This window comes from Acipenser ruthenus, chromosome 3, assembly GCF_902713425.1.
Source record: "Acipenser ruthenus chromosome 3, fAciRut3.2 maternal haplotype, whole genome shotgun sequence".
In the NCBI taxonomy this organism is placed as follows: Eukaryota; Metazoa; Chordata; class Actinopteri; order Acipenseriformes; family Acipenseridae; genus Acipenser; species Acipenser ruthenus.
Window position 1 is genome coordinate 103,444,297 of NC_081191.1, and position 72,089 is coordinate 103,516,385.

The 72,089-nt window shown below is 37.0% G+C and overlaps 5 protein-coding genes across 7 annotated transcripts; 4 read left to right on the forward strand and 1 right to left on the reverse strand.

Moving 5' to 3' along the window:
* The first annotated feature begins 7,403 nt into the window (after positions 1 to 7,403).
* LOC117435744 (sorting nexin-16-like) lies at positions 7,404 to 23,179 on the forward strand. 3 transcript variants are annotated; one of them, XM_034059154.3, is made up of 8 exons: positions 7,618 to 8,260; positions 9,565 to 10,040; positions 12,308 to 12,394; positions 16,297 to 16,445; positions 18,697 to 18,766; positions 19,618 to 19,754; positions 21,784 to 21,900; positions 22,334 to 23,177. In XM_034059154.3, exons 2-8 carry the CDS (start codon positions 9,675 to 9,677, stop codon positions 22,431 to 22,433), a joined length of 1,026 nt encoding a protein of 341 aa, XP_033915045.3. In that variant the 5' UTR covers positions 7,618 to 8,260; positions 9,565 to 9,674; the 3' UTR covers positions 22,434 to 23,177. The 3 variants fall into 3 exon arrangements, with proteins under 3 accessions (XP_033915046.3, XP_033915045.3, XP_033915044.3); XM_034059153.3 differs by having other exon boundaries at positions 7,619 to 8,077; XM_034059155.3 differs by lacking the exon at positions 21,784 to 21,900 and having other exon boundaries at positions 7,404 to 8,077; positions 22,334 to 23,179.
* Positions 23,180 to 23,906: 727 nt separating this feature from the next.
* LOC117435764 (charged multivesicular body protein 4c-like) lies at positions 23,907 to 33,755 on the reverse strand. Its single transcript, XM_059020339.1, has 5 exons — positions 33,354 to 33,755; positions 29,787 to 29,964; positions 29,037 to 29,151; positions 28,302 to 28,413; positions 23,907 to 27,541 (listed from the first exon to the last, which is right to left on the reverse strand). Exons 1-5 carry the CDS (start codon positions 33,541 to 33,543, stop codon positions 27,474 to 27,476), a joined length of 663 nt encoding a protein of 220 aa, XP_058876322.1. The 5' UTR covers positions 33,544 to 33,755; the 3' UTR covers positions 23,907 to 27,473.
* Positions 33,756 to 34,117: 362 nt separating this feature from the next.
* On the forward strand, positions 34,118 to 39,817 carry LOC117435604 (AN1-type zinc finger protein 1-like). Its single transcript, XM_034058927.3, has 8 exons — positions 34,118 to 34,223; positions 34,564 to 34,606; positions 34,699 to 34,738; positions 35,187 to 35,320; positions 35,405 to 35,496; positions 35,763 to 35,881; positions 36,908 to 37,063; positions 38,446 to 39,817. The coding sequence occupies exons 1-8, from the start codon at positions 34,169 to 34,171 to the stop codon at positions 38,620 to 38,622; spliced, it is 816 nt and encodes a 271-aa protein (XP_033914818.3). The 5' UTR covers positions 34,118 to 34,168; the 3' UTR covers positions 38,623 to 39,817.
* Positions 39,555 to 41,130, forward strand: LOC117435605 (sodium/bile acid cotransporter 5-like). Its single transcript, XM_034058928.3, is given in 4 exon segments — positions 39,555 to 40,015; positions 40,017 to 40,354; positions 40,356 to 40,499; positions 40,502 to 41,130. Coding segments are annotated over 4 exon segments (831 nt in total). The 5' UTR covers positions 39,555 to 39,764; the 3' UTR covers positions 40,600 to 41,130.
* Positions 41,131 to 45,127: 3,997 nt separating this feature from the next.
* On the forward strand, positions 45,128 to 51,573 carry LOC117394168 (inositol monophosphatase 1-like). The gene is made up of 9 exons (XM_059020351.1): positions 45,128 to 45,569; positions 47,157 to 47,249; positions 47,527 to 47,666; positions 47,881 to 47,985; positions 48,508 to 48,553; positions 49,284 to 49,392; positions 50,221 to 50,329; positions 50,704 to 50,855; positions 51,006 to 51,573. The coding sequence occupies exons 2-9, from the start codon at positions 47,187 to 47,189 to the stop codon at positions 51,134 to 51,136; spliced, it is 855 nt and encodes a 284-aa protein (XP_058876334.1). The 5' UTR covers positions 45,128 to 45,569; positions 47,157 to 47,186; the 3' UTR covers positions 51,137 to 51,573.
* Positions 51,574 to 72,089: the final 20,516 nt, after the last annotated feature.

Here is a 72,089-nt window from a genome sequence, read left to right on the forward strand (position 1 = left end):
TGTCAAATGACTTACAATGGCTTCCGAGCTGGCAACATCAGAAATCGATTTGGTTCTAGCCTTCTGTAAAGTACAATACTGGCAATAAAAACACTCTGCTCCATATTGCAGCTGTCAACTACATTTTTTATCTTTATGTAGCCTTTGGTTTATTTTGTTTGAATGTGCTGAGCTGCAGTTTATTTTCAAAATGACCTGGAAGAGGCACTACTCTACTGTAGAATGCTTTAAATCCTGTGCCTTAGAAGGGTTACTGTTCAGGAAAGTGATATTATCAGATCATTATAGAACGAGTGTGTATTCAAACATGTTCATTTTGTTTATTGTCAATTACAGAGTGACACCAAACTTAAAGCCTAGAAAGTAAAGGTGAGGCCCAGTACAGAACATGCTGCACAGGACGTGAACTGCAATTGGACAGACTATTTTCTTCAAGTCTGTCATGTGCTGGCAGGATAAAGGAGTTTCAAAGTAAACATATGATGGCATACAAATAGGAGATATGAGAATTATTATTATTATTTATTTTTTAAAGCTCCGCAGTGGTGGAATGACCTTCCTACAGATGTCAGGACTGCCCAGTCCCTGACCACATTCCGGCGCCTCCTTAAGACTCACCTCTTCAAAGAGCACCTGTAGAACTCCTCTGTTTGTATCCTGGGACACTATCACCCTTCATTTAAATGTGCTTTATTTTGCTCTTATCTGCCCCCTATTTTACTGCATTTAATCCTGTACTTCAGAATACTGTAATCTGCCAAGTGTTTAACCTGTAATATTTTGTATTTAATCATATCCTGATGTAACTATCACTATTTAATCATATCTTGATGTAACTATCACTATTATCTGCTGTATTATTGAATTGTGGTTTGTCACACTTGTACTTTGCTTGAACAATAGTTATTGTATTTCTTGCTCTTATTGGATTACTTGTATTGTAACACTTAATGTATTTGCTTATGATTGTAAGTCGCCCTGGATAAGGGCGTCTGCTAAGAAATAACTAATAATAATAATTGATTGCAGGCGTTTTGTTTTAGTCGCTCATAAAGACTCCCAATGACTCAGTAGCAAAAAGGTAGCTGGGTAACTAAATCCATACACTCACCTCTCTCTGTAAAAATGTGTCTCCTCTGTTTTCGTCTTGAACAGTGAATAAGGTTAACTTTGTTGACTTATTTTAGGATTAGAAAAAAAAAAAAAACACAATTCTGATTATATAACCAAGCATTTTATTAGCCTTTGAACCTCTCCCCACATTGCTGACAGCAACGAGTCTACTACAAAGCTCAGGTATTATTCTTAGTAGGCCTGTTCTAGTTCATGAACAATTTGGGGGGTCCTCGAATGGCTCACCTGGTAAAAGCACTGCCCCGCAGCGTGCAGGGTGAGACAACCAGAGATCGCAAGTTCGAATCCTGGTTGTGCGAGGCAGCTTCCGTGGGGGAGATTCCGTGGGGGTGCCACATTGGCTTTGGCACTCCCAGGGTTGGGGAGGTGGGATCCGGCTTAGACGGTTTCTCTTCACCGCTGTGAGGCGACCCCTACAAGCCGAGTGAGCATGGGAGCGGAGATTGGCTGGGCTGGACTTTGTCCTCCAGAGGCCGGTAGCCTGCAGACATCCGCTGTCAAGTTCCTGGACGTAAAAAAGACGCTGATTGGCCTGTGGGGAATCACCGTGGTGAAGGAGAAACAATAATGATAAGAATTGGGAGAAAATCCAATTGGAGATTCTAAATTAAAAAAAAAAAAAAGACCACAAATTTGGTATTTTAATTCTACATTTTTGGTACCGGCATGGATGCAGGATACAACCTTTAAAGGAGTGGAAGCCATGGTTTCAAAATCAATTTCCGTGGTAAACTTTTATTGGGGTATCATTTTATTGGGGTGCCTATTTATTATAAGCACACTATTAAGGCAGGTCTTATCGTTGCTGCTCTAGTGTTTACGGCTACACTAGTTAGTACTTTACCTATTATGGTAAAATACTGCCACCTTGTGGTTGTGTTGGGTTAGTTGCATTTGAGACCTTTTCAACTTGTTTCTGCACCAGTTTATTGCAACCCGAAGGGTTTTTAGATACAATGCACTAAACTATTGGGAAGGCACAGCTGATAAAAATGTGTTGTCATATTGTTATATTTTCCCATAAAGTCCCAAGAGTCAGTTTACAAATATTAGAACTCTGCATCTAGATTTATTCCACTTGAGCAACATGTTACCGGCTTAGTTTCATTAGCAGCATCATTTCCTCAGCACTCCTAAGTATCACTTGGCTATACAATGGGCTGGTAATACAGCTTCATAACTTATCACAGGTTGTGCTATATACTGTGGCCTCTTTTTATCCAAAGATTTGGACACGCTTAATTATATTTAATTTCAAAGCTCTTTCTTCTCCCATTGCTTCATTAAGTTATGTAATATCACATGACTGTTCATTGTTACATTTTCCATTTCACATCATAAATCACACAGTGTTATCATTACACTGCTAAGCACTTAAACCTTTTTGAAAAAGAGCACAAAATGCTACTCTGCTAGCAACTGTTAAATGGCACGGGTCAGGGATGGTGACTGCGTTCTTACAGTTGCAATCCAGGTCCATGGAAACCAAGGCTAGATGACAGTGAGGAATAAATTACCTGACGGAATTCTATCCACTTATTTTCAATTATAAAACGAATTGCTTAGCCAATCAGCTTTCGAGTAGAGCATCATTGTCCTCTAAACAGACTCTAGAATTGTGAAGCTCACTTTAAACACCAACATAAATTTCAAGCAGCAGTCTAGTCCAACTATACATGACTAGACTGAAGACATATACATGATAATTCTTCAATGACTGGCACCGCAAATTCTTCTAGACACATTTGAGATAAAAATGTGCAGCAAAGCCTGTTCTCCAGAATTGCATTGCTTTTGAAACTGTTTCTCATGAAAATTCAATAATTGCTGTGGTCTTGGATACAGAGGGACCTGCCACATTAATTCCCATTCCCCATATGGAATGGTGACATGAAAGGTCCACATGTAATCAAACCACTCTAAGTGAAGCAACAAGTCAAGCAGACAGCAACTAAAAACATATATATGCAAAACCTACTGTAGGGATCAACAAAGGCTAAACAAAGAACACTGGAGCCCAGCTGCAGTTGTGGGAATATGTGTATGTACTCAACCAGCCTGGACGATGCAGCAACAAGGAATTAATACACTGGGGTACATCTTGACCTTGCATATGTTCTGCGTCTGGAACAACATTATAACACACGGCAAGAAATGAATAGTGTTTAGCTATTGTTAGATAAACATGGAAGCAGAGCTCACAAAGTTCAGCTTGACACATGTAGGCAGGTAGGATATATAAGACAGGCACTCATTAGTGTGACTGAGACCATCTTACCTGAATCCTCTCCTGACGATAGACCATCTCCATACCCGAGCTACCTCGCTGAGAATTAGGTAAATGATCATTATCTGATTTCTGTTTAAAACTGTTTACGCTATAGATGTGTACCTTTTGAATATTGAAATCAATACATGGAAACTTACTAGCATAGGCATTGGTATTGTGTGGACTAATTTGCAGACAACTAATTCAATTTGTTTTTTTTACTCTACCGTACTCCTTTTCAGACCTCTGAGATGCAGCCCATTGTTACAAAATGGGTGCTACTGTGCATATCAAATACAGTTTTTTTTAAACAATACATTATATGAAAATTGTATTTAAATGATAATGCACTTTCATTAGCTACAACCTTTGTATTGATCACAAGGCACTTAAATGTAAATGTAATGTAAATAAATAGGCAACCTCCATTACTGTTACCAAAGTTTGTATTTAACTGCCTTATTAGAATGGACTGATTTTTAACTTTGTGTTAAAGCGCCTTGCTATATAAATGTGAATGAATAAATAAATAAATGACTACGTTGCCTCTTTCACCCGCTGTTACCAGCCTGGGAGGTCTCCATCTAGCCTTGTTGGGTGCCTGACCCTTAGTGGTCACTAAAGCTCGATATGATCACATAGCCAAGGCAACTTTCCTCCCTGACCCCACAGGCATATGTAACGTTCCCAGCCCTGCAGGTGTCCGCTCTGAGCTCACTGGGCACCTGTCCAGTAGGGTTCGCTGTAGCACAATGCAGAAAAACAGTCCCTGCCAGTTTTGCCTCCCTAACCCACGGGAGCACCAGAGCCAATACGATGCTCCCTTTGCAATCCCCAGTGAAGACCAGTGACTCTGCACAGCAAGGACGCGAACCTGCGCTGTATGACTCAACCAGCACACCATACTGTGGCACTTATACCAGGTGAGCCACTCGCGGACCCCCGAATATGCATTTTTGAACATAGCAAACATGTATTTTCATTTGAAAAATATCACAAGCAAACAATTAAATTGTACACACCCCTTAATTAACCAATCAGCCGTTTCTCCTTATTACAGTGATCCTCTGCAACCAGTGAGATGCTTTCACTTAGAAGACAGGAGGGGATAATGACCAAGGAAAGGAAACAGGAATTTGTAGGGCAGTATTGATTTTTACCTCTAGCAGCTATCTTGACAGTTACAGTGAAAACCTCTCAATGTGATCTGGTTTGTACACCTTTGTTTTGATCACACAAAGTGCTTTATTCATTCAACAAAGCAGCAGGTTTTGTTTTTGCTGAACAGCAAATGGAATGCAATTTATAATTACAATATGAGTAATTCAGTGAGCTAGCTATTTTATTAGGCAGTTTCCACTGTACCAAGATTGCTTCCAAACATAATTAATTTATTTCAATTGAATTTACCTTTATTTACCTTAAGAACATAAAAACATAAGAACGTTTACAAACGAGAGGAGGCCATTCAGCCCATCTTGCTCGTTTGGTTGTTAGTAGCTTATTGATCCCAGAATCTCATCAAGCAGATTCTTGAAGGATCCCAGGGTGTCAGCTTCAACAACATTACTGGGGAGTTGGTTCCAGACCCTCACAATTCTCTGTGTAAAAAAGTGCCTCCTATTTTCTGTTCTGAATGCCCCTTTATCTAATCTCCATTTGTGACCCCTGGTCCTTGTTTCTTTTTTTCAGGTCAAAAAAGACCCCTGGGTCAACACTGTCTATACCTTTTAGGATTTTGAATGTTTGAATCAGATCGCCGCATAGTCTTCTTTGTTCAAGACTGAATAGATTCAATTCTTTTAGCCTGTCTGCATACGACATGCCTTTTAAACCCGGGATAATTCTGGTTGCTTTTCTTTGCACTCTTTCTAGAGCAGCAATATCCTTTTTGTAACAAGGTGACCAGAACTGAACACAATATTCTAGGTGAGGTCTTACTAATGCATTGTAAAGTTTTAACATTACTTCCCTTGATTTAAATTCAACACTTCTCACAATATTATTATTATTATTATTATTATTATTATTATTATTATTATTATTATTATTATTATTTATTTCTTAGCAGATGCCCTTATCCAGGACGACTTACAATTGTAAGCAAATACATTTCAAGTATCACAGTACAAGTAATAATACAATTAAGAGCAAGATAAATACAATGACTTTGGTTCAAGCAAGTACAAGTGTGACAAAATACAATTCAATAATACAGCAGATAACAGTGTCAGTGATAGTTACATCAGGATATGATTAAATACAAAATGCTACAGATTAAACACTTGGTAGATTACAGTACTCTGAAGTACAGGATTAGATGCAGTAAAATAGGGGGCAGATAAGAGCAAGTAAAGTGCATTTAAGGAAGGGTGATAAGTGTCCCAGGGGAAAAACAGAGGAGTTCTACAGGTGCTGACTGAAAAGGTGAGTCTTAAGGAGGCGCCGGAATGTGGTCAGGGACTGGGCAGTCCTGACATCTGTAGGAAGGTCATTCCACCACTGCGGAGCGAGGGTGGAGAAGGAGCGGGCTCTGGAGGCAGGGGAGCGTAGAGGAGGTAGAGCCAGTCTTCTAGTGCAGGCGGAGCGGAGAGGTATATCCGAGCATCTTGTTGGCCTTTTTTATAGCTTCCACACATTGTCTAGAAGACATTTCTGAGTCAACATAAACTCCTAGGTCTTTTTCATAGTTCCCTTATTCAATTTCATTATCTCCCATATGATATTGCATGCAATACTTTACACTTTTCTCTATTAAATGTCATTTGCCATGTGTCTGCACAGTTCTGAATGCTGTCTAGATCATTTTTGACCTTTGCTGCTGCAACAGTGTTTGCCACTCCTCCTCCTATTTTTGTGTCGTCTGCAAATTTAACAAATTTAACAAGTTTGCTTACTATACCAGAATCTAAATCATTAATATAGATTAGGAATAGCAGAGGACCTAATACTGATCCCTGTGGTACACCACTGGTTACCTCACTCCATTTTGAGGTTTCTCCTCTAATCAGTACTTTCTGTTTTCTACATGTTAACCACTCCTTAATCCATAGACATTTAACCTCCTCTTTGAATGTTCTCTTGCTGTTATAATATTGGAAAAACATTTTGGAATTGGTTTTAGCCCCCTTAGCAATATTGATTTCTATCTCTTTCTTGGCCTTTCTAACTTCCTTTTTTACTTGTGTTTGCAATTCCAAGTACTCTTTCTGTGTACTTTGTTTTTGGTTCCTTTTAAATGCTCTGAAAAGTGCCTTAAGTCAAGTCTAATAAGAATCCATCCAAAATGACTATCTGGTGAGTGACGACCACCTTTAGTTTCCTTGTTATTTGTAATTTCTAACATTTTGTAAGGATAGATTATACACACATGTTAATGAAGTTGAACTAAGGGTTTTGTTTTTTTTTACTCTGTGGTACACTCCCTAATAAACTCATGTGTTTTCATTGTAGCCTTTAACTTATTCACCACTCCCTGTCTATGGCAAGCCAAATTATAATTTAGAGATATCTCAAATGGCATTTTAAGATATTTTCAAATATTTAGAGATAACTGTAAATCATATGCAGATATCTTTAAATTAATTTGAGATATCTAAGTAAACCATTTTAAAGATATCTTAATTTAATTTTGAGATATTTCCAAATTAACAGGAAGTGATTTCGAGCTATCTTAAATTTCAATTTCAGATATCTGAAAATGATACAAAGATATCTCAAACATTTTGAGGTATCTTAAAATGATTTAAATATATCTGACAATGCATTTTAGTTATATCATTTAAAGCTCCATTAAAATATATCTTGAGCTATATATTTTGTATTTTAGATGTCTTAAAATGATTTAGAGATATATTTAAATATTTAGAGATATCTGGAAATGATTTAGAGATATCTTAAAATGCAAAGATATCTATAAATGATCATTTGGCTAGCCATACATACTGCCAGACTTGAGCTCCACTATTTCAACCACAATCCTCTGCCATTTACGTCTAAACTGTATGTCACCACAAGGTGTCACTTGCTACTCACTCACCAATCGTTATCGGTAGTGTTTGTGGATGACAGTTTATTTTCATTACAGCACAGGCACAAATGTGGCATCATATTAAATGAAAAAAAGATAACAACAGAAACTGAAAATGCCTGCAGCTACTAGTGGTGACCAGAAAGAGTAGGCAATTGGAAAACGCTCGTATTTGCTTATTTTATTAAACTGGGTGTGTTTTTTTTAGTCGTTAATCAGCCTTATATCACTTGAACCCGTATGAGCATTATAACTGCTAGTTACTTTGCATATGTTTTCACCAGAACAAGAACATGCTAAAAGGTAGAATTTAATACAGTTTCATTGGCTTATAAATCTGGAAGGTCGAGGTCAGAAAATCAGTGTGGACTAACATTTGAACTCAATTACAAAGAATAAATAGGTAATTCACAAATGCAACAAACAGCCTCCGAGGGAAAAGTAAGTTTTCGATTGGCTTCTCAGTCTACGGGTTACGACATGAACGTGGTGACGTGTTATTAATGGATTAAGAACGTCGTGTGCTGTCTGAGTGTTCCAGTATACCGTAAAAGATGACAGAGCGTTAAATAAGTTCCACATAAAAACTGGGAGATGTTCTAATGAAAGCAAAAGAACAGAAATAGAAAATAAAGAATGTAGCCGTGAGTATGAAACAGTATTGTCACCGTGTAGTGCAAATGAGGGTTCTACAAGCAGGATTAAATAAAGCACATGATCTTGTTTATGTAGTGTGGAACAGGAAGCAAACAACATGCTGGACTTGTTTTGAAATGAGTTAACTTGGTTTTCTGAAAGAAGTTCTGACAATATTCAGCGGGCGTAACGTAAGTTCTGTCTAAAACAAAATGTAAAACAACTCAGGAAGTACAGCCTGGTGTACGACATCACTCATTCTACCGTACTTCAGTTGTGTGTGTGTGTGTGTATATATATATATATATATATATATATATATATATATATATACACGTAAGTAAAACAGTTGTACCGTAATCGCCACAAAAGAATACTACAGTAATATTACTAATTGTGTTGTTAAAACTTTATTATCATGTTGTGTTTGATTTTCAACAACAGAAACATGTGTTCACATGTGTGCCCCTTGACGAATGTAAATGGGTTGTAAATATCCATCTGTTCAAGTGTAAGAAAAAAAAGAAACTTGATATCGATGTTTTCATCTTAATTTATCCGTGCCTATTTGTATATTTTATAATATGTTATATATATATGCTCCGATGAAGGCCACAACAGCTGATCAGTCACATGCTCTTGTTTTGTTCATAACATAACCTGCTTTATAGTCTGAATTTGTACTGCACGTTTTAATCTTAATTTAAGACGTTCTATTGTCAGAACTGGCATATAAAAACCGTGTCGGTAAAACTATGAAAGTGAGCGCCATTGTGTGATGGCAGTTAACTGTAGATATGAGCAGAGCTACAGCAATGTCATGTGTACTCCTCGGGTCTGTTGATCAGAGAACTTGCTTGCATCATTAGGCGTTTTTGTCAGGGTACTTTTATTTATTGCCCTTTGCCCAAAGACACTCAAAGGCAACTGGTAGCCTAGAATCTAAAAGCAAATCATTTAGGGCAGTTGTAATGTTCCCATACAGATATTATGTTTTGGTTTAGGAGTTATCTGTTTTGAGGATCAGGTATCAGTGTTACTGTAGCGTCCTTGGTGTGAGGGTGAGTTGATTTTTAGTTTACAGCATAATTTCTTTATTTTTATGTCAATGAGCCAGGGTTTATGGTTTCAAAAACATGATGGTTAATTTGAGGCTGACTTTCCATATAGACTAAATCCTGTATTACAGTCTATCTGACTAACTGTCAAAGTGTCAGATGTGGAAAACCTATGAGGTTCTGTCTCTTTAAATTCTGTAATTGGATCAAACTAATTAATTTTGTTTAGTTGTGTTAGACATGTTGGCAACTTTTCTTTTATTTAGTCCAATACATTAAATTAGACATATATATATATATATATATATATATATATATATATATATATATATATATATATATAATATGTATGGCAAACATACAATCTTGCAACCAGCGTTCTTGCACTTATGCAAGCTGGCATTTTTAATCCATATTTCTTTCTTTCTTCCTTTTAGCATTCTCAAACTCATATGGAACAAGTCTCTGCTGCTAGTTACTTTGCATTATTTCTTCCCTTTATGACTGGTTCAGAAATACTGTGCATGCAAAGTGTTTTCTGAAGGAGATGGCTACGCCATTTGTCCCTGTTCCAGTTCCCTTGGATAGTGCCTCCTCAGGTATAGCCAGAAGCAGAAGCCAAAGAAGTTCCTCATTTGGTAGCATCTCCACCAGCTCCAGTTCATCCAAGAGCCAGGCTGAAGACTGTGTTACAGGCAGCAATAAAAAGAGTAGCACTTCTGAGCAGCCTAATTCTACTCCACCACAATGTAAAAGTCCAGTCATCAGGACTAAACTTAATGGTGCAGACTCTTCAATTGAATACTCAAACTCTCCCGGTGAACAAACCTCAGAATCAACCAGCTGGGAGGATAGACCCTCTACGCCAACTGTGCTGGGCTATGAGGTGATGGAGGAAAGAGCCAAGTTTACAGTAAGTGCCCTCTCCCCACCTACACACCTTCAGATTGTAAGAGAGGCAAGTTGGTTATACAGCTGTTGGTTAGTCTGATTTAAATGACAATTGTCAGAACAGAAGAAACAACATCAGCATGTTGATGTGGATAATTTGTGAAATGTGTTCAATATCATTCACTGTCTAATTTTTTATTCTAGGATGTGTGAATACAAAAATTAGGCTCGATTATATTGAAAAATATGTTGCAGGATGCAGCAAACATAATATGCTTGTTGCAAGCAGCTAGAAGGAGCGTTTTGATAATACTGGCTTAAGATCAGAGTTACAGAGAACAGGTGTGAGAATAATTGTAAAACACTTGGGTGCATACAGTAAGTTGAAAAAACATTGCAAATCTGGTTCATATAGCAACAATCACCAACTGTGTCAATTTTAGAAAGAAAACCCTTCCATCAAACCAGTGATTCAATTGGCTTCAAAACTATGACTTCAAAAAGATCTGGAGTGCAATGGCATTGTAATGAAAAAACATCTGAATGTTGGTCAAAAGAGCAAGTAGTTAATAATATCATTTCCCGTTCTTTTTTATGAAGTTTGCAATCAATCTAAGTGGTTGTAGTTTCTGTTGCTCCACTATTTATTTTTTCTAAATGCCCTTTTACCTCGATTGGAGTTTGATGGAGTACCAGGACTGAACAGCTTTCATTTTAGGAGATAACCAATAAGCAGTAACCAAGGAAGTAAAGATCACACATCTATCTAAAAACCTCACTATTTTTTTATTGTTTTATCAACAAACACGCAGAAAGGTCAAAGTTCACATGCATACGACATGCGAATATCAGTACTGAGATCACATGCATGACGATGAAATCTATTGCAGTTTTTATTTGCCAATTACAAATGTTGTTTTTGTTATCATTCTTACTTCCTTTGATGTAAAAATCTGTATTCAAGAATGTAACTTGATTTTCCCCATTACTGATTAGGCCAAATATTGCAAATAAAAACATCTGTTTTAGCAGTTGCTACTGCCTACAGTACTGTCACTGTAATGACTGCAGTGCGGTCAAGCACTGGAGTTATAAACTAGAAAGTGTAACTAATCTATGTAGGTCAGAAAATTCACAAACTTGTAAGTAAGACCTCCCAGTCTACTGTGCATTTGTTAAAACTTGCATAATAGTAAGATATGGTTTATGGCTGTGCTATTTTCATTTCTAATGGAGATTTGAAATCAAATCCATTCTTCAGGAGTGTCATCTTACCCTTTCATAAGCCTCTAAAGTACCTTCAAAGAATATGCTGTGCAATTTAAAACGATTGTAAGAAGCTTTTTTCAATGTGCTAAAAAAAACTGCTCATAGACTAATCTAATTGCAGTAGATCATTTTTTGTTGATGCTACAGTATCAGACTTCTCAGTTGAAGACTTCTCTTGCATTTAAAGTTGGTGGCTTGGTGGATAGCTAATCCATTGGTTATTTATATGCATCGTAGGAAAACCTGTGAGTGTTTATACACCATTTAATTAAATTCTGTATTTTAACATCACTGCTGTGTGACAGACATTATAAGTACAATTACACTGAAGTTGTGTGACAATGACAATTCAGTGTTACTGTCCATGTGCTGTCAGCAAAAATATTTTTAGGCAAAAGTTGATCAGATGATAATAGAGGGATTGAATATGTGTGGAGAGTTTTGATCTGGTGTTGCATCAGTAACTGTGGAATTGCCCTCTCTAGAAAAATCCCCTCATCTTGCCCTGGGGCAACAAGCTTACATTTTCATGGGTTGCATTCTCCACTATATAAACTCCATGACACATTTAACATAGCAGATACAATAAACAAACTATACATTTCTGAATCATAAAAAAAAGAATCCAATTATCTGAGTATCACATAGGTACATATCGTAGAATAGAAAATAATTGCACTCAGTTCCATTTTCTACATCAAGGTCAAAGCACAAAACACCCACTGTACATCTAAGGTTTGTATCGGAAAACATTTATAATCCTATTTTAAAAGTACTATCTGTGGATGTTAATTTAAACTCTTGTGGTAAGTCCTGTATATGAGGACAACGCAATTCAAGATTAGAGTGCAACTGAAAAGCCATATCATCTTGTCTTGTGTGAGATGAAAAGCTGAGCAAGGTTGGGCCTGGTTAGTACTTGGCTAGGTTATCTCGAAGGAAAACCAGGTCCTAGTGAAAGATCTTAAAAGCTAGGTGGATGAATTATAAAATATATTTATTTTTCTTACATTTGTTTAGGTTTACAAGGTCCTGGTAAGGAAAAGTCCAGAGGAGAGTTGGGTGGTATTTCGAAGATACACAGATTTCTCACGGCTGAATGATAAGGTTTGTACTTGAGACCTCTTACTGTATGAGCAGTCTTGGGCTTTCTCCACACAGCGGTTACATTACACAGCAACACAAATATGAAGAATTGCACTCTAACTAATTAGGCTACAGTATTTATGGTGGGCTTTATGTTAGACAGGGTCTGTTTTATTAGAATTACATATATACACCCACCCCTTGTTGTATCGGCCCTCGCTATACTGCGGACTCAGATATATCGCGGTCCTGGAGTTGGCTTCCCGTTTTTACAGTCTAACTGCGTATGCCTTAGCTGCAATATACATAGACAGTTTCACTTAGAATTACTGTTCATTTTATTTCGTACTGCACGTCACAAACAAAAATAAACAAAACAATTAAAACAAAGCATTAATATACTGTTATCATATACACACGTATTATTATTATTATTATTATTATTTATTTCTTAGCTGACGCCCTTATCCAGGGCGACTTACAATTGTTACAAGATATCACATTATTTTTACGTACAATTACCCATTTATACAGTTGGGTTTTTACTGGAGCAATCTAAGTAAAGTACCTTGCTCAAGGGTACAGCAGCAGTGTTCCCACCGGGGATTGAACCCACGACCCTCCGGTCAAGAGTCCAGAGCCCTAACCACTACTCCACACTGCTGCCCCTATTGCACAATAACACAAAGCAAATTAAATATCTACTTGCTGAGCGTTTTTTGTTTTAGCTAACGAGGTGTTCACGAGTGGCAGCAATGCACTAGCAAAAGTCACAGTGCAGTGACGTCAGCTCCCTAGCAACAAGCCTCTTATGTTGGGAATGGATTCTTTCAATGCAGCGGGTTTGTGCATTTGAGAAAGGAGAGGAAGATTCATGAAATTAATTGGAGACTTAAGTTGATGAGAAGCAATTACTTTCTGCAGTACGAATTAAAACAGTGTGCTGCTTTTTATATGAAAAATGAGAAAAAGCGGGTTGCGTAGAGGATTTATATTGGACCCCAACACCCGCGATATATCGAGTGGGTGGTGTAATTTATTCCAAATGTTGTGATGCTCATTTCATTTTAGAACCACACTTGCAAGATTTGGGTTTACTTACTGCAAAACAAGTACCGTTGAATTTAAGGGATGAGTGCAACTTTAAATATGGTTTTAAATGTGGCACATGAGAACATAGTAAAGTGGTTAATAAAATAAAATAAATCAGCTTTGGAATGTGCCATGTACAGCTTCATTATGAATTGTTTAGCTCTGTTCTCTGATGTCCAAAAGATAATGAATAACATCTGCTTCCTTAAACGTAGCAGCAGAACATGGTTCTGAATACATTGTGAGTGTGTTTCATTGAGTTGGTCTTTGCTTCAGTAATGATGTTAAGCAGAATGAACTGTCCTTTGTTTTGCGCTGTTCCTACCAGTCTAACTAACAAGATGTGATGTATCTGAAGATAGTAATTATGCAGATTAAATATTCACTAGAATTGCAAATGAGCTGGCAGTATTCCAAGAAGTCTTGTAAAAGTGTATTTATTAAACTTTATTATGTACTGACACAAACTTTCACTGTGCTGTCTTTCCCATGGGAAAGGGTATTGTTCCATTGAATTAAAACAAAAAAAATGTAATTAATTTTATTCATTAAGGATACCCACTGTGGTCTTACGATGTTTCACAACCGTATTATTGAAAGGAGCAGTGTGCTTTATTTATGTGACCCAAGCTGGCAATTAATTTGTGTAACAAAGCAGAAATATACATGTTTGATTACAGAATGAGTCATTCATGCATAATAATTGAGACACGCCTAAATCTTAAAATCTTACTTATTGTCCAGCAGTCTTAACATACAAGTCTAAAATAACCAAATGCAATTAGTCATTTATGTAGGTTTAACATAAGCCCCTATTGTAATACTCCTATTAAAGTACATAGAGCCATCAAAATAATTCCAGTAAGTCTTATGTACTGGCATCACTTTGTAGTGATGCCAGTACAAATGATGGCATCACATTTTCTACTGTAAAAGCTGCCCTGATATGATAAATGTGTATTGGTTTTTAGTGCTATTTTTTTTTTTTTTTAAGTAATAATCAACAAAATGTGCTGTTAAATAATTTCTATTTAATGATCCTTGGCCAGCTTTCCTTTGCTCCAGTTTAGCTTCAACTTGTCTTTGTTTAGTTGTAATGTAGTTTGATTTACTGGAGCATAAACACATGTAGAATATTGAGGTTGCTATTTGATGTGCTATTTGATATTTGCATAAGTATTCATCCCCCTTGGACTTTTCCACATTTTGTAGTGTTACAACCTGGAATTAAAATGGATTTAATTAGGATTTTTTGTCACTGATCTACACAAAATAGTCCATAATGTCGAAGTGGGAAAAAAAAATCTACATATTTTTCAAAATTATTTACAAATAAAAAACTGAAAAGTCTTGATTGCATAAGTATTCACCCCCTTTGCTGTGACACCCCTAAATAAGCTCTGGTGCAACCAATTGCCTTCAGCAGTCACATAATTAGTTGAATGGAGTCCACCTGTGTGCAATTAAAGTGTCACATGATCTCAGATTAAATACACCTGTTTCTGGAAGGCCCCAGAGTTTGTTAGAGAGCATATCTAAACAAACAGCATCATGAAGACAAAGGAGCTATCAAAACAAGTCCGGGATAAAGTTCTGGAGAAGCACCAATCAGGGTTGGGTTATAAAAAAATATCCCAAACTTTGAACATCCCACAGAGCACCGTTAAATCCATTATTAAAAAATGGAAAGAATATGGCACAACCGCGACTCTGCCTAGAGAAGGCCGTCCACCAAAACTCAGTGACCAGGTAAGGAGGGCATTAGTCAGAGAAGCAATCAATAGGCCAATGGTAACTCTGAAGGATCTGGAGAGATCCACAGCTGAGATGGGAGAAACCGTCCATGGGACAAATATAACCCGGACGCTCCACAAAGCTGGGCTTTATGGAAGAGTGGCGAGAAGAAAAAACCCATATCAAATCCCGTTTGCATTCTGCCAAAAGGCATGTGGGGGAGACAGCAAACATGTGGAAAAAGGTTCTCTGGTCTGATGAGACAAAATTGAACTTTTGGCCTTAGCGCAAAACGCTATGTGTGGCGCAAAGCCAACACTGCTCATCACCCTGAAAACACCATCCCCACGGTGAAGCATGGTGGTGGCAGCATCATGTTATGGGGATGCTTTTCATCGGCAGGGACTGGGAAACTGGTCAGGATTGAGGGCAAGATGGATGGAGCCAAATACAGGGAAATTCTAGAGGAAAACCTGTTTCAGTCTGCAAGAGACCTGGGACTGGGGCGTAGGTTCACCTTCTAGCAGGACAATGACCCTAAACATACAGCCAAAGCTACACTGGGGTGGTTTAAAAACAAGAACCTGAGTGTCTTAGAATGGCCCAGTCAAAGCCCAGACCTCAATCCAATTGACAGTCTGTGGTAAGACTTGAAAATTGCTGTTCACCAACGGTCCCCATCCAACTTGACAGAGCTTGAGCAATTTTGCCAAGAAGAAAAAATGTATTTTTTTTGTTTAATTAACTTTTGTGTCCCAATAAAAAATATTTTGCACCTTCAGAGTGTTAAGTATGTTGTGTAAATCAAATGGTAAAAATCTCAATTAAATCCATTTTAATTCCAGGTTGTAACACCTCAAAATGTGGAAAAGTCCAAGGCGGGGGTGAATACTTATGCAAGGCACTGTATTTTATAATGTTGTGTACCGGTCAGTCTAATGTGGTACTGTAGCTTTAATTAGAAGAGCAGCCTTTGTAGATCCTTTGTCTTTAATTGTTACTTAATACATGCTTAAACATAATGCATAAACATACTGAGGTTAAACAAGGCAGGTATTAAGTGATGATTTACTTGGGCCTTAATTATTGTTTTTCAGTTGAAGGAGATGTTTCCAGGTTTCCGTCTCGCTCTTCCTCCAAAGCGCTGGTTCAAGGACAATTACAACTCAGACTTCCTGGAAGACAGACAACTGGGACTGCAGGCATTCCTACAGAATCTGGTAGCTCACAAAGACATTGCTAACTGGTACGTAATATAACAGAAATATAGCAAGCATACAAGGCAAGATTTATGCCAGCAGTGTGGAGTAGTGCTTAGGGCTCTGGACTCTTGACCGGAGGTCGTGGGTTCAATCCCAGGTGGGGGACATGGCTGCTGTACCCTTGAGCAAGGTACTTTATCTAGATTGCTCCAGTAAAAACCCAACTGTATAAGTGGGTAATTGTATGTAAAAATAATGTGATATCTTGTAACAATTGTAAGTCGCCCTGGATAAGGGTGTCTGCTAAGAAATAAATAATAATAATAATAATAATAATAATTTATCAAAGTCTTTCCACCAAAACACCAAAAATAAATTCTTCGAGCAACTTTTAAACTTGCATATGGTATGTATGGTCATTATGGTAATGTGTTATATAATATATTTTTGTCTTACAAAAAATGCTGCAAATTACATTTAGGTATAAAGACCTTTTATATGTGTGTCAAAGCTTTAAATACAGACTGAAGGGAAGATGAATGAAAATAAACTGTTGGTTAATACACGAATGGGGCATGGGCAGAGCTCTTTGAATAGGTAACTTTAGCAACTTCAAAACCAGGAAATAAAACTAGGCAACCTACCACCAATAGTTTGGGAATTCCAATGACTGCAGTTTACTTTTCATTCAGGTGGGGTTTTTTCCCTTTTTTTGTTTGACTAGAGCTTGGGTCTATCTTTTTAATTGTCTTTTTAAGTAACATTAACAGCTCTGCTTATGAGTAGTCCTGATGTATTTATCACGAAACAGGTGGCAGTGACATACCAAAAGTATGCTGTGGAAAAAGTTACAGTGTTTAAATATAAGTATCTGCATATGGTTTGGTGAGCATAAAGATATACTTGAACAGGGGGTAATCTCAATTTGATAATCTTTAATAACAAACAAGGTTGCGGGGAACAATTTCTGTTTAATCTACTGAACGCCTAAACTTCAGGATTAAACATGTTTAAACTTTAACATGTTGGGAATGTTTGTAACCAATCAGAAAACCATCATGAGAAGCCCTTTGTCACTTTTCCTAAATTACTTTAACATGTATTTGCACAGCATTTACTTGTGTATGGAAAACCTGTGAAGAAATATGATATGATTTAAGGATGCACCCATTGATTTTTTTGGGCCATTTCCGATTTTCGATATTCCACAAACAGGGGTTATGCATGAACAGAGAATAAACCATTAACATGAGAAAAACATTATATTTTAATATTAAATTATAGAATACAAATTCCAAACTTAAACGTAATGGGGAAACAATCTGTTTTGATTTTTTTATATGATTTTTTTTTTAAATACATGATCTTGTTCATGTTTATTTCAGTAAACAGAACAGCCCATCTTTTTATTCTTTAATTAAATGTTAATGACTAGCATTACAAAAAGAAGCATTTCTTTAAACTTTGCTTGCAAAAGTTACCAAATAACAGCTATTCTTGTTTATTTTGTTGGCCAGAACACCTGGTTTTACCAAGAGTAAGCTTTTTTTTTGTGTGTGTTCATGATCTAAGAGTAAGTAGCCAGGTTCTGGCAAATATAGCGTTATACATCCCCACGTGTTGCTATAACTGTTTAAATAATGTACCTGTAATTTTTCTTTTTAAACTGTTTGTATGGCCTGTATTGTGTAAGGTAGTGACTGTGGTCTCCTGGCAAAAACTCCCAAGTAAATGATGAGAAATGTATTGATATTTTCTTTTATTTGTTTTCACGTATCTGAACACGATTGTGGGGCACTGAAGCTTAGGGAAGATTGTTGTTTATTATTATTTTTATTATTTATTTCTTAGCAGACGCCCTTATCCAGGGCGACTTACAATTGTTACAAGATATCACATTATACATTATTTCACATTATACAGATATCACATTATTTTACATACAATCACCCATTTATACAGTTGGATTTTTACTGGAGCAATCTAGGTAAAGTACCTTGCTCAAGGGTACAGCAGCAGTGTCCCCCACACCAGGGATTGAACCCACAACCCTCCGGTCAAGAGTCCAGAGCCCTAACCACTACTCCACACTGCTGCCCTCTTGTTGTTGTCAAGAACCGGCTTGTAGTATATAGTAGCATTTATAAATGGATTCATTATCAGGGAACAGGCAACCGCTGCCTTCTGACTGTTGACAACCTCTGAATGAATCCTATATTTTGTGATGAGTCTACAGCTCATCCTTTACAGATTCTGTCACTAAAAAGCGTTTTTTTTAATTTTTTTTCCCCCCAGCCTCCATGTGCGTGAGTTTCTGTGCTTGGATGACCCCCCGGGTCCATTTGATAGCCTGGAGGAGAGTCGGGTAAATCCAATCCAGTTTTGTTGCGTGGCAATCACAAAAATGTTTCACCAAAAAATATATGTATTTGAATAAAGTGATTCCAAACATTTGCATACAGAATGTATGCAAATTTCAGAATGTATACATATTTCTGCTGAATAAGCTGAAAGAGCAAACCAGTTGACATTTACCCCAGTTTTTCTACAGTCCTTTATGCATTTAACATATTACCTTGACTAAATGATATGTTTGCACCGTCCTTGTGTAAATTGGTACATATTTTACATGTCAAAAATGAGCGTATGAGGGAGGAAGCTGCTATCTTGATACTAAAGCATATCTACTGCGATCTTGAATAGCACTAATCATTTTAAAGAATTGGTAATGATCATGGCAATAATAAATGTAATGACAGCTGAATTCTTGCTTGTTTTGTGATCAAGAGGTGCTACTGAAAAAGATGGTAATGATATCCAATAGGAAAAACGATATAATAGATGGGTTATGTATGACAACAGAATAAAATCATTATTTATTAACAGCCTTTGTTCATCACAGATCATACTTCAACCATGCGGTGCCATATTTAAAAATGCGTATTTTAATCTCACCATTTTAGCTTTGTAAGCTTGTTCCTCTTCTAACATCCTGCTTTACAGGAACTTGTCTGAAAATAGGAACTTGCCTTGATTAGTTTCAGCTTAAAGGTTTCTGGTGCAAAATTGTGTAGTGATTTTGTGACATGGACTTCTGAGTCTTTAGTAGGGGTGTTTTGTGTTTAATTAGGTAGACTTATACAGTTCTTTCAATGAAAAAGACCTGGAAAGGTGGCAGTATATTTAGGAGTTGACTAACTTATCTTTTTATTTAAGGCGTTCTGTGAAACTCTTGAAGAAACCAACTACAGACTGCAAAAAGAACTAAATGAAAAGCAGAGAGAAATTGAAAATTTGAAGACAAAAATTGAAGAAAAACAACAACGTATAGATTTTTTGGAAAATGGGATCAAGTAAATTCAATTTATATTTCTTTTTTTTCTTTCACATTTCACTGGGGTAATAAGACTCATTCTAAAGTGTCATCTGCTACCGTAAAAATGGTTGCATAGGTCACACTGGCGTAAAAGTTGCGCCCTCCTTTTTGAGACTTCAATTTCAGGAAAGCTTTTTTGTATAGAAAATACTTTTACAGTAGATTTTTTTCCCTGAACACCAATAAAAAAATAAAGATACACAGGTTTAGTTTCATAATAACCCTTGGTTGCAACATTTTATTCCATAAATAATTCTAGTGTTTTTCATTTTTAGTTAAACTCCTAGAAACTTAAGTTTTTTTCAAAATTTCTAATATTTAAAAAGTAATAATTAAGAGTATAAAATCAAGTTATACATCCCACATCGCATCTTATTTTAGCTTATCAAGTACCGAAACAAGTTCAGGAACATACCATCTTTGCTTTACTGAACATTTCTTTCCAAAACCATACTTGGACAGTAGTTCCAGTTGCATTGGCTTTTACAAATTAGTTGTATTCATATTTAAAAGTATCAAACAATGCTGCTTACATAAATAAACAAAGCAAAAAAACAATAAACTAAACCGTGCACCATCTAATAACCAGTAAACAAAACATTTTAGTGTTGCATACGGTGCAGTACAATTGCATTACATTTCCAGCTGTACAAATACATTCATTTTGTTTTGTTAATCAGAACCAGCACCATACACACACTTTATAAGTGTACCACTGTGTTGCACTGACATGTAGAACAAGTTACAGTATGTATTAGTCATTCAAAATACTCTATTCAAACAAAATGTTTTCTACATCGGGCTATAAACACTTTCCTCTATCAGCTCGTTTTTCTTTGTTTCGTCTCCAGCATTTTTGTTTTTTGTCTGACTGTCCTGCTTTATCCAGTCTCAAAGTCACCTGCATTATTATACTATTGCAGTTACAATGAACAGAAGACTTTGATAAGTTTACTCGGCTTTCTAACCAATAGTTGTTTGCTAGGGATCCCAGGGGCGGGTTCAGTCTGAATGTTGACAAATCAATGGCTTGGGAGGGTGGGAATAAGGAAATTCATAGAGACTGACAGGTATTGTGTTAAGTGAAGCAGTATAGCTGTGAAGTTTTCATATTCAGAAGATCTAATAATCTCCACATACGCATGCATCTGGGTCAAGAGGAGGTGGGTCAAGAGTCTGAAAGCTTGCTTTTTATATTCAAAATGACTAAGGGTATTGAGAGTAACAAATTCAAATTAATTAGAACAGTGGTTTTGTGTTTCTACCTAGCAACATGACCTGAGTGCCATAGATCCTGAAAAAATAAATAGTGTTGTTGACATTTAAGTTTGTGTGAGCCATAACCGTGGCTGTAGTAATCCCATTGTGGCACTGGTACAGTAGTTTAATATCAGACACACCGGCGCATACGTCACACCAGTGTATTAGTCGCCCCCCCCCCCCCTTTTAAGGGCCCCACAATAATGTCTAGAAAATCGACTTGTACAACATTCTTACGGTATATTCCATATGAACAGTGTGAATCCCTGAGACATCGCACTTGCAGTAACTTTTTACCACAAGTGTAATGAAAGTGGATATACTACTGCAGTCATAATAAATTACCAGCAGTTAATTACTTGTTTTTGGAAATAATTATCTTGCTTTTAAAATTTTTAAAAAATGTACGCCATTAGATGCCAAGATGACTTTATATAAGTCCTCTCATTTGATTCTGTACAAAAGCACATGGCTGAATCAGTTTGTTCTCGGTGTTTTGGAAGAACAATGCAGACCTCGGGAGATCTAATCTATTATGTAAGATAATAATGACACTCCTGTCTGATAATGTTCACATGTCTCAGATAAGATTCTAATTTTGAACATCTTAATACAGAAGCTTGTGTTAATCAATGTATTATTATTTATAATAATAATAATAATAATAATAATAATAATAATAATAATAATAATACTAGTCTGTTATACAGTATAACCAACCTGTGGCATGATCCATGGTTTTGTAGGGATGTTTCATTTAGCCAAGAAACCCACTGCAGACCATCAGAGCAGGGAAGCGAGTGCAGTGGAGATGTGGAGTCCTCTGCAGTGGAAGCAGAGCAAGAAGTGGGAGAGGAAAATAGGTAATGTCACCTATTCATAAAGGCATTGAACTTTATCACTTGCAGTACCATACCTTGCTGGGATATACCAAAACTAGATTTTATTAGTGTTTCACATCACTGAGGAATCACCCTGCATTTCATAAACAACTACTGTATACTGTTATCCTAAAATAACCCCTAAAACAGGTGGATTCCCAGTGCTGTAAAATTATTTCATAAAGAACTTAAAAGATTGATCTGAAGTCATCATTTCAGCAGATGGATCTTTTGTCGTAAAATGGGTTGTTCATTTTTAAATTATCTTAATTGTTTAATAAAAAAAAAAAAAAGTTTTTGGTTTTGTAATAGTTGCTTACTGCAGTGCTACACATGCTGCTGGATGTGCCTTTCAGCTGTTCAGCAATGTTACAGATCTGTGTGTGTGTGTTTAAAATTCTTATTTGATTTCCAGACCTGGAATACACGCAGCCTGCTGGTGTGGACTTGCATCAGGAAACTCTCCTCCTGTGATTGAAGTTGCTCAAGCTGCAGAACCTTTTGAAGAACATTGATTAGGTTTTTCTAAAGCTGTGTTTTGAATATTTAGTTTTTACTTACAGTGCTGCTCAAGACTTATTACTAGATTATGCAGAAAAAAACTGTCAGCAAACAAGTTCGCTGATTTGATTACCAAAGCCAGCCAAGGTAAACATGAAAGTGTGTACCTCTGTTATTGGGTTAAAATAACCAGTTTACTGTAGCAGCCTCCATACTCCTAAAAATCTACAAAATGACATATGTTGTGACTGCATTATTTGCTTTTGTGCAGCTTTTGATATACATACCTGTGTAACATTTGTAATATATATATATATATATATATATATATATATATATATATTGCTATAGATGTTCACTATTTTCAGACAGAAACTCTTTGTCATTGTGTTATTCTTTTGGACATGGTGTATTGATGGTTACTCACTGTCATGCAGCTGCACGGCTTGCACTATGCAATCAAAAATCAATCACCATTTTGGTTTTGTTTTAACCTCAGAATGAACCTGGGAGGGGGGGGTGAATAGGCATGACTTAAACAAATACCTGTGCTACATTCAGGGCTTGAAGTTTGTTGTGATTAGAAAAGTGATGTAAAGATAATGTGCAAGTAGGCATTGGAAACTGCATTTTTACATTGCCATGGATATTTATTATGATCATAGATTGCATTTATTAATAAAAGATTTTCTCTCTCTCTCTCTCTCTCTCTCTCTCTCTCTCTCTCTCTCTCTCTCTCTCTCTCTCTCTCTCTCTCTCTCTCTCTCTCTCTCTCTCTCTCTCTCTCTCTCTCTCTCTCTCTCTCTCTCTCTCTCTCTCTCTCTCTCTCTATATATATATATATATATATATATATATATATATATATATATATATATATATATATATATATATATATATATATATATATATATATATATATATATATATATATATATATATATATATAATTATACACACACTACTATATATATGGGTGATATTATTCTCTGAGTCAAATAGAAACCTAAACCTAATGTAATGGTATAATTCCATACATGGGATTGTAAAAAATGTGTAGAAATTTAGTAATATATATATTACTATGTTAAAGTGTATTACCCAATATTGTGTTTCATCATTCTACATATTTTTAAAATGATATGTGTATAGTGAAAAATCCACTTAAAAAAAAAACCCTTTTGATTCTTTTTCAATTTCACTGTCTTTGTTTAGGTGAACACTTTAGTTAGTGTGCAGGTAACAGCTCTGGGAAGAATACTACTGTTATTTCAGTAAAAGCCATATTGAGTGTAACAGCGCAACACCTGGCCAAACTCGTATGTACAGAGGAATGCTTGTTTTTAGTACCACTACTTTGTTTTTAGGGTTTGGGGGGCGGGGGTTCAAAGGTTTATGGGGTTGCATGGTGCACTTTATACATCGAAGGAATCCTTTGTGTCAAATTTCTTGACCAAACTGTTTTTTTTTTTTTCTTTGAAAAGTAACTTTGTGCCTTTTATGTCACTCATTGTTTCATGCACAATCAGTTTGCCAGCTCAACTTATACCTTATTCTTCACACTTTTAATATGCCAATGCTACAAGTGCCTTGCTTACTTTTGCTATGAATAAAACTGCTTGTCTTAATTCTGCTACTGCTTTTAATAGTTGTTACTCTGACATGTATTCAAAACTGTTCATTTTTCAGCTGTGAGTTACTCATGGTGGTATGTACAATGGAATTCCTTGGCATTTAATAGTATAGGAAATGCTGTTTAGAGATGTTTTATGCTTTGTCTTTATTCTTCCTCTGGAAGATTTATTGTGAAATGTTGGCCCAGAAATAACTTTGACGATTATTTCCTAAAGGCAGATCTGCATCCCAAAGTAGTCTGCATTGTGCCTTTGGTAAAATGAGAAATATTCTTTATGTAAAATATTTTATTTTTATTCTGATCTTTCTTGACCTGCAAATGTGTTCTTGTTTTGCATGAATGGAGTATTTGGGTGATTACTTCCCAGATATTTGTGTAGTATGGATATACTGGAAGGGTAACATATCAATGACATGAAATGTAATTGTATTTATGTGCTTAAAATTCTTTATTTTGCGTAAATACATTTTTAATAAATGACATGATTATGCAGTTGTATAGTCTCTCATTGTGCCCCACCTCCCCACGTTATTGATTTTGGATAAGCAGGACACAGCGTCTCTCATTTTATTGACAGGACAGGATTTATAGATAAGGCTTCTGATTTTCTGTGTTTTCCCCATGACTTCTACTCTCCTTTTAAAAATTAAATTGTTACCTGTTAAGCCTTTCGTGAATCTCAATTACAAATAGAGCTGGGACAAAAATCCAAATATTCGAACAAATATTTTTTGACATGTATTCATTCGGATAGAAAAATTGTTCGTATTCACTAGAAATGACAGAAATACCTTGCACCAGTTTAAAATGCCTGAAATTCTGAAATGCCTCGCTTGAACAGTGCCCAACTTGCTGGAAATGCTGTGTAATGATTTTTATAAGATGGTATATATTTTATATATTTTGTTGCGACTTCCTGTTATGTGGAATATAAGAATTGAGAACCAAAACAGTTATTTTATTTGAAGTGTTTAAAAGTTAAATTTCAGTTTTGGTGTGCTTGTTCAGCTACAAAAAGGCACAAGTAAACCTCATGTTATTACTTTATGAAAAACCTATGACTACAGTTTACTGCGAAGAAATGGAAATGGCAAGGAATGAAAAGAAATAAAATGCAGTGTCAACTTTCCTATTTATTTTGTGAATAAACAAAACAACGTTTAACTTGAACTGCTATTTGGCATCCTTTGTTAATTCATTGGGGTAAAGTAAGGCCTACACAACGTATTCTTTACTGGGATATTTTTCTACTTTAACATGTTACATAATGTAAGGTCTTGCTGTAAAATAAAGGCGTGCGCACAGGGTCCACACCCCCTGCCCCTGCTGCTATGCTGTCTCTGCCTGCATTCTGAGCAGTATAATGACTTTTATTACATTTTGAAAACAAACAAATATTTAAATTATGAGCTAACAGTCACAACTGAGAACCCTGTTAATAGTAAAATATATGTAATTTAACTAAATGAGCTTTCAAATCGTAAGTCTTACCTTTTAACTTCAAAGGAGAAGCGACTCCTCTTTATAATGTAAATACAATCACACAGAACAATTGTAATAAAGTATGTCCTGCATAAAATACTTTATTTTTCATTACAGCTTTAATAAAGATTAGATGCTAATTAACTTGGTTGCGATCTTGTTTGTACATTCTGCTTGTAAATCAGAAATGAAGGCTTGGACAATTTAAAAGCCAATTTTGTTAGTCTTTTCCAAAGTTTTGATTGTGCTGCAATTTTTAAATGGTAATCTGAGGTCAACATTGAAGAGACTACTTCAATGTTCAAGTTGTAATAAGAATCGCACAAGACTAGTGAATGATGTTTGAAATAATTTAGCATTGTTTCTTACAATCATTAATCCTGACTAATTGCAGTATATAATGAAGTCTTGCACAAATACATTTTTTTACAAGTTGTATAATTTCACTTCTCTGGTTTTGTACCATGTTGCTTTGGCTGAACAAACCACTTATTCCTTTCCTTGATATCTGTCTGTAGATACGTTTGGGATTTCATAAATGTGCTGTATATGTCTGCCTCTCTAACTACTTTTAGGGAAATGTAAACCAACTGCTCCCTAAACAATAAGGTCACTCAAATGTTATTGCACATGTAATATGTGTGTGTTTTTTTATGATTTCTGTATCCCATTGTTTTTAAGATTGTTATTTGGAAAAATAAAAATAATGTACGCTTTTTTTTTTTTTTTTTTTAAATCAGCAAGTATCACATACTGTAACTTTACAAAGGGAATCTGGATTGTTTACCACCTCTAATATTGTGTTGACATTGCCATGCTTTTTACTGGGTACATGCTATGGTAAATGAACTGTTATCTCAAATACAACAGAGCCACCTTGTGGTGAAGAGATGTAAATATCAATAAACATGTTGATTTTATAAATGTGTGTATCATCAGCAGCAACAGTATTGATATTTGTGCAGCTATACATTTAATAAGACACTTGCCATAGTGTGTGTTTGTCCCTTGTAACCCACATCCACTTCAGGCCCTGGGGTCACAACATGAACATTTACAATTACAATAACTTCTGATGGTTGTCCTTACAAGTTTAATTTCTCTGATTTTTTTTTTTTTTTTTTTTTTTTTTTTAACCGCAGTACAAAGTGGTGCTACAAGAGTTAATAATCACAATGCATTTGATATATTATTACACATTTAAAGAGGAAATAACCTGTAATAAGAAATCTATTATTGTGCAGCACATTATTTAGTGTCATTTTGTGAGGTTTGAGTCTAAGAACAAGATTATTTGAGCAAGATGTTTTTCACCTTTCATGCTACACTTACAAGACTTCATACAACCCAACAAGAGTCTTTTAAATGCAGAATGAATTAATATTAGGAGACATGCTAGCGTCATGCTGTCTTCATAAGTATGTACTATAATTCATGTGCAACACAACCTTGGAAGTGATATAAGACCTTCAATAATTACAACGCAGTGCATAGTAGGTTTATCATTGGGTAATCCAACAGTAAAGAACAATTATACCCTTTTAACAGTATTTGTTTGTAATATTATAGTAACTAAGTCATCAGGCACTTGTGTCAATGAATGCTGGGTTTTTGTCTTGATTACAAGCTTAGAAAAAAGCACTTAGTGTTTAGAGAAATATATAAAATCGGTATATATATATATATAACATACATACATACAAAGAAACAGTTTTTCACTCTACAGAAAAACAGTAAAAAACAAAATCCCCAAAAGCACCTCAATACAAAGTAAAAAGAAAAAAACCCCACAATACTAGAACATGTTCAGAATACTGAAATCTAAAATGTAGTCTTTTGTAAGGAAGTATATATATATATATATATATATATATATATATATATATATATATATATATATATATATATTTTTTTTTTTTTTTTCTTCTTTAAAGCATTATGTTGCCCAGGCTGCTAGCTGTTCCATGTCAAGGTCATCATTGACATCCACCTTTTTCTTGGAAGCTAGAAGAAAGGAACAGTAACATTTTAACATCAATGATGTTAATGGGTGTACGGTACAATTTGGTAAATTAAAAAACTTTTTTTTTTTTTTTTTTCATTAAAACATGCAGGTTCAAAATTAAACAATTTTAAAACAAAGAAATGATTAAATCTTAATTTTAAAAAGGGAGCATGATCATCCAATGCCTCGTTTCCAAAAGCACGTTTCACGTTTCAATGCTTATTTTCCCCAAACCTGGCCAGCCTCGGAAATTCTTGTTGTGCATCACAGATCACTGGGGGACTGTGGAATCATATTGTGTTTTTTTCTGATGAAACCGGCGGTAACAAAATTTTTACAAATAAAAATAAATCTGGTTGAGAAGAAGAGCACAACCAAACAAACAGCCAGGTTTTGTAATTGGGCTTATCATGAATTTTCTTGATGGTACTGTACAACTAAAGGGAGCTCAAGGGTCAAGTGGACAAATACTTCAGTGTAAGGGATTAGCCGATTTATATATAATCATTAGTTTCATACTCGTAAATCGTCTTATCAAATTTCATCACAGCTGGATAAGTGGTATTATCTATATTAGACTATATGTAAAGTGTGAGTATGATGAACAAACAGCTCTATAGTTCACTGTCACCTACGACATGCACCGCCTGTGGGTGGGGGAGATCATAATGCTGTATACTCAAAGATTTAACTATTCATTAATACCAGTAGGTACCCTGTTCCTTTTCCACATTGCTATTATCAATCTGCTCCTCTTACCTGGCCTAGATGGCAGAGATGCTGATGGAACACTGGGCAGTCCTCCCATGCTAACCAGGTTCTGATCAAGCTCCTCCTGTTCCAACTCCTCCAGCTCAGCCAGCAGTTCATCCTGCAGATGCAAACAGCACTTCATGTTTCCACATACTTCAAACTCTAATTGAAATCAAGACTGTAAAGCGACATTATCATGGACTAGTGGTGGTGCTGACCCTGTTAACCATATTACTTTATGAAAAGGAACTGTTTCTCTAATAGTGAAAAGTATTCAGTAAATGTGTTTTATTTGGAATGCATTAAACCACTGCTCCTATACATTTACTGGTGTTAATCAGCACGCACACATTTTAAATTGCAAAAGATTTTGTAAAATCATTGATGTTCCACTGAACATGTAAGGAGGAGATCCATCTACCTAACCTGGCAGCCCTTCTGGTATTGCTCAATCAGCTTACTCTCTCTTCCCTCCATTGCCTGCTTTTTGCCCTTTCTTGTTTTTGGATGGCCAGGCCCTTCTCAGTGTTTTAGATCCACTTTTTTGTATTTCCTAAATTGTATGTACAGCCTTTGATATTCTCTATCCTTATTCATAATGAATGGACTGCCATGGTGCATGGCATCATGGGTAAATAAACATGACAGCAGAAATCCAGCTGAGCGTTACACATACTAAATGTGTCACATCAACCTCCACTTTTATTACATATAAACAGTATTCTCATGTTCATACATTACCTCATCATACTGGTCCCCAAATCCAACTGGTCGGGAGATGGCGTCTGAGATTTCTTGTGCAACCTCTTGCTGCTCAGTAATGTCCTGCATAAGTGTATCAATTTTATCCAAGTCCCTGAAATGCATCAAACACAGATTTTCTTCAAATGGCACTATTCTGTGTGAAACCACAACAACTTGAATTTATACCATTTCTCAAAGTGTCAAAACACCTAGAAACATTGTAACCGCAATGTAACAAATTTCATTCTGAGTGAAACCACAACAACTTTGAATTTATACAATTTCTCAGTGTCAAAACACGTAGAAACATTGTAACCGCAATGTAACACATCTCACTCTGTGGTTTGTGTGGTGTAGTTTTGTACAAAAAAGGACAGTGATTAAAGGTTTTGAAACTTACAGTACACCCTACACAATTAAACAAGTACATCAGTAACATACCACTGCCACACCGAATAGTATCATTAGAAACTAAACATCACTGTGAGCTACGTCCCCTGTATGCACAAATGTAAGTGTGACAGACAGTTCACATGTATAATCCCAGATTATGATCTCCAAATAACAATGTTCTAAACCATGTTTCATCACAATTGTAAGAAAACAAATATCACTGGCCTGAACAAGTGAATTTGGCTTTCTGCTTTCTGCTAACTTAAGATATGATGCTTAGAGATGTATTTGTGAAAGTTGCACTTTCACTGGCAGTCAAATGTTCCAGGTTACTTCACCTATTTTTCTACTTACATGTTCTCATGAGCTCCTTTAATGGCTTTAGCAGCATATCCCATGTTCTTCAACACTTCTGTATTTGTGTTTGCATTCTCCAACGCTTCTCTCTGGAATTCGATGGTAGAAATTGTTCCATCAATCTGAGCCAGCTGCTGCTCAAATCTCTTTTTTCGTTTTAGTGCCTGTAAAGCAGCTTTTAAAATAAAGGACAACTTTAGTCAACATATTAAACAATAGTATTCATTCTAAATATTTGATGTACTTAACAACTTTCGTGGTTTTTTATGTACATATAATTGTTCAGCACATCAATATTTGGTGCTGTTTAATGCAAACTGCGATGTTAATCAATTCATTACAGCAGAAATACATTTTCAGATATGTCACTGTTGGGCCATATTATTTACTTGAAATGTTACCTCTTCTCAGATCTTACACAAATTCAGTACTGTGAATGAATCAATACATTTTGATGTATCAATAGAGTCATTTATGAACAGATACAGTAGCTGAATGAATAATTTTAAAATGGACATGATGCCATCCAAATATTCACCATTTAGGATTGATTTATTAAGAGTAAAGTCCCAATCTAATTGTTTAAAATGTTTATTAAAAAAAGTAAATGAAGGTGCATTAGTTTGCCTCTTGCTAACCACACTAATTTTGACATAAGCACACTATCATAATGAAAAGCCAGCTGACAGCAGTTGTAGAACCAAACATCAATATCATAATTATGTGTTAAACATCTACTCGTCTCTGTTTTTTCTATCGTTAATTTTTGATGAAATGTAAGTATCAAAAATCTTAAACAAAGGCATTTTAATTATTGTACAAACATGAAAATGGTCCAGTCCCGACTGGTTTGAAGATCTGCTTTTAAACTAGACTGAGAGATGTTTATAACTCACTTTCCCCATCAATGCGTACATGTGCCATATGACTGCAGATAAAAATGGAGCAGATGGCTTTGTGTTGCAGAGAAAGAAACAGGAGTCGAATGTAATACTAACTGCAGAATGTCTCAGTAATTTGAGACGTTTCCCTTCTTCAAACATAATGCTAATCAAAGGTGTCAATGCTAATGCAGTTGATTAATTACCAAAATAACTTTCCAAAATCAATGAATAAATAAACTTGAAGTCATTTCATTATTATGAACAAGAACATTATTTACAACAGAGAATTATAACTGTATGGTTTAATATGACTATGAAATCATTTCAATAGCGTTTGCTTACTTTGTAGTACAGTACTGTGGTGACAGACCACTTTACATGGATATTGATTGTGCTACAAAGGTGTATATTAATGCACACATTGTATAAAGCGTTGGTTTAACACACCAAACATAGTTTCTATAGCTTTTTTTTAGGTTTAGGTTTAGGTTCAGGTATTGTACAATATAATACCCAGATCATAGTATTTACTATAATCTGGAGTTAATACACAAGATGTCAAATACCTTTAATATTAGATGTGCAAAACAATTGCCTTTTGATTTTCACACAGGTGTATCTGCTCAAACTACCATGCTTTCAAATATATTGATGCACAAAAGAAACGCAACAAATATTTTAAACATAGATATCCAACAAAATCACAGAAAATGTGATAAGTTTTCAGTATGAAACGTGACACACTGTCAAAATGAAAACATTACAAAGTTCGTATCGGGTATGACCTCCCTGAGCATTAACACAATCCTGACAGCGTTGATGCATAGACCTGATCAGCCTCTGGATAGACTGCTGTGGGATGTTCCGCCACTCTTCCTGTGCAGCTGCAGCCAGCTGGTGAAGGTTGTCTGGTCTCGGTTGTCTCCTGTGGATGGCACTGGCGATTTGGTCCCACAGATGTTCTATTGGACTCGGGTCAGGAGAAAAAGCTGGCCACGGCAAGACCTCAACACAGTTTTCTTGAAGTCATGCAATTGTAATCCTAGCACTGTGTGGTCTTGCATTGTCCTGCTGGAAAATTGACACTTCCAGACTGGCTTGCAGGAACAGAAAAACTGTTGCCTCAAGGACTTCGTCAATGTATCACTGAGCAATAAGATTGCCCTCAATCTACACCAAAGGCATTCTTGTGTTAAAGGAGATTCCTCCCCACATCATCACACTTCCACTGCCCCACCGGTTGGCTTGAACAACGGTACAGTCCTGGGCTGGTGTGGTGACCCTCTGCCTTCCAGGACGTGGCCTGTCCCTCACAGAGCCGGTTTCCTGGTTTCTCTGGACTAGTCTGCTGATTGTTGAAGCAGAAAATCTCACTCTACGGGCAACTTCTCTCATAGAGGCCGCCTTCAATCATGCCGATGCAACCAGCCGATCTTCATTACTCAAGCGGGGTCGTAGCTTTCCCTGTTCTTGCATTAATTAAAATCATGTATTTTCGAATTCCTTTTTATACAGATTCTTTATCAACTCATTTTTGGCAATTTTAACTCAACTCAAATACCAAACACTGAGCATCTGGCGTTTTTATGAAATCACATGACTTGAGCTCAGTATTTTGTTATCCCAAGGAACAATACTACTCAAACAATCAACAAACATATCTGCTCACTATTTAAAATGTAAATAACATTATGTATGCGCCCAATTAGCTACTGATGTAAAACTTAGACTGTTGCGTTTTCATTGTGCATCAGTATATATAGTAGTCTAGTTTCAATACTTAATGGCTACCAGTCAAAACCTGTTTTGATATTTGACCTTGTATATGGTACAATATTGTAGGTCAGTAACCTTTAAATATACTTCATCTACAGAAAGAAATAGAAAACATCCTTATGTTGTTGACTGTCTACAGTTTGCATGTGTCATCCTGTTAATGATGGGTCTACAGTAGTCTGAAATAAACATCCTTCACACTGTCTTGCTAAAGCTAGGTTGAAGTTGCCAATATCTGGAATTTCCTAACATTTTCAAAATGCACAACACATTGCCATACACTTCATTATTAGCATTTCAATTCACTTAATTTACAACAAGTCCCCATGCTTTATTTGCAGGACAGTCCATTTCAAGTTAGCACTCTAAAACCAGGGTAATAATGAATTAATGGGTAAAGACATACTGTGTAACTGATGCTATAGAAATTATCCAGTTAAGGACCGACTACTGTATATAGTATGAACTACAAATAAAATCACCAGGTAAAGCTCTGGACACTTTACTATTAAGACAGATTCTTTATAGTCAACAGTACCCTCTCGGTTCTCAAGATAATATTGTAAACAGGTGGGCCACCTCCACAGAGGATATAAATTACAAAACCTGGTGATGAGCTGCATTTACCAAAATCACTTGCACTATGTATGCCCTGTTTGGCGTGTGTAAGGTTTATTAGAAGAACATTCAAAAGAGTATTAATCCAGGGTGTGAATGATAATTCAGTAGCCTTGCTCGTGCGTCATTGTGTGCAACAGTCACCACCTGTTTGTTGTTGCTGTTGTTGTTGTTTTCTCTCTACGCCTGTTCATAATTAAAGGTAGTCAAAAAAACGTTTCGATTTTTTCACATCCCACCCACCGCTATATTTCACAGCGTGTCTTATTCGGTGTATTGTCCTTACCTCTTTTATTCTTGGTGCCATGCTTTTTAGCAGTGGTTAGCTCTTGCTGTATTCTGTTTTCCAGGTACTCTTGTTTTTTAGTTAGCATTTCCTCAGTCTCCCTGAGTTTGTGGATCGCCTCTTGAGGAGTCGGACCTCGGTTTTTCGATGAAGTCGACCCTACTTTGAAAAACTTGGAAATTTTACTCATTATGTAAAATGTTCAAAACTATGTGATCGAAATGTAAATAGAAAAATGAAAGACAAGAAACTAAACTTTCGATGCTGTACCAAACAATCGACGATGAAAATATGTCACTTCCTCATAAATTAAAACGTCAGGAATGAAGGGAGTGTCTACAGGCTCAGCCAGGTACATTACTTACAGTACAATACATGTCATCACACAATTACAGTACGTTGCTTTATAAAACTGTGATTCTTAATGAATTGCAGTGCACCGCTGGGATGTGATTTGGGTGCCAATTATATTTAACTTAATTTGCTAATTGCAGATGACTTCATTTCTGATTGACGTCTCTGTAAAATGATCCTAAAAAAGGAATGTTTTGTTTTTGTTTTCGTTTTTCAGAAAACATGTCCAACAAAATTGATACAGTCTAGTAGTACGGCTGGCAATGGCTATTTTTTCATACACTCGAGATATCAGCAATCCCATATTATAAAACATATTCAATTTGAAATATATTTCGGGGGGGGGGGGGGGGGGGAAGGGGGTTTTCTTGCATGTGAACATCAGTATTTACTTGATCCCTGCCGTTACGTCATGGTGATGGAAGTGGGTCATATTTCAAAGGTGAAAGTTGAAAACAAACATGGCTGAACTGGATATAGGCAAACACTGTGTTGTGGAGGACTGTAAACAAAAGGGTAAAACTATCCATCTAATTCCTTTAAAACTGACAATTAATATCGGGTGAAAAAAAGTAACATTGCTCATTGTGTATGATAAGAGAAGGTTGCTTGCTAACAAATATGGGAATCTGACATTTTTTGGTGTTAAGCAATGATGTGCAGCAAAGTTGCATTCAAGGATTTGTGATACTTTTATAGTAGAATATGAAGTTATTTATTCCAAACTATGAAAAAAAAACTTGGCAAACAAAGATACTGTAGAAAGAAAATATATACGTTATGTGTGTTTTTTTTTAAAAAAGCCTAAACCTATTCTGTGTTGTGAGTGGCTGTAATATCATCTGTTTATTTTCAGATTTTCTGCCATTTATTTGTGATGGCTGTTCAGAGGTTTTCTGGTAAGCCCTTTTTTGATGGGGAAAAAAATAATAATACACGCACACAATCAGAGCAATCCACGTTCCAGTAATTATGTTGTGTGTTTTTTAAGTGTCGAACACCGAAGAAGAGACTCTCACTCCTGTTCTGAGGTAGGCATATGTCGGTGATTATAATGCTGTGCTACTCAAAAGTGTTTACTGTAGAAGGGGACACTGCTGACCTGTTAACATATTTCTGCATGAATATGGCAGCTGCTCGTGCCTTCAGTTTTAAAAATTAGGTATTAATTAGGTATGGATTTTTCAGGTGTGTTTGCAATTGCATTGTAGTTGAACAGCCCTTTGCACAATTTCGTTAAGATATGTTGCCCTCTAAAATAATTTATACACGAGTCTGTTTGTTTAACAGTGAACTTGATAAATACAGTTTCACTGTGGACTCACAATATCCAAGTTAAGACATTTGGTAAAACTCAGCACTGCAACTTATCAACATGTTAACGGTTATACTAAAATGTGTACTGAATAAAATGCATAAATGAAAGAGTATATAATTACTGGTGTTTTCTCTGTAAAAAAAAACTTCTTTTTTATGTAGGTCAATGTAAAAAAGGAAACCGTGAAGTGTGGAGGGAACACCTGTACATCCTATCCATGCACATACCATGGGTGCAATGGGAAAGAGCTGTTGCCAGTTGTCTGCACACATTGTGAGAAACATTTCTGCCTAGCGTAAGTATAGCTAATATGAACACAACTAGTTCTAGCCAGCCAGTGGTTTGAAATCCTCTAAATTGTCTTTTTTGCATTTTACAGCCATCGTCATCAAGATGCCCATGAGTGTGAGAAGCTGGAGGTTCCCAAACCACGCATGGCCTCCACACAGCAACTTGTCAAAGAAATCGTAGGTTAGTATTGCGTTTTGTTTTAATATTAAGATGTCAAGAATGAAAGGGTGTGTCTGCTGTACAAAAAAAAAATCCTTATGTTGTGCATAAGGTCTTGATAGTTGTACTTTGCTTTTATTTATTTTAAAACAGTATTATAAATTAAGAATCACTCAATCGAGGAAAAGAAAATTGTGGTTTAAAAGTGTTTCTTGACTTTGATTTTATGTTTTTTCTTAACCCATACTTCCATATCGCAAGCCATTATACATTGTGTTACTTTACAGAATCAAAGAAATCTGCTCCAGCCAGAGGTAGAAGAGGTGCAAAAAATAGTGAAACTGCTGCGAAGGTTGCACTGATGAAACTGAAATTGCATGCAGTTGGAGATAAATCATTACCACAGGTATTTCTTAATTTAATTGTATCCCTTGTTATGTTATGAAGTCCTGTCCACAGATGAGGTGTGGAATAAGCAGCTGCAATGTCCACAGATGAGGTGTGGAATAAGCAGCTGCAATGTCCACAGATGAGGTGTGGAATAAGCAGCTGCAATGTCCACAGATGAGGTGTGGAATAAGCAGCTGCAATGTCCACAGATGAGGTGTGGAATAAGCAGCTGCAATGTCCACTTTTTGACACCAGTTTGCCTGTGAATATGTACAGTGCTGTAGAGGAGCCATCCTCTGGGAGTTGACAGGGCAATGTGTGCACTATGGGTCTGATTTTTAATGTGTTGGTGTGTGAAAGAAAAATAAAACAGCTAATTTTACAAAACTAGTATCAAACAACACAAGTTTTTTTACACCTAATGTTAAAACCAATCTTGGACCACCTTACCCAAGGCAAATACAATTTGCACCATTACTGGTGAAAGGAAAATGTTACTGCTAATGTAACAAAACTAATAACAAACAAACCAGAACATTAATTTATGGCCAGAAGGTATTTTAAAGTTATTATTGTACAATAATAATGGAAAGTGTGTGGTAAGGGAATACAATTATTAGAAGAAGATCACTTGAATTGGTGTTTAGTTCAAAGGAAAAAGCGTGCCCACTAGATGGTGTAGTTATTCTGCAAATGTATTGAAATTCCAGACAAAAAGTATTAAAGATTTCACAACTACCAGACACAGCTCTCCCATTGTTTTCTATGAAGGTCAGCCATTCTGTTATTACCTCAATAATGGAACATCAAACAGAGCACAGTTCAGATGAGACCTTTACTAAAACCATTGCAACTCATGCTTCACTCAGATGCTTGAGTCTTGCTCTTTCAGTGGACTATAATAGTAAATGACAAAGGTAAATAAATTAGTAACTATAAAAAAGTCCTCCAGCTTTATTGACTCATGAGTTGTATTATTGCCTCATAACATGCTATAGCAAGGCTATTATCCCTTAATGAAATCTATTTTTTTCCACTGCAGACTGAAAGAACTTATTTTCAAGTGTTCTTGCCAAAAGGAGGCACAGAGAAAAGTAAACCCATATTCTTCTGTTCAAAGTGGAGTGTTGGCAAAGTGGTGGATTATGCAGCATCGCTGGCAAATCTCAAAAATAACAATAACATACTAACAGCCAAGGTAACTATATCTGTTCTGTCTTGTTACGATAAACAGTGCCTTGACAAAATCTTGAAGTGAGGAAAGATTTTTTGTTAAACTTTCACAAATGTCTATTCCACAAAACTATAGGTATGTTCCCACTTTTTCCAAATCAAATCAATACCTTGTTTTATAAGCATACTCCAAGCGTAACATTAAATCAGTGCATTTAAAAGGTACATCAGCACTACATGAAAGATACAGCATAAACTATCCCATTTTGCTGTTCCAAATTTATTTGGTCATTGTATAGTAATCCATATGCGCCCAAACAGCTGCATAATGCCACACTGCTAAGTCCACAATCACTGGTCTCAAGCATCTCTTCTGAGCCAAAAAAACATGACTTCCGCATGTACCCTCACATGTGCTCTGAAACATACTGGCACATGCCCAATGAAGCGTTGTATAAGCTATACTACCTCCGTGTGGAAACACACTAGTCTGTGTGACAAACATTGGCCGTCTGATTTTCCATAAGGAAGGAACTTATAGGAGATGGAATTTGTGTCCGAATTCGACTTTCCCACTCAACGGTGTGTAGATGATTGTGCATGTGTTGTGTCAGGAAATGCAAATGAAAAACAAATACAAAGGATGAAAACATGCAATATTCATTTTTTTTAGGTCAGATCATCCTCAAAGACCTCATTTTATATATATATATATATATATATATATATATATATATATAATATATATATATATTATTATTTTTTATTAAATTTAATATTAATCATAATAATACATCAAAATATAACTTGTGAAGGAAACATGTACAGTGTGAAAGATGTCAACTACACAAAATGAAAGCAGGTACAGGTTCCTTCCTTATGGAAAATCAGACAGCCCATGTTTGTCACACAGACTAGTGTGTTTCCACACGGAGGTAATTTAACTTATACAACGCTTCACTGGGCATGCGCCAGTATGTTTCAGAGCACATGTGAGGGTACATGTGGAAGTCATGTTTTTTTGGCTCAGAAGAGATGCTTGAGAACAGTGATTTTGGACAAAGCAGTGTGGCATTATGCAGATGTTTGGGCGCATACAGACTATTGTACAATGACCAAATACGTTTGGAACAGCAAGGTGGGATAGTTTATGTGTTATCTTTCATGTAGTGCTGATGTACCCTTTAACATAACCAGCATCACCCATATTCATAGCCAAGTCAAAAGTTATCAAACTGCTTTCACTATGAGAAAAAATTCTACCCAGTGTATTTATTTTATTAGTTTTCAGCTCATTTTATTGTTTTATATTACAGAATTAATGTGCACGTTTATCCTCTCCACCAATCCTTCTATTGTTTTACTATCTGAAGCAATTACAATGTCCTCATTTTGTTTGTTTTGCAGAAACTGAGATTGTGCCATCCTCTCTCGGGTGAAGCATTACAAATGGACAGTACCTTAGAATCATGGGTGTGCAACACTGAGTGTCCTCTCTATAATGGTGGAAATGTCATTTTGGAATACCTAGACAATGACTGTAAAGGGGTAGATGATGTGAATTCCTATTTTGGCAGCCCTTAATGAAACAAAACAAAAAAAAAAACTCTTGCATTTTAAAAATGTTCATGGACACATTTACAACAGATTTTTTTCTTTCATTTCACAATTTATTAAAATACTGTTTTGATTGTACTTTTTTTTTTCTTAGTACATAAATGTAGTGTACTGGATGGGGAGTGTGTGGTAAGTGAGGAGCAGAAGGATTAAGATCACTTAAGTTGGTGTTTAGTTCAGAGGAAAAAATCAGTCCACTAGGTGGTGTAGTTATTTTTATATTGCATACTGTATTGTATTTAGAAATAAATTCTAAATATGCATACAGTATGCATGCAGACATCAGTAGTTTAGTGTAATGCAACAGTGACTGCTGCAGTATTCATTGGTTTGTGTTTCCTTTGTTAGGTTTGGTAGTTCATGTATGAAAGGGGGTTATGTAATAATAATAATAATAATTTGATTGTCGGGTGAGTGAAAAGCAATGTGAAGCATGTTGTGTGGGTGTATTTAGAAGTGTTATGTGTGAAGCTACAGCCTAATTTAAAGGTTTTAAAACAATTAGCTTCTCTATTATTTTCACTTCCCTTTACTGTTTGTAATTTCGTTTTAAAAATATTTTTTATACGTTTTAAATATTTCTTTCTTAGTGAATTCTGTCAGTCCTCTATGTAAGTAAAGTGACATGTGCTCTCTGTGCTGGACATTTCCCCTTGATAGCGGAGTACAGTATAGAAAGTAAAGGTTAGTTGTAAAATACACAATGGCTGAGGTCCCAACTGGAATGGCTTCTGTCAGTTAAGAGCTATTTAAAGGTGTATAATTAGGAGGAGTAACTGCTACATACAGGCCTGTATGAGAAATATGTCAAGTTAATAAAAGCAATTTTTAAAAATGTATTTATTATCAGATGGTGAAGAATTTGAGTTTAACACACAGCCATAATAAAGTACTTGAAAATGAGAAGAGGAGGGTGTAGTGTAGCTGACACCTTTTTACTTCATCCATATTTTCCCTATTGGGATGTATCTGGAATAAATCAAAACGACTGCAAAACGGTGGTGGTGGTGTTAATAAAGCGAAGAGCATGTATTTTAAGGTATTGGGTAGCAATCCTTTATGTGAATACAAAATATTCCATTAAACATTTTCCTTGCTTTGCTTTTCTGATGATTCTGTCAATGATACTTATAAATAAATGTGCCTTTGGCTGCAAAATTGAGCTAGAAACACGATGCAGTTTGTGGAAAAGACCGTCACCTGTTGTGCCTGGAACTTTTATACAGTTTACCCTAACGCCCCTCTATGGATATTTACTGACTCGAGTATTTGGGCTTGATCAAGCTTTGTCAGTTGGATTGATTATAACCTGCTCCTGTCCGGGTGGAGGTGGTGGGTACCTTTTTGCTGTGCTGCTGGATAGAAATCTCAATGACATTCGTGTCAACAATTATCGCTATTGCTGTAATACCAATAACTGCAATGATATATATCCAGGTGTTAGGACTATTGAGTTCATTGCACATCCCTTTTGATAAAATGGTTATTACTGTTGTATCTATTGTTATTCCGGTATCACTTGGAATATTAATTAAGCAGTGCTTTCCCAGAGTAGCTAAAGCTTTTGTGGGCTTTGAAAAGCCATTCACTGTCATTTTAATCGCTATTTCATTTTATATTGGTTTTAAAATGGGAACTGCATTTATTCAAGGAATCAATAAAGGCTTGCTGCTAATTTGTATTCTATTTCCTCAATGTTGGCTACTTTTGTGCCAAGTGTCTAAAATTGCCTTTTCCGGTCTGTCGAACTGTTGCCATTGAGACTGGAATGCAAAACAGGCTCTTGGCACTGGCAATCCTGCAGCTCTCTCTCTCGCAGGAAGAGGCGGATTTGACGACTTTATCGTTGTGGCCATGAGCACTTGTTGTGAAATCCTGCTGCTTTTCATGTTCTACAGTATAAGAAAAAAGTATATAAAAAAAGAAAGGTCTACCTTCAAATAAATTCACAGCTCATCTTGTTCAATGTATTATTAATCTGTGGTACCAGTACCAGTAAACCCCTGGGGGGAAGCTATATTTTTCATAAAAGTTGTCTTTTTCAAAAGATGCATAATTCCAACATGTAAAGTACTTTATACAGACTGTTCATTATTAAAAAGACAATATATATGTACACCACTGGCAAGCTTTTTTAGTGTGAGAATCCACTGTGTGGCCATTCTGATGTCATTATTTAAATGTTGTTGGCCTCCCATGATCCTGAATCCAATGACACATAACCAACATGTAGCAGCCAAGTTTGCAGAACATTGTGACTGACAAACATTCATTCTTCAGTAAATGAGAAAAAAGGTTTACTTTATTCAAGCATTATAATTACTCACACCACAGCATAGATTAGCTATAGAAAACACCATGTGTTAGTAAATCTGTAACTGCTATCTTACTGATATGACCACCAGTACAACCAGACTTCCAGTACAGGACATCTGGCCAGTCATCAGAGATAGTGATTGCAGAACTGCGTGAATGTGTTCTAAGTGTTAACATACTTTTTTTTTTTTTTTTTTTTTTAATTTAGTCGTTGCCAATTATTTTTACCCCGGTTTTCACCCCAATTTAGCATGCCCAATTATTATCTGTATCCCCGGCTCACCACTCGCAACCCCCCCGCCGACTCGGGAAACGGAGGCTGGAACACGCGTCCTCCGAAACGTGCTCCTTCCAAGCCGTCATTTTTCGCACTGCAGATCCACAGCAATGCCACCAGACCTATAGTGCCGGAGGACAACACAGATCTGGCGGCTCCGCTGCAGAGCCACAGGCGCCCTATCGGCCACAGGGGTCGCTGATGCGCGGTGAGCCGTGGATTCCCCTGCCGACCTAAGTCCTCCCTACCCGGGCAACGCTCAGCCAATTGTGCGCCGCCCCCTAGGAACTCTCGGTCACGGTCAGCTGTGACATAGCCTGGATTCGAACCTGCGATCTCCAGGCTATAGGGCACATCCTGCGAGGAGCGCCTTTACTGGATGCGCCACTCGGGAGCCCCCAGTGTTAACGTACTTGACATACTCTTACATACTTCTCAATTGTGTTTTGTTATGATGGGGATCATCTTGGCTGACTTAGCTTCTTTGGCCCTGCCCATGATAAGATGACATCAATCATGAAAGTGTTGTTGAACGCGCACATGTTCTGTCCTTTTACCATGCTGTATACCGCAATACACTTGTATAAGGGGTCTGGCATACATTATTTGTAAATGTGCACCTCCTCACATGACAGACTAACAAATGGTAGTAATAGGAACATTTTATCCCACTGTATTGATACACACACACAAAAAAAAACTGTCATTTGAATTATTAATTATTTATTAAACTAAATTGCTGTTTGTTGAGGCCACCTGGTTTGGCGTTCTTACCAGCCTAGTATTCTATGAACAAGAAGCTACTTTTCATACCTGCTGTATGTCGCTGACGCTCAAATTGTGTAACAACAGCACCCTTTATATTCCTCAGGGACCTTAATACTGTAGAAGATGTCTTTTGTAAAAATAATAGTAATAAAAAAATATATATATATATATATATATATATATATATATATATATATATATATATATATATATATATATTTATTTTACTCATTGAATGCCACAGTACTGGTGCACATTTACCATTGAGATGCTCTGTATTGAGTTTGGGGTCAAAATAAAAATGTATTTCAAGTGTAGCAATTTAGCAGCTCTAGTTTTTCTTATCTGTGGCGGGGATGTCAAAAAGTTACCTGGTAGATCAGGTAACAGAAACTGATCAAAAGGTGGTCAATGATTATATCTTCAATCTGAGAGAAATCTCCAACTCACAGGCAATTTTCTACCTATTTTTTTCTAAATGTCTATTTTTAAAAAGAGACTTCTTTCTAAAAGTTCAGTGAGAAAAAAATATATATTTTTTGATTGACATGATTTTGATGATGGAGTGTTGCCAGGTAAAGTACTAAGTGTATTTGAATTTTGACGCTGAACAATGTTGTGGGCTAAACCTATTTATTTTGTTAGCTGAAATGACACACAGCACAACCTTTACTCAAGAGAAGTGTCAGTGCACACTTTGTCTCTTGCAGTCATATGAACATACTGGACATCTCCCTCAATGGTGCTAGGGCATGCCCACATCAGTAAGGTGAATAGTGCCGCGTCTTCAGCAGATATAGTTGATGAAGGTGAACCCAAACTGCTCCAAAGTGATTTGTCCATTGGCCTGTGCCAAACTGTAGTTATCATTAATTAAACAGTGAGATTTGCATGTGTTATGTATGGGAAATAAAATGTTGTTAGATGAAGTTGTGTAAGTTTGTTGAAACAAAAACTAGTGATTACTCATTAAATTCTTCATCGATGTTTTGAAGTAGAACTGACTGATTACTGATTGCTTTGATGAAAGGTAACATTGGAATGCTCTGCCAAACGGAATCTTGTTAATTGAAAAGTTTATTGATTCATCTTTTTTTAATTTTGAGAAAAATGTTAGAATAAGTGTTCTCTTTGAGAACTTCTGGAGTTTTGGTGTGAAATGCAAAATGAATACAAGTCTCCTGTGTTCTTTTGGTGTTTATATCAGTGTTAACAGGGGGAGGGGGCAACTTATTTTGAAAATTGGTGCTAAACTGTTTTCAAAGTTTTAGCACCAGAGAGCCTACTGGTGTAAAATTATCAAACCCCGCCCTAATCAAGCCCCCTCCCCCACTCTTCTATGAGTTTGTAGTGCAGTTAAACTTCCCACATGACACAAACCTTCTCTCTTGTATATGTGGATAAGTGTGGGTGGGTCATGTGAGTAGTCCAAACCCAATAAGAAACTATCATCATCTATGGTTGCTAAGCAGTAAAACATTTTTTAAAACACTGGCGGCACTGGCGCTATATGAGGTACCCTGGTGCTAGAATCTAGCGCCATATCACTAAATTTGCACCCCTGGTTAATTTGTTTTCCTAAAATGAATTGAACTGATATTACAGACAAATATGATTTAAACATCATAACTTTACAATCTAAATTATTTTAACACGATTATGGTTTCTTCTGTAAACAAAACAGGCTGACACGATAACAAGCTTGATTTTGAAGCCCAGCCTTTAATTAACTACTTCAATCATATCACTTCTGCAGCCCAACATGTGTTATAAATACTGTACTCACCTGTACCTGTCTTCTGTTTTCCATGTGACCTCCACCTCCCCACCAGCTCTTTTCCCTGGGGCGGAAGGCTGCAGTCCACCACCCTGTCTACTACCCACTCACTGTACCTCGCTGAGGAGTGGGAAAGAGAATTAAGACACATTTGTATATATTGTAGTGGAGGCTGCTTACCTGCATAAGCAGGGATCTTTGTAACTTCAGCTGTTATGTTTTCTTTTCTTCATAGGTTCCCATTTGTGGCAGTTGCTATAGGATTTGCTGTCAACAAACAAGTAATGTTCATAACTACTGTGTTATGAAACATTATATACCTTTAAATACCATCAATGCAGGTTTTTAAAATAAAGCATACAAAATAAGTGTTTCTTTAATTATTATTGACTTCTGGTTGTAAAAAGAAAAATTGATATTTGACCAACAAATCTATCACATCTTTATTAAGATTTCTCTTTTTTGAGTCGGTCTTTTACTTGAGTGAGTTATTTATTTATTTATTTATTTATTTAGTTATTTATTTATTTTATTTTCGCAACCTGGCTGTTTTCTGTCGATATCATATCTTTTTAGAGCTGATTATTTCATTTCTACTTGTCTGTTTTTGTACACGTGAAATTCTTTGGTCATGTAAATATTATGCAATTGAGGTATTTAAAAGGGGCTGTTACTGGTCAGTTGTAATACATTCTGTTCAGAGAATAATGAATGAACAGAAACTATGAATGATGTGGTTTTCAATGGTCCTCATACATATCTGTGTTGTAGGCATCTTGTGTTGAGACAACAGTATTTAGGTTAATCTGTGACGGCAAACTGTTGACATTCAACTTGAAAAAAACATACAAGTGTTACTAAAAATTGAACGGCACAATGTAAGAACCGTTCTTTGGCTTTAAAAAAAATGCAAATGTATAGTTGGAATGCATAATCCATTTCAGAAACTACCAGCATTCTCAATCCACTTTAAAGGATCAAAAAAGGCGCCAAGTTAGAAGCAACAATTGTGTGAATGTTGGGCCCCAGCATCTTTTCAATTGTGCCTATTTGCTTGATGCTTGACAAGGTTACCCCAATTGCTTCTCCTAACTTGGGCTTTTGTGTTTGATATCACCACTTTAAACTGCTGTTGCGTTTTTCTAACTTGTTTTTTTTTACATTGACAATGTTTTTGTTATAGATAAGATAATACAAGATAAAGTCAAAATCAATGTAAAATGTCATATAAATGTAAAAGTAAAATATAGACTGAGTTAACAGTGCATTTTCTATGATAGGATTATTAAGCAAAATGTTTAAACATAGTTTTACAGCCAATTTATTTACATATTTTTCAGAAACAGTGAGAGGCATCACCAGGTTTCCCTAATAGCACCAAAACTGTTAGACATGCTTTGCCAACAATCACAGAAATCTTTGACATTTCCCCTCATTCACATTGCAAGTCTCAAGATCATCAATGCAGTCTGGCAAACTTACAGGAGGATTCCTCGGTCCTGACCAAGTAGAGGAACCAAGTGGGTTCTTCATTCCTCCAGGCATCGAGGAGAATGTGTGCTCTGTCCTTGACAACAGGAACACTGTAGCTTGGCGAGGGGAAGTGAATAAAAGCAACTTCAAGGATGACTTCAACCCAACACATTTTATTATGAATCCCAACAGCGAAATGTCTAGCGTCGCAAAGAAAGGAGGAAAATGTGGAAAGACAGTTAAGAAAGAGTTCATTCCTTTGCCATAGCAACCAGAACCACACAGTGTCATAATCATGAAAAGGTATTGTGCATCATTGATAGTCAACCTTCTTACAAAAAATACATGACATGGTTTGAACAGTTACCAGAGGAATTCTGCGACCGTTAGACAATCTCCGCTGTTGAGTATTTGGGAAATTTACTGACCACATCTGAATAAGTATCGGATGGAGTGTGTGCGGACACTAGAGGAGATTGCTACCCGCGCAGCACTAGGACAGGTACCAAAAGATATCCAACCAATACAAAATATCAATCCAGAATAAACCACTGTGAAAGAGTCCCCAGGAAGTTCTTGGGGTTGATTTTTAATTTGTCTAGGTAGGCCTATCCCTGTATAGCTGAAACACAGTGCATCAACCAAAATGCTACAACAACCTGAAGATAATGATTGGTACCCTAAAACATTTATAGAAATCTGTGATTTATTAAACACAACTGTAACATGAGGTTTCGGTTTGCAGATTTGAGGAAAATGGAATTATGTAAAATACTCCATAAAAGGACCTGGGATTTATTGATTTGCTAAGATAATACACCATACACATTTTGACAGACAACCAGAGCAGAAGCATAGAAAGAAATGAATGCTCTACAAGACTGCTGGAATTGCATGTGTGTTATGTTACAAATGTTTTCACATTTTCAGATTCCCCCCAAATGTCATACATTTGGTAAATAACCAACCGGTTAAATTATTGTACACGCTGACTTGATTAAAATAACGGTGGTCCTTTAATGATGCACATGCTGTTTATTAAAGTCTAATTTCTTTGGTATCCAAGGTTCAGTTGAAGAATATTATCACCCACTTTTGTTGACACTTTGGTATTGTTCTGTGTGTTTTGGGACTAATAGGAAACTTGATGCTTGGCTGATGCATTTGAAGCTCAGTTCAGGTTTCTGACGCTAGTTATAGTAAACATGTTGTTTTGATGCCTTGTTAGGGCTTTTTGTGCTTTTAGACATTGATACTAATCACCTTGCTGTCTAACAGAAAAAAGACTTATTTTTCAATATATTCATTTTGCTTTTGAATTCCTTACCCTGTGCCATCGGGGATTCTTCAGTTTTGTTCATGAAAATGTCTACTTCCTTTAATTTTACAAAATACATTAATTAAGTAATACAAATATTACAACAGGTGTTTCAGAGTTGCAGTTGGAACTGCTTGACCACTTCCTACTCATTTTAAACCTATATACCATAAATAACAGTTTTGTTTAGAACAGATGAAAACATTTGAAACCAAATAAGTTACTTGTTTTTATATTTGTCTAAAGACCCTTTGGCATTATATCTACTTAATTTAAATGAGCTAATCTTATGAAGAGTTAAGAGATCAACTGCAACAACAAACTATGGCATTACCAATGCAAGGGCATGTGCCAGAAGGTACTGAATATTTGTTTGGTTGTTTTTTACTAAAACATATTGCCAGTGTAACATTGTTTGCTTTGTTTGTCAGTGTTTGAGTAGAAATAAAGAAGTACCTGTACTGAGATTTTAAATTATGGATTACAAAATGTTTTTTTTATTTTTTTATTATTATTCAGATTGTCAGAGGAGAATTTTTGAATTTATTTATTTATTTTTTTTTTGCCAACAGCTGCTCCACATAAGAATAAATTGAGGAAAAATGTCAGATGTTTGGGAAGAGTGTATGGACCATGGAGTGGCTGCTGCTAGAAAAGCTGGAGAAGTGAGTGAAAAACTTTCCTTTTTGTGCTTCCATTTCATGCCTGGTTTTAAGCAAGCTTTATATTCAAACAACAGTTTTTAATAAAGATAGCATACCGATATAATTAAAGATTAACCTTTATAAAATACACAGTTTGCTGGAAGCCAGCCTTTGTTTTTATTACTGGTATTTTAAAATATAATATTTACAATACAAAAACACTGTACTGTATTTATAGTTCTTAGTTTGCTCCCAATAAAGTTGTCAGTAACCTTGTGTTTAATATATTCCTCTGTAGGTGGTTCGAGAAGCTTTAAAAAATGAAGGCTGTATGTCCGTAATGCTGAAAAGTTCTCCAGCTGATCTGGTAACAGAGACTGATCAGAAGGTGGAGTCGATGATTATATCTTCAATCAAAGAGAAATTTCCAACTCACAGGTAACTCACAGGTAACTGTGTTCAGAGTTATGAAAATCCTCATGACCAGAATCTAGGTCTTAAAGTGCGCTTGAAAATAAAAACTGATTTATATATATGCTTGACCTTGAGTACCCAAGATGTAACGTAGCATGCTGAATCATTGTAAAAAAGTTTGTGTTCTTATTTTGTATGTTCAGGTGATTATGAGAAATTGTGTTTTGTTATATTTTAGTTTTATTGGAGAGGAGTCTGTGGCAGCAGGAGAATCTAGCATACTAACAGACAACCCCACTTGGATTATCGACCCCATTGATGGAACAACCAACTTTGTGCACAGGTTTGAATTGAACCGCAACATTTGAAATACCAGGTTGAATTGTAAAGCTATTTTTATAGCTCAGGGTGCTTCAGTCACAGCCATTCTTATTTTCTGTAGGGTTTTTGCTCATTCTTTTCGAGTAAACATTCTACACATAATATAATACGATTAATCAGGTCCATTGATTTTCCTCTTGACACATGGATATGTGCTGTTGCTACTGATACTGTTACATTTAAAATACTGATGATACAGTGTGCCGTAACTTTAAAAATATATATGTTGTGTCACAGTTTGTAGTTAATTCAATGCTTTCCCATATAGATTATGTTGTGTGTGTGTGTGTGTGTGTATGAGTGATACAGTGTATCTAGAAAGTACTGCTGAAGCTTGAGGATTTACAGAAATATTCCTGTATTTTGCTTGACACAACCCAGAGAGAATGACCGGCAGCTCCATTCAGTGGTTTGATAAGATCCGAAATCTTAAAGGTCTTGTGTTCAAAATATGTTTTGTTATTGTCATTTTTTTCTTTTGTAGATTTCCATTTGTAGCCGTGTCTATTGGCTTTGCTGTCAAGAAAGAGGTACCTATACTGTTTCTAGAGGAACTAAATCCAACTTTAAGATGGGTGGTATATGTTTGCATTCCAGCTGTATAATACCGGAATGAATAGGTGGCATAATTGTTCTCGATTCTACCAAATAAAGACTGCAATACGGTGCAATACTAAGTCCCTGTATAAGTTTATTTTCCAGACTAGACCTATTGATCATTTGGACAGAGTTGATTTTCAATGATGTGTTGAGTTTGTGTGGGAAGGCGGTACCCCAGACTATGGAAATGTTATGTGAACCTGTTTATGCTCATCGAACCTGTTCCTTAGAAGTTGGTTGAGGATGAGGTCTTTAACAGTGGAGCTAGGAATAGTGATGAGGTTGTCTGTGCACCTTTGTGTCTTCGCTTTTTACAACTGCAATCACCAGCAGGAGTCTGTGAGATTGTTATTGTATCAAAGGTCGCAGGCCAGCAGCAGCTTGAATACAAAGCCACGGTTGCTGTAAGACAGGGCAGATGTGATGAAACACAAAAGGCAGAGAGTTTTGTTGGTTCCAGTCCAGTTTCACTGGTCCACTTGTCTGTGTATAACAAGTATTTTCTCTTGAAAGCAGAGTCCCAAACTAATTACCAAACCCTCCACCCTAAGGTTTTGCTCTATGACTTTTTGTTTCCAGTTAGAAATTATTCGTCAATTGTCAATTCTAAAACCACCTCACTTTAATAAGGGTAAATAATCCTTTTGTATTCTGTTTTAGCTAGAATTTGGAGTTGTTTACAGCTGCATGGAGGACAAAATGTACACTGCAAGAAAAGGGAGAGGAGCATTTTGCAACGGAGTGCAGCTAAAGGTCTCCGGACAAGAAGGTGACACAGCAAAACAATTAAAAAAATGAAGGAGAGGGAGAGGGAGACTTATCCACACCTCAAAACATGCTTGTATCTTGCACAGCACCCTATACTATGCATGTATATTTTTTAATCAAATATAGTAAATAACAATAATTCAAGTATAACTAGCCTTCAGTAGATAGAAAATATCTGATCCAATCCGTCTCTTCATATGGCAGTATGACATGTATCACATCGATATCAAGTTTACAACTACAGAGTTATATCTTTTTAGAGTATAATTATGTTTGACATTGTAGCGCTACAGATTACAAATAGCACTCCTCATATGCAACAGGGAATGCATGTCTCCTTATCCAATTGTGGTGTAATCTATTACCAGCAGAAGCACAGTTGCCAGTTACTTGGTGTGCCTGTCTGCATGTGCTCAAGTTTGTCCCACAGACAGTTTTACTTGTGCATACTGTAGGAGTAGTTCAAGGTTCTCTACTTTTCCCTGATAGTTTTGATCTTATTTCATATTTACAACTTGACATACTTACTTTGTTGGGCTCCTAACTAAGACCCTGTTCACACTATTGCGCCGGCCCAGGGCCGCCGCATATTTAGGTTTGTAACCCCATTCACACTTGCAGTTTAAGGCGCCTTTGCACATTCACAAATGTGACTGAAAAGAAGGCCTAAAATGTGGTGAATTGTTTTATTTGTATTTATTTATTTATTTATTTTTTAAACAAAGTTTGTGCTTGGAATGGAAGATCTACCAGGATATACAGTAATCCTTGATTTGTAGCAGATGTTTCTTACTAATATTTTCAGTCTTTTTATTTTATTTTTCTTTAGATATAACTAAATCACTTATAATTACTGAACTGGGTTCCAATCGAAACCCAGATACTGTGAGAAGGGTTCTTGCAAACATGGATCGGCTTTTGTGCGTTCCAGTTCACGGGTAAGCTTTCTCCATGCACACTTTTATTTATTTTTTGGGGTTTTTTTTGTATTTCTGTTAAGCCTTAGTATTAAATGGAAAATTATATATTTTTAATATTTTACTTTTAACAGTTATACAAGTAAAATGTCAGTTGCCCTGTTGCTGTGCTTTTGAATGGGATGGATTTTTTCACATAATGAATTTGTGTATGACAAATGTTTTATCATATTTAATACTGTACCAACTGTTTTATTGTAATATTAATGTATAAATATTACAATAAACCATAGACTTACGGAACCTGAAACCATAGACATACAGAAGATGGCATTAATACCTTAACTAATTACCAGCATATTTGCAGCTACCGTAAATGTTTTGATTTTATACAGAATCCGAGCAGTAGGCACAGCCGCAGTTAACATGTGCCTCGTGGCCACAGGCGGGGCAGATGCTTATTACGAAATTGGGATCCACTGCTGGGACATGGCAGCAGCTGCAGTCATAGTTACAGAAGCGGGAGGCGTTGTAATGGATGTAACTGGTAAGTGGCAGAATGTAGTCTGTTGACTATGTAGGTTATCATACCCGATGGCAAACTTTTTATGGCAACAAGATATGTTTTGAGAGTAGATTTTAATAACATTTCTCATAAAACCAGTGTTGTAACATTTGTCGCACATTTGTTTCGCAGGAGGACCGTTTGATTTAATGTCCCGAAGATTGATAACAGCAAGCAGCAGAGCCATTGGAGAAAGAATAGCGAAAGAGCTTCAGGCCTTTCCATGTGAAAGAGATGATGGAAAGAAAGAAGATCAATTATAGTGGATTATTTTAAGGTGTTTATATTGTAGGCTAAAAGTGTTTGTTGTATGTTATTGTATAATGAAAACCATGCATAATGATGACCATGCATTGTTTTTATTTTGAAAGTTTTACTGCAAAAATACTTTTTTACTAGATACAGACAAAAATAATATGTTTTAATAAATAAGTAATTTAAAGGATTTAAAAAAGAAAGTTTTGTTTGGAGAAACACAGTTTTAATAAGTTCCTAGACTAGTGTTACAATTGTATGTATTAAACTACTGCTAATTTTAGAAAATATGCATTCATTCTGAAATGACACAAATTGTAACTCGGCACAAATTCAAACAGGCAGACCCTTCCCTTTACATTCCTGTGAAAATCTGCAAGCCTTCATTGTATTTATTAAAATGTTTTTATGTAAACGTGAAATTAAATAGGTCATCATAAAGTCAGTTGAATGAGATGTTTTTTTTCACATAATGTATTTATATGTGTATGAAAAATATTTTATCATATTTAATATATATATATATATATATATATATATATATAGAGAGAGAGAGAGAGAGAGAGAGAGAGAGAGAGAGAGAGCCCCGTGAAATTATTTGTGTTTATTTGTTTTTCGTTTTAATTTTCCAAAATTGTTTTACATCATTTTATTATAGATACACATTAATAAAACAACTCAATTTTATTACATTAAAATATTGGCAATTACAAATACCCACCAGCACAAATAACACATTATTATTGATATAGGAAATACACTGTTCCAACATTTACAGTTGCAACGTTGTTTCCAACGGGATACAATTATTTCCAAAAATAAATGATCATGTACTCAAGACTGTAAGCATGTCTAATCATTTAACTGTAACACATGGGTGTCAAGCTCTTCAATTTGAATGTGCTCAGGACAGTGGTTCAATTAAATAAAAGGGAAGCCTAGAAGGTAAAATATGTGACTGTTTTACGGTTTTAAAAAATGAATACTTTTTTGGTGATACCTTTTTAAAAGGAGCCGCTAAAATATGTACGGACAATATATATATATATATATATATATATATATATATACTAGCTTTCAACACCAGAAAACACTTTAGGTGAGAAATGGAAATTAAAGGCAAAAACAAAACACAAAAACATTTGAATACATATGGGAATCCATTGCTTCCTTTGTGTGACTTCTTGTTTTTACCTCTGGTTTAGAGCACAAAGGGCAAACCACATTGACAATACTTTTCTCTTTAATAACAGGAGAAATAGCCCTTGAAATGATTTTGACACAATAGTTATATTTATTATGCTTTGTAGTTTCAATGATTCTAGAGTTATAAAACTCCATTGACACCAATTTAGTAAGCTTAATGTTACTGGCTAAAAACACCTTGTGCATGTAGGAATAATTAAAAGGACACATGGGGTGTTATTCACATAATATATTCAATTCCATTAAGGTGTTGTTTTTTAATTGCCAAAGTGCAATATAATTGAGGCTTTTAAGGTTGCTCAAATAAAAATATGCTTGATTACTCAGTATTAAATATAACACCTGTCTTTATGTTGTGAAGAACCAAGATATTTAGTTATTTTGAGTTTCAGGTCTAAATTGCACCATCCTTGAGATTATGCTGTACGATACGTTTGCATTGTTTCTTGATTTGGTACGAAGGACCTTCATAGAGAACACATTTCAATTACCATATAAAATATGTTCACATTATGACGGATGTTTGTTTAATTGTTTTTATGAATACAATGTACAGATCGCTGATTAATGCACGACCAGTGTATCCCTGCATTACAGGGGTCACATGAGCCATGGGCAAGTGCATTAAAACATCAGGTAAAATTTACAGGAATTATTGTGTTACCTCGATGTACGTTACCGGGGTAACCACCAAGACGTTTTCTTACCTTTCATTAGCACAACCTTTTTTTTTCATTTTGACTCTGGTAAAGTCCTTTTAACCTGCCTCAGCAATGTACATTGACTCTGTGTGGAACAGGTATTAGGACTCCTACTGAAATTTTAAACTCCCTTTCCTCTATATAAGTATCTATTTGAGGAGAATACTCAATGCAGGTAAATCTGTGATTTACGGTAATGGACTTTATGCTATGATGTGAATATTTTTTTTTATTTTTTGTTAGGCCTTTGTTAATACCCCTTTAAATCAGGCTGGAGAAAGCCTCAAGGCAAAATAACTTGTAAACACACAGTAACAGACATGTCAAGGTGCAGAAGAGAATTTCTTTAGTTTTGGTCAATGTCCAGCAGGTGGCAGCAAATAGCTTATTTATTTTAGCAGTGTTAAAGAAATGGCAAAACCAAACGTTTTGCTGAAGAATTGTATCCAGTTTGCATATTTAAAATGCTAAAGTTTACTAGACTTCACAGAAAATTGGTTATGTTTACGAACTGTTCTCCCTGCCACAGTTATCTGTTCTTGCTGTACAAAGCAATGCTGGATGTCTACCAGCAGAGTAAGTTGTCTCACAGATTTACAACTTGTGCTGTGGAATTACAAATGGATTCAAGACACTGTTTTTGTAAAGGCTCCACCCAGGATCTCCAACACCATCAGCAGTGAACTCTCTATTAGTCATCACCATCATGTCCCTTCATCGTGGCGTTTCTTAAGTTTTTCTCAAACATTGTAGTTAAGTGATGTGTCATTAGCAAGTTAAAAAAGTACGTGTAGTATAATAATCTGCGCTGATGCTGTCAGAGGTTCTAAAGAACTTGTATATGAAGAGAATGGATCTTTAGCCCACTACAGACACGGTGACAGTAATCTATGTGAATAATGTGCTTATGACAAAAGGTTCTTCTAGCTATTGCTACAATGTAAAGCCTACAACATGGACAAAAAAAAAAAAAAACATCAATACATCACTCCCAGGTGGGGTTGTGCATCAAGCTGTAAGGTCAATAGCTGAGCTTTTTCTCTGCTTGGAATATCCACATTGGACCTTTGTTGTCAAATTGGGGTGGAATAAATTACATTAACTGAAACCCAAAGCACAGGAAATCATTGAAGTTAAAGAAGCTATTGTGCACATTGATATTTGTATTCTTCTCTTTGAATTAGGTAATTAATTTATCCCTAAGAAGGGTCTAGTTCCTAATGTAGATACACCTAATAACACATGCAATTATAGTATACAATTAGACTGTTTAAAAACACATTTGTTAGAGAACGTTAGGTTACTTACCGTAACCCTAGTTCCCTGAAAGAGTAGACGACCACCAAAACATTACGTATTGGGGAATGCCTGCCTATTGGTAGGTATTTTCTGAGCTCTCTATACCAGAGCTGCCAATAGGCCCCTTCCTGTGATGACACTCTGTCCCACCTACAGTGGGGTTAAAACCGTCATTCCACGGAAGCCCTGTCTCTTTTTGCATCAAAGCCGTGAGGGCGACTGATGTGACCTCGCTGGTTGGTGCTCGTCTTCTCTTTCAGGGAACCAGGGTTACGGTAAGTAACCTAACATTCCCTTTCAATTCGAAGATGACCACCAAAACATTACGTATGGGAAATGTATACCAGAGCCATCGTGAGGGACAAGGAATGACAGCATACGAGGGACGCATCAGAACCGCTTAACCCTAGGTTAGCAGTGCGAGCGTGCAACCTCAAGGACCCTTGTGCCTATTGAAGGCAAAGAAGGATCTACTACATTCAAGCGGTAGAACCTGGAGAATGTATGTGGCATAGCCCAGCTAGCTGCCGTACATATATTGGACAGTGGATATATTCTGAAGAGGGCCCAAGATGTAGCCAACCCTCTACTAGAGTGCGCAGCTACTCTCCCAGGTGGGGGTAAGCCAGCACTGTCATACGCCTCAGAGACTGTATCCACAATCCAGTGGGACAGTCGCTGCTTCGAGAGGGGCTGTCCTAGAGTGTGTATCCCATGACAGACAAAGAGCTGGTCAGAATGATGCAGAGCTCTTGTTCTATCCACGTAACATCTCAGCGCCTGCACTGGGCAGAGGAAATTCAATCTCCTATCCTCTTCTGAAGCAAACTGAGGTGGATGGAAAGACTCCAGTTCCACAGATCACCTTGGGGAGGAAAGCAGGGTTTGTATGCAATGACACCCTGCTGCCATCGTCCCAAATACGCATAAAGGAGCTGTGCACTGACAGCGCCTGCAGCTCACTGACCCGCTTTGCGGAGGTGATAGCCAAGAGGAAGGCTGTCTTCATAGACAGAAGCTTCAACTCTATGCAGTTTACAGGCTCAAATGGGGCCTTCTTGAGAGCCTCCAGTACAACATCAATGCTCCATTTATTATTATTATTTGTTTATTTAGCAGACGCCTTTATCCAAGGCGACTTACAGAGACTAGGGTGTATGAACTATGCATCAGCTGCAGAATCAATTACAATTACATCACCCGAAAGACAGAGCACAAGGAGGTTAAGTGACTTGCTCAGGGTCACACAATGGGATTTGAACCGGGGACCTCCTGGTTACAAGCCCTTTTCTTTAACCACTGCACCACACAGCCTCCATTTGTGGAGATCTGCCCTCCTGTACCACCGAGTACCCTTCAAAAATGGGTCACTAGTATATGAGCGCCCGGGACACTGAGTCAATGGGGACATGGCATGAAGATATGGCTGCTCGGTACACTTTCAACGTAGAGGTGGATCGACCTGCCTCAAACAGATCTTGCAGAAACTGCAAATAGTTGCTACAGGGCAATAATTGGGGTCAGGACCTCCAGCCATGCACCAATTTTGAAAATACTTCCACTTATGGCGTGTAACGCCCCTGTGGAGGAGGCCCTAGTGTTCTGCAGTGTACTGACAACTGCATCTGAGAGCCCTAAGGCGGACAGATGGTCCCGTTCAGTGGCCAGACCCACACCTGGAGTCTGCACGGTCCTGGGTGCCAGAGGCTGCCTTGCGTCTGACTCAGGAGATCTATGCGCAGCAGGATTTCCCAGGGCTGGCCTTGCAGCATCTGGTAGAGGTTTGAAAACCTGAATCTCCTCGGCCATCTAGGGGCCACCAGGAGAACTGTTGCCTTGTCTCTCCTGACTTTCTCGAAGAAGGCAGGGAGCAGCGGTATTGGCAGGAAAGCATACAAAATGCTTTGGGCCACTCGTGGGCTGCTCTCAGCTCCCACACATTTACGTGCAGGGATGTCCAGCGATCCGACCAGGATCCGCAAACTCCACTGCCTGCCCAGACCGCTCCCCAACCAGAGTTGGATTTGTCTGTCATCACCAACTGATGGTTGTGTATCACTCCCATCCTTACGCCTGTGCTCAGGTGAGAGGCTTGCTTCTACAAACGTAGAGCTTCCCAGCATAGGTGAGACACAGTCAGCTGACGGTGTCTGTCGCGCTTGGGGTGTAGCCGAAAGGCACTGAGCCACACTTGGATCTTGCGCATGTGGAGTAACCCTAGTTGGGTGGTTGATGAAGCTGCGGCCATCAGACCCAATAGTTTAACACAATACCAATTATACTGTGGACCCTTGTTGAACAGGGCCAGACAGTTGCGAATGGCAGCTACTCTGTCGTCCGACTCTCATTGTAAGGGAATCCAGCCGGAGACCCAAGTAGACCATAATTGGCTCTGGCATCGTTGAGGGTGAGACCCAGCTTCAACAGATGCTTTGTCACAATCGCTGTGTGGGCCACTGCTCCTTCCTGCGACTGGGACAGATCAATCAATCAATCTTTATTTTATATAGCGCCTTTCATAGTGGACCACCATCACAAAGCGCTTTAACTTCAATCAGTCGTCCAGGTAGTTCATCACCTTGATCCCTTGCAGTCGCAAGGGAGCTAGGATGGCATCCATGCACTTTGAAAATGTGTGGGGGGCTAAGGAGAGGCCGAATGGCAACACAGAGAACTCAAAGATGCTCCCCTGAAAGGCGAAGTGGAGATACTTCCTGTGTGCTGGACGAATAGGGGCGTGGAATACGCGTCCTTTTGGTCCACTGTGATAAACCATTCGCCCGGCCGGACAGCCTGGTGAGTAAGGCGGACACCAGCGTCTCGTTCTCTCCCGTACAGGAGAGGAGCATTGAGGCTACCTGCCGAGACGCCTTGCGTTCTTGGTTAGAGTGTTGCAGCAATTCCTCAATCACTGATCCAAAGGAATGGTCAGGGGAAGTAGGGGTTGCTTCTGAAGAAAGGAGCCACCTTCCCATGAGGCCGTGATCGAAATCGCATCATGGTCCTCCTCAGCAATGCTGACATCCAATTTTGTAACATCCAGGGCGACCATCGGTGCAGGCGGGGTCAGCTCCCGGGCCGGCGTTATCGGCTGAGTTGGGGCCAGAGCAAGGGCTTGAGCCTGCTGCCTGGCCAGGGGCTCCCAACACCGTGTATGGCTCAGCCCTGCTAGCAGGGTACGTTGTGCAGGATGTGCAAGCGTGGACTTTAGCCATGCTTGATATCTGCATAGCCCCAAGGGTGTTGTTTAAACACCGGAGAGTGTAGACCTGTGTATTGAAGCACTCAGGCACCAAGGGTGCAGAAGCACCGAGGACACTGAGTGAGGTAGAATACAGTACTGGTGCACCAAAGAATCGGGGCACCGAGTGCAGGTGTTATTGACATGCTGTGGTGCTAAGCACCGAGGCATGGAGCATCTAAGCACCGAGGGTGCCGAAGCACCGAGAGGCACCTAGCCTCAACCTCGTGTAGTCAACACAACCCGGGGTAGCGCATAGCATACACCAGGGTGAATACACAGGCTCGAGTGGCTGCGGTAGGCAATTAGGAGAGCAGTACAGGGGAGCACACAGTGCAGCGCGGCGATAACCTGGTTCTGGACCGCGTGCAGTTAGGCAGTAAAAGAAAACACACACACACACACAACAGTAAAGCTGTGCGGTTAAAATAGCAGTCACCACGGCAATGCGGGTCGCTGATTTTTTATTTATTTTTTTGTAACCAGCGCACTGAGTAGGCGGGCTGAAACAAGCCGGCAGATGCAAATCAACAGCGTGGCGCAGCAGAGCTGGGTCCTTGTGGAGAAACCGTGTGTGACAAGGATGACAGAGGTTTGAGACTCAGAGACAGTTTAAAGTTCAAAATAAAGCTTTTTAATAAACAAAAAATATCAAATAAACAGGCACGAGGGCCAAACAAAAAGGTTTCAAAACACAAAATAGACACAAAACAAAACTTACAAATAAAGCTTCCAGGCTGGGCAACGCCTTCACTGGATTCAAAATGAAAAACAGCACACACAGAAAAGCACTGGCTCTTTCTCCTTCCAGAACTCTCTCCTTAGCCAGGGCCTCTCCCCTGGCTTTTATCCCCCAATTAATCAATAATTGCTGATTATTCAATTAGGGCTCCAGCCACATTCTCACATGTTTTCTTGGCAGGGAGGAATTTAACCCCCTCCCTGCCAGTCCCAACCACGTTCATAAAGACGGGTCAGTCCCCCGTCGCACCGTACTTCTTTTTTTTTTGTTTTGTTTCAAACTGCAAGGCAGTAAAGAAAAAATACATACACCCACACACAACAAGAAGCTGTGAGGGTAAAATAACAGTCACCACGGTAACACAGGTAACTGTTTTTTTTGTTTTTTTAACAGCACGCAGAGTAGGCGGCTGAAACAACCTGGCGGATTCCACTGAACAGTGGGGCGCAGCAGAGCTGGGTCTTTTAAACTGCAAGGCAGTGAAAGAACACCACACATACTGTACACGCACACAACAGCAAAGCTGTGAGGGTAAATACAACAGACACCATGGCAACACGGGTGAACTGAATTTTTTAAGCGCACTGAGAGGGCAGGCCGAGACAATCCAGCGGAGTCAACTCCACAGTGGGGCGCGGCAGAGGGGTACGATGGAGGATCATGTGTCTCTTTTTTTTCCCAATTGCAATAGCAGAGGAAAACACAAAACAGTGAGCGCTGTAAAGTTAGAAAAGCAGACTACAATCACAAAGCAATGTAGGCTGTTGAAAAGAAAAAGAGTAAACACAGCGCACTTGTGCAGCGTTTATAGCTGAGTTCACAGAAGCGGAGTTTCTGATTCTAGGGAAGTGGCAAGCCTGCTTCCAGCAATGAAATTGCAGGGGAACTCCAGAGAAATCGAGAGAGAGCTGTTTCACACAGTCTCGATCAGAGTAACTGGACAAGGCAGAGTGGAGCACCGCCTACAGGCAGAGGGCATCGAGGCACCGCGTCCACCGAGCTCCCGAGGGCGCTATGCGCACCGAGGTACTAGACACCTGCGTACCGAGTGCACCGAGCACTGCGTGCACCGAGGCACCAAAGTACCACAGGCTGAGCGTGCATCGAGGTACCGAAGTACCTGGGGGCAGCTAATGCAGCAGTGCCTGCTCTAACCGTGTCGTAGCACACACCTGGTCAGTGCACAGCATGCTCCAGGGGACACATAGGCCGAAGCCGCGGCGGTCGAATCTGTGGACGGAGTACAACACAATAATACAATAACAACAATATTACTGGGGAGCACACTGTTGTTGTTGTTGATTTTTTGGAGGCCTGACACACCGAGATGGGAGGGCCGAGGCAGCCGGTGAGGTGTACGCTACAGCGGGTAGTAAAAATATGGCCCGTGGAGGACAAGGCCTGCTATTTTTTTTCAGGTTGCTGAAGTAGAAAGAAGAAAAAGGCTGAATAAGGAGTCACTGATTCCATGAAAGTGGTAAGCCAGCTTTCAGCCTGAAAGGCAAGGGAACTGCTGTTGACTCAAAAGCTATTTTTCACAATACGCTCACATGCCAACACAGAGGGTCTTACCTTACCGTCTTGAGAGGCAAAAAGAGACAGGGCTTCCATGGAATGACGGTTTTAATCCCTCTGTAGGTGGGACAGAGGGCGTCCCATACATAATGTTTTGGTGGTTGTCATCGAATTGAAAGGGAACCACTTACACATCTTACCAACCAGAAATTATAATGCATTGATCATTACTAAAAAAAAAAAAGTTGAATGCAAAATCCATACTCTGGACAAATGTATATGTTAATTCACTGTAACCCATTGTAAGTAGCCTTTTAACTATAGGAGGCTGTGTGGTCCAGTGGTTAAAGAAAAGGGCTTGTAACCAGGAGGTCCCCGGTTCAAATCTCACCTCACTCACTGACTCATTGTGTGACCCTGAACAAGTCACTTAACCTCCTTGTGCTCCGTCTTTCGGGTGAGACGTAATTGTAAGTGACTCACACACCCTAGTCTCTGTAAGTCGCCTTGGATAAAAGCGTCTGCTAAATAAACAAATAATAATAATAATAACTAGCCTAAACTGCAGCTGCAGCAAACATGCTTGTGCTCTAGTTTGTGTTACCTGCAACAGATAAGCTGCCCCTTGGGATCTGAAAAGGGTACCGATATTATGCAGGCGGCTTTACATCTGTCTACACTGTATTTATTGTACACATTAGAAGTTTACATTTATCTAATAATGCTATTCTTGGGTATTACCTTACATTAAAAACAACTGTTATTAGGTATATAACTTATAATATAATATATAATATTTTAATAAGAAGGAAAACATTTGCCGTGTCAAAGGCCTCAGAATTAAAACAAAAACAAAATTGGTCAAATTCAATTAAGCAATTGAGAGCATATATATTTATTACAAACACATATCAATGAATATAATGTTCTATATAATAACTGAACTAGAAAAAATAAAACGTGTCATTATCTCCAGTTGCTGAACTGCTGTTCAGTCAGAAATCTCATGCGATTATTTATTAAAATAGACTAGACAACGCAACTACGATGTACATGATTTATACTACATTCTTTGGCCTCTGGCCTCGCCTTTTGAGGGATAGCTGCCCTTAGGTAGACGAAGCCAAAAAGCATGTGGAGGCTGGGGAGGAGGAGGGGAACTCTGGCGCACAGCGGGGATGTAGTGGATTGAGATAAGATATAAATTATTTCCTTGCTGATCACTGGCCATATTGTTTAGCGAGGGACAAATAGGAAACTAGCTATTAAACTGACGAGTTAGTCTGGTGTTGGTAGCTCTTAAAATATGCTTGATATTTATGTGATTTGATCTAAGGGTAAAGTGAGTTCCCTGTCAGAACCATCGCTTTGCTTAATTTCACTTGAATTATCTGCTGTACATGGTTCACTCACTCCAGCGAATGTATAGCTCATTAAAACTTTGCTGGGCTGCTTTAGTTGTAGTTAACAAATTCAATAGGCTAGAAATATGCAACATGTATTTTATTTTAAAACATCATATCTAGTACTACACTAGTCGAAAGTTATCAGTTTGCTTTCCTTGGCTTCCAGGGAATCTGGTACTGTTGTACTTCCTAGGACATTTTACCAGTGTCTTGGAGGTCAAAGCATCTAATCCAATGTCATCATGTTAAGTTGCCTAATTTTACAGATAATTTTCAGACATATATTTAAGGTAAGCTCTGGGTGAATTATGTTTGAATAACATGAATTTCCTTTTAGTATCAAAGTATTATTAGAAATCTTGTGTTATTTTTTTTCTTAATTTAAAAACAATTTTCATAAATCTGAAATGATCCTGTCAAGATGTGAACCAAAAAGTCCTTCCTTCCTTCTACAGAGAGCCTTTATAAAAGATGCAATGCAGTACCTGGCCTTTGACAGTTCGGCTGTTTTAATCAAGCCAGCAAGCTTTACAGAAAGTTGTAGCTTGAATCAATCTAAGGGGGATTTATGCCTCTGAACCATATTTAATAAGAAGAACTAAACAAACATACATGGATTTGGATGCAATGCAATGGTATTGTATGCTAGTGGTTTTGTCCTGATAGCTTTCTATTCCAGCCACGTGGTTCTCTCTGAAACCCCTTCATTTTTATATATTTAAAAGGCATTGCAGGGGGCTTTTCATAATAATGCTACCTGGAAAGAAAGGCAGCACCAGCCTTACTGACCCATGTTTAAATTAACTGGCTTTTTAAGTCTTAAATGCTTTCCAATCCAATGACAAACACCAGAGGAATGTGAATAGAGTTCTGTCTGGGTTGTAAAAGAACATCTTTGGATAAGAATCAAGCCAATTGGCAGGAGGCTAAAAGATGAGACTTTCTTCACACATTATGCTAGAATTATGTTAATGTTTTCTACTGAAATATTTAACAATGTTTCATTTTTTTCAAAGTCTGTTTTTGTGGCTACAATTGAGTTTGATGTTATGAAACATATGTATCTATTTTAATGTTTTTTTTTTTTTTTTTTTTTTTAAATATATTACCACGCTAGAGTTTTCACAAGTTAAGGTTTCAGTATTAAAATCTGCCCCAATTTAGATAAATAAAACAGACCCCATAGACTGTTGTTAAAGAACCTCTTAATATAGAGTACTTTAACATGGTAAAAGCAAGGTAAAGTATAGTGAAAGCAAGGTAAAGCATAGTGAAAGCAAGGTAAAGTATAGTGAAAGCAAGGTAAAGCATAGTGAAAGCAAGGTAAAGCATAGTGAAAGCAAGGTAAAGTATAGTGAAAGCAAGGTAAAGCATAGTGAAAGCAAGGTAAAGCATAGTGAAAGCAAGGTAAAGTATAGTGAAAGCAAGGTAAAGCATAGTGAAAGCAAGGTAAAGTATAGTGAAAGCAAGGTAAAGTATAGTGAAAGCAAGGTAAAGCATAGTGAAAGCAAGGTAAAGCATAGTGAAAGCAAGGTAAAGCATAGTGAAAGCAAGGTAAAGTATAGTGAAAGCAAGGTAAAGTATAGTGAAAGCAAGGTAAAGCATAGTGAAAGCAAGGTAAGGTATAGTGAAAGCAAGGTAAAGCATAGTGAAAGCAAGGTAAAATGTGTCAGCATTTTAAAAATATCAATATAAACTTTCCCTTGTTCCTATTTTTTGGAAACAATCACCTACTGTACCTCAATATTGCAACAGATAACAATAGTCTCTGTACAAAAAGATGCAAAACATTATTGGATCCTTTTAGAAGGAATATATTTTAAAATTATTTATTGTTGCAAATTCTCACTGTTGGTGCCAGTTTTTTTTTTTTTTTTTTTTTAATTTAGATGGGTGTAAAAACATATTTCAGCCAGGCAAGTGTCAGTAACCCCTGTGGAGCACTCAATATCCTTTAAAACCTGTGAAAGTAATCAGGAATCGTGAGGACCAGTTCAATGTGATTACTCTTTATTCTAGAGAACTGACTTTGCAGCAATCAGTAAACCAGTTACAGTAAATCAGTGCTGGCCTGGTTTTCGACGGTGGCCCTTCACCTTTTTGATTGGTTCAGGAGTTCATACTTTTTGTTCAACCCCAGTAATAATATACAGCACCAAGACTTTAGTATGTGCACAAAATGCATTCACACTGCAGTTTCAACATTCCTGGGACACATTATGAATCTTATTATTATTATTATCATTTAGTTCTTAGCAGACACCCTTATCCAGGGCGACTTACAATTGTTACAAGATATCACATTATTTTTGCATACAATTACCCATTTATACTGTTGGGTTTTTACTGGAGCAATCTAGGTAAAGTACCTTGTTCAAGGGTACAGCAGCAGTGTCCCCCAACGGGGATTGAACCCACGCCCCTCCGGTCAAGAGTCCAGAGCCCTAACCACGACTCCACACTGCTGCCCAATGCAAGATTATAGTTGTTTTACCTACATCATCATCATCATCATATTTAGCATAAAAGCCATGAAATCACAAACACATGACTCGGATAGCAATTTCATTCTGGGGTATACATTTAAACATATCACCTTTGGTTTATACATTCTGGCCCTGCCATGTAACCCAGCACTTGGTGAAGTAGGTTGATTAATCCTCTCTCTAATTTCTCTAGTCACCCATTCATCTTTTCTCCGCTCTGTGGAACTCACTCCATTCTTTATTCTCAACTCAGAACAGAACTTCCTGTTTTTAGGAGTGCAAGTTTAGTGAGAATGAAATGCATTGTTATTTCCCCCCTCCAATCTCCTCTTCTCTAGGCAGCTGTTCCTCTTGCATTTCAAATGATTTTTTATTTAAGGTATATTAAACTGTACCTGTGTGTATATAGTGGCTACAAATATTGCTTCGTGGACATGGGTTATGCTATGCTTGACTGTTGGAAGGCCTATGCATTAATTATTCCACTAGAGGTCACTGTTATACTTTTTTCAAACAAGGTCATTACTGGCATTCTGTACATTTAAAACCAGTAGAAACACAAATATTACCTGCTGTGGAACATTTCCATAGTGTCATGTTAAATGTTTCTTATTTTCAGCTGTTTAACACCAGAAGTAAGTAGAACATGGTTTTATGGAAAGAAATGTGAAACTAATCTAATTTCCACACTTAGATAAAGCACTCATGAAGCGTCAGCCAGAGAAATCCATGCTGCTGCTGAAGCTTTAAATGCCAATGTGTTTGATTACAGTGTGAAGGTGACCTCCAAATACAGATCCTTAATAGAAAGGGTATCCAGTAAAACAGTATTGTTGACATATTTTTGACCACAAATTGCTGCACTGAAACTGAAATAATGAATGTTTTTCAATTAGTACTAACCTAAAGGTATAGTGGCCAATACAATTTCATTATGAAGATTACTGCAATTGAGTTTTAAATCAGAGTTCGAATGTGTCATTCATCTGCTGCAAAAGCAATACTGTGGGAGCTTATGTTCCTGTAAAGTACCTTTGGAAAATGTGAACGGACGAGAATCTACACACACCACATAAAAGAATGTAGTAAGCAAGCCGATATGAAAGAATGCAATATTATATACTGGGGCTAACTGAGCTTTCTTTAAAAAAGTATAATTACAAACAACATTCGAAAATGAAAAAAAAAAAAACTTCAGTGTTTCACAATTAAGTTCAATTTACAAATATATGATTCCTTTGTAATACACTTATTGGCAGTCAAACTTTCCTCCCTCATTCAAGCTCATGCTTACGAGAGCATGGTCTGCTTCTGCTATCACTTAAAACAGCAGGCTGCCAAATGTATTCCTTCAAAGTCTGTTACAGCACAGCAAATAAAACAAAAACGAGAATGGCCTTTTTTCAGATTTATTTTGTTACGCACCTTTAAGGCTGATATTTTCAAATTGATAACAACCTTATCAAATACAAACACATACAAGCTATTTTTACCTTTAAGAATATTTTTGAAATCAACTATAATCTAAATTAATATTACTTCTCCAGAATAACTAATGCAAATTACCTGGGGGCTGTTGATTGCTGACCGTTATTGAAATGTTCTGTTTTTAATTGGACTACAAGTGTATTCTTACCCATTTTTGACCATTTATTTTTAGATTACTCTTAAATTAACCATTATTTCCCCTATTTACAGAGCACAGGGTGGCTATTTTTTAATCAGTTGTATTCAGCTAATGCAGCTTTTTTTAGCTTTGGTAGATGAATGAATAGCTTGAAACACTTCCATGAGGCCAGTCTTATCCTTTATTGGGTATGAATTAAAAGGAAGCATGGCGAATTTCACCAATGTGACATTTAATGAACTGTATCATCTGCTAATGACTGTTCAGAGTGATTAGGCTTTGGATATCTCAAAGAAGGGAAGCAATAAGATCCATAATGATTTAGAAGTCTTTAAAAGGCCCAGGGGTGGCTTAACTGAAGAGCAGCACAATGAAACCCGCTGAGAGGTGCTGTTTGAAACTGAGGTAGAGTGCTCCTCCTTTTCTCATGCAGTGGAATCAGAATCCCATTCGGATGGAACACAAGTACTCGGCACTTTGTGTTTGAAAGAATGGAAACTGTTGGTAGTGGCACCACTGAATTTATGTTTAGCATGAGTAAAATTAAGGGCAACTGCCAGAACGCAAACAGACATACAGTATAATTTATTGTTAGTGCACTGTGTGTAGATTTTAAAATAAAAAGGCAAATACTATCAAATACTGAGAAAAACAATCTCACATGCATGCTTGTTTAATTGTTTCAACTTATATTCTGTTTGTTTACCAGTGCCATGTTGTTTTCTTTTATTCCACCCATGTCAATCGGGACCAGCTCATCTAAATGATGCAAGCGATAACAGAAACTCACACCTAAATAAGAACAGACCTTACAATTAGAATATCATAAAAGAGTGTGCAATTAAATGGTGTCACAAATACAGTATGAATAAACAACAGACATTAATTTACATTCATAAATTCATATTTAAATTAATAGCCATACAGACTATAACCTGCACTATCTTCTAAAATGGCATTTAAATGGCAATTAGCGATGTGCCAGTGGACAGTATAATCCAGTGTAGGAATAGATGTGGTGACTTGATTTTCCACTCTTGCACAAGAGGTGAACAAGATCAATTCTGAAAAAAAAGTTGCAACTGCCTACTTATATTTGGGTATAGTTACATGTCTAAATGTATACATTTTTAATTAGCTTTCTGATGTATCTTACAAGTGGGATGAGTTACATTTTCATGTTTCTTTAATGAATTAATTTACTAAAAACTTACCTTACACTCATTAGCTGTAATACCAGTATCTTCATTCCATTTATAGCTCCCTAGTTAATGTACTTGAAAACTTTTAATGAGTTCTGCTTGTGTAATAGATGCATTTCAGAAACTGCCTTTCTCATTACACATAAAGAGGAATTTTTCAGCTCTGCTAGAATGATTACAATGATCTGGCATCGCCTAGCCTATTTATACAGTCATGTTTTATCTGTTATTGCAGTGCATGCTTATTATAATGCCACAGAAGGGAGTCATATACACTTAGAGTGTTATTTTCAAAGGAACAAAGTAATTTTTCTGTTTTCAAAAAATGGTATGTTGTAAGTTTACGCGATGGTTTTCTGTGTAAATGTATGCTACATTAGAAGAGGCGGGCTGCAACGGCTTTGGTCTGTTATTTGCTCTACTGTGAACACATTGGTCCCTGAGCCGGCTCACGTAGGCCACGTACACTAGTGGGCAATGTCCCCATTGTCAGTGACAAACAGGCACAGACAACAGCAACAGGAAGTTTGGATTGTTACTCAGACAACAGAACCAAAACATATATTTGACAAAATGCTGAGAGAGACAGGAGCAGAGGATTCCAAAATACAAACAGACTTTTATATTTGTGTTGTAATGTGAGAGGACATTTAAACATGTATAATTTATGTGGGATAAATGTGAAACAAGCCTGGTTGCCACAAGACTCTGTTGTCAGAAATATTATTTTTCACACATATCTACAAAGGCTGTGATCGCATCTTTATATGCATCATTATGAGGAAATGTTTGTTTTGTGGCTACCTCGCTCAGTCTTGAGTTAAATAAATCATTTCAGTAAAGTCGGTAAGAAAATAAAAGGTTTCCTATAGGTAAGGCGAATACAGTCCTTTTTTTAAAAGTAACTTGCTATTAAACCTGAACATTGCACTTGTTTATGTACATCATGGCACTAACAATTATACAATTTAAAAAATAAAGCAGCACGCTTGTGGAAGTTTAATCAATTTCAATATATAGGCTTCGTTTTTCAAAGTGTATCATCATAAGTGCTGTGATGTGAATATATGTATATATAAAAAGTACTAGCTTCAGGCCCAAAAGCACTTTACTTTTAAACAAAGGACCGTTTTCACCCCGAGAAGTACATCTTTTTATTTATGAAAGGCTTGATTTTTTAAATTGTGTCATTGATAGTACGCGTTTGTTGAATCACAAAAATAAGTATTTTTCATGGGTAAGAAAATAAACTGGAGTTATTGTTTATATTTACATATAAGAAGAGTTGTTAGACTGATGTTTCAGTGTATACAATAACACATGTTTCTTTAAATTTTCACCTACCCAGGGGTGCAAATCATTTTGAAAACTGGTGCTAAACTGTTTTGAAAGTTTAGCACCAGAGAGCCTGCTGGCACAAAATTATCAAACCCTGCCCAAATTAAACATGCCTACTGGCGGCAGAATTTAATGTTGTTGCCGCTATATGAGGTACCCTGGCGCTGGAATCTAGTGCTGTAGCACCAGATTTGCAGGCGTACTACCCCTGAAGAAGAAACAGGTATTATTTACATATCAGAGGAGTCTGCCAAGTAGGCAGTACTGATATGGACGTTTTCAATGCTTCACTCCATTTTTGATGGCAAAATGAAATCTTAATTAGCATGTAACGGCCACTTTGAAGTAGAAACACACAAGTGACACAAATGACAGGCTTGTCATTGATTTAAACACTTTCGCCTCTGTATTTTGGGGAGGGAAATATTTTCAGGCAAGGGGTGATCGATATGATGTAATTAGGCACTCACGACAGTTCAGGAGCTATGTGCGTGCATATGGAGCCAAAACCAGCTCAAGTATAAACAGGTGGCTGAAATCATAAGAATCTCTTTATATGATCGACCCTAAGCCAGCTCAGGTCTGAGTTGTAAGTGTAAACACCCTTGACCAATGTGAGCTGTGGCCGGGATCCATGAAAAGTGTCTATCAATAAACTATAAATACCAAAATAAAATGTTGACTTACGGTAATAAATAAGTGGCAGAGTGGCACCTACAAGAAAAACCATTACTGGAGCGATGCTGTGGTGCACTCTGGCACCACTACACACCTGTTTGACACAGGTATTCAATAGTGACCGACAAGCTGTATCACTTTATTTATTAAGTATCATATATGTATGTATTACTTTCTTCAAACAAGCCTCAGATTTCGTTTGTTTCCCAACCACTGAATTTTCTGCAGTTGACTGCACTCACATGGTCTTCATACCAAACTAAAGTTATGTATTGAAATAGGAAAAAAGTTACACTCCATTAATGTGCAAATGATCTATGATGCAGAGAATTTCATTACCAACATTTTAGCAAACTACCATGGGTCATGCCATGATTTGTTCACACTGCAACACAGTGGTCTTGCGAGGCATTTGGCTTCTTGACAAGTGTAAAACATAACAATGTATCTCTTTTGTTTTTTAGAGCTTAAAGTACCGTAATGCCATTTGAGAGGGTGCTACTTTTTGGAGTGCAGAATAATAACTGAAAGTAATGCACCAGTTTGTAGCTCTCAATCACAATAATGTAGTAGGCTACTGTAAACTTTAGTGATACCTGTGTCATCTTGTTGTATGCTCCTATTTGTTTCTGTTTTGTTATCAGTGATAACCTGTGTGTCAATAAATACACTTCATACCTTATAATTACTAAGCTTTTACATTTTGTTTCTGCAGTTATTATTTTTTTGGAATGTCCGTGCATATTAAACCCAACACAAATTTGGCATATGCTTATAATAACATGAATCAGTTTGGAATGAATTACTGATGAGCTCATATCATCTTTATATAAAAGAAACTGTACTAAGTGTATCTAGCCACAGCATAGACTTGCATGTGTTGCCTATTTTGGTACTCAGGCTTCTTCTGTGAGCAGGTCAGTCTGCTTTTAAATGAGCAAGAAAGTTTTTAAATGTTCTGTAAGTTTTAATGGCATGAAATGATCACAGTTTTGTGAGCTTACTTCAATAGGTGCCACCTTCATTCTTCAAATTCATTATTATATTTAATTAAAATATATCGGTACATCTCGGGCTATAGCATATCATGATATACAATACTGAACAATAGATTTGAGTAGGTGTAAGCCCTAGCCTACTGCAATCTGATGCCAGTTATAAAACAATCAATGGTGGGTGAAGGTATGTAAAAATACAAACAGCAACACAAATACATTCTATTGTTAAGCATATTGCGTATCATTTAAAACTATTTACCAAACATTGATATTCACACAATACCAAATATTTTATGATGGAAATAAACTTTGATCTAAATTTTGACTTAGATTTGGATATTTTAATACAGGAGTCTCAAAATAACTTTACAAAACCCATACTCTGTGCTGGCTTCTATGTAATGCATTACCATACAGTACCTCCCAATGAATCAGGGTAGTTGCTGTTTATTGCTGTTGATATCTTACTTATAGCTAATGTAATAATTTGTGGCATTAATAAGATATTTAATGGAAAAATCTGACTTACAGTATTACTATATGCAGTGTGCACTGGAAAGATAACAAACGTGCCCAATCACACTGAATTTCATGGTTTTTCATGACATATCCTCTATCTAGCTTCTAGAGAGTTTTATAACTTTTGTAGTGTTGCATGCTATCTTTAGTTTCAGAAACAGTGCCTATCACTTGCAAAATAAGTAAATAATATTTTAATATATTTCTAAAATATGTTATTATACTGTTATAAGGGTTTTAGTTACTGTTGCCAATGCTTTCTCAGGCATATCTCCTAAGAAAGACCAGCAAATGTGAAATTACATTTAGCAGCCGTATCTCTTAAACATGCACACACCTCTAGATAACTGATTTAGCTGGGTTATATCTTCAGAATACAGCCTTTTTTTTCAGAACATAGCCACAGTCATTTTTAAATAACTTTTTTCAATTTTCACAATCTAAATAGTGGCAGTATTTAAAAAAAAAAAAACGTTTTAAACAGGGACAGGTGGCCAGGAACTCTTAACTGGGAATCAATCAATTCTATGTCCACATAAAACCACATTTTGCTGTTTTATTTTTGAGTCATTCATAATACCCTTACTACTTTATTAGCAGTCTTTTCATCTCTAGAGATTCACCTTGAAGGCAACTATGTTTACATGAATCATTCCTGAGGCTTTGTCCTAAAGCACTTTAGTTGTAAGATAAAAAATGTATCCTTATTAATTTCATTCCAAGGATACAGATACAGTACATACAGTATTTAAAAGAATATTTTTTTTCTTGAACAAAACCAAAACATATCAGTAAACATAAAAATGTTTTACAAAAAAAATAAAAAATTGGTATGATATATTGCGAGGTTAAAACAGTTGGTAGTGAAATGGTTCATTTGTACTGGATCTATAATGGAACTTTTTTAGAAAATTTGAGATTTGTTGCCTTGACACTGGCGATGGCAGCTTTATAAAATAACAGGCATGGAAGGGTTTGTTTTTCTTGTTCAATAACCACAATCAAACGTGACTGAGAGAACCACAGAATCAGCTGTATACAGAGTATGAAGGCAATACTCACTCAAAGCATTAAGTCTTAATCATCTCGAAAGCAGCCATTTTAGGTCACAGATTAAAGTGAAGGGTGATCAGTTGTGCTTGAAAAGCTCTGTAACCCTGAACATGTGAAGTTGCAAGCCGAAATGGATTTGAGACACTAGCAGTAATCGTAGAAGCGCTCTAGCACATTCACGCAAGCTTCCCTCTCAGGGATGCTTTATAATGAGTTTTAGGATTATTTACATAATGAGTATAAGGATGTAGCTGGATTTAAACAGAGCATTAATTAATTGAATTCTGAAAGCCACTTTGTGTATCGACCTATCCCATGGAGACTGTAAGAGGTGTATGATAAAATGATGTTAGTGATATGTAATGTCATCAGATCTGGCATCTTGGGAATATCTTTGATTAGAGTTTCTAAAGGTACACATCTCTGTACAATAGGCAAGGACATAGCAGTTGCAGTAATTACATTATTGTTCAATAAAACATGCTCATAACTATTAATGTGCATTTTCTATTAGACCCTTGTTCAAAAGACACTATAGGCTCACATATAAAGCAGGGGACGAGATAAAAAAAACACACTGAATTACAAATACCCTAACAAATGCGGTACAGTACTTTTACATTTAATCTCACAATGGTGACTTTTCAGCGTAAAACCCTGAGAACGGCGCTTTGTGCCCCGTCCTTAAACTAAAATGTTCTTGGGTTTTCCACAAATAGCACAGCCACTTCAGAGTACGGTTAAAAGCAACTTGTGCAGTTTATTGATAATACGCCACACGGCATTTCCTTTCCACGGTAAGACGCCGCAAGCCTCTTTAACTCTGGAGCTCCGTAACCTTTTATAAACATTTAAAAGATACCAAACGAACAAATCATGGCTAACTGCTACAGGATCACAATCACCCTCTCCCTCCTGTGCTGCAAAGGACCTGTTAAATACATATAGCT

Excerpts from the sequence above, each read along its gene's own strand:
- LOC117435764 (XM_059020339.1), bottom strand. The coding sequence starts at position 33,543 with ATGAGTAAAATTTCCAAGTTTTTCAAAGTAGGGTCGACTTCATCGAAA. Across the intron at positions 28,414-29,036 it reads TTGGGGACCAGTATGATGAG|GATGAACTGCTGGCTGAGCT; the intron begins GTAATGTATGAA and ends TTGCATCTGCAG. Across the intron at positions 27,542-28,301 it reads ATCTCTGCCATCTAGGCCAG|CTTCCAAGAAAAAGGTGGAT; the intron begins GTAAGAGGAGCA and ends CCTTTCTTCTAG.
- LOC117435744 (XM_034059154.3), top strand. The coding sequence starts at position 9,675 with ATGGCTACGCCATTTGTCCCTGTTCCAGTTCCCTTGGATAGTGCCTCC. Across the intron at positions 10,041-12,307 it reads AGGAAAGAGCCAAGTTTACA|GTTTACAAGGTCCTGGTAAG; the intron begins GTAAGTGCCCTC and ends ACATTTGTTTAG. Across the intron at positions 19,755-21,783 it reads TTTTTGGAAAATGGGATCAA|GGATGTTTCATTTAGCCAAG; the intron begins GTAAATTCAATT and ends ATGGTTTTGTAG.
- LOC117394168 (XM_059020351.1), top strand. The coding sequence starts at position 47,187 with ATGTCAGATGTTTGGGAAGAGTGTATGGACCATGGAGTGGCTGCTGCT. Across the intron at positions 48,554-49,283 it reads GCTTTGCTGTCAAGAAAGAG|CTAGAATTTGGAGTTGTTTA; the intron begins GTACCTATACTG and ends ATTCTGTTTTAG. Across the intron at positions 50,330-50,703 it reads TTGTGCGTTCCAGTTCACGG|AATCCGAGCAGTAGGCACAG; the intron begins GTAAGCTTTCTC and ends GATTTTATACAG.
- LOC117435604 (XM_034058927.3), top strand. The coding sequence starts at position 34,169 with ATGGCTGAACTGGATATAGGCAAACACTGTGTTGTGGAGGACTGTAAA. Across the intron at positions 35,321-35,404 it reads GAGAAACATTTCTGCCTAGC|CCATCGTCATCAAGATGCCC; the intron begins GTAAGTATAGCT and ends TGCATTTTACAG. Across the intron at positions 37,064-38,445 it reads ATAACATACTAACAGCCAAG|AAACTGAGATTGTGCCATCC; the intron begins GTAACTATATCT and ends TTTGTTTTGCAG.